The sequence below is a fragment of the Bidens hawaiensis genome, unplaced genomic scaffold (genome assembly GCF_021521415.1).
Source record: "Bidens hawaiensis isolate Kalapana, Puna unplaced genomic scaffold, B.hawaiensis_p1.1 tig00037681_1, whole genome shotgun sequence".
Taxonomy (NCBI): Eukaryota; Viridiplantae; Streptophyta; class Magnoliopsida; order Asterales; family Asteraceae; genus Bidens; species Bidens hawaiensis.
Genome location: NW_027496592.1, coordinates 33460 through 105548, shown reverse-complemented (window position 1 = coordinate 105548; position 72089 = coordinate 33460). Strand labels below are relative to the sequence as shown.

At 38.5% G+C, this 72089-nt stretch overlaps 2 pseudogenes across 1 annotated transcript; both read right to left on the bottom strand.

Moving 5' to 3' along the window:
- Nucleotides 1-14984: 14984 nt before the first annotated feature.
- On the bottom strand, nt 14985-16179 carry LOC143589640 (UDP-glycosyltransferase 71E1 pseudogene; annotated as a pseudogene).
- A 23505-nt stretch (nt 16180-39684) lies between these two features.
- LOC143589639 (UDP-glycosyltransferase 71E1 pseudogene) lies at nt 39685-46571 on the bottom strand (annotated as a pseudogene). The gene is made up of 2 exons (XR_013145319.1): nt 45162-46571; nt 39685-39734 (listed from the first exon to the last, which is right to left on the bottom strand). The product of XR_013145319.1 is annotated as a UDP-glycosyltransferase 71E1 pseudogene (transcript).
- Nucleotides 46572-72089: the final 25518 nt, after the last annotated feature.

The following is a 72089-nucleotide window of genomic DNA, read 5'->3' as shown; positions in this document are numbered from 1 at the left end:
GTAAATTGAATTTTTAAATTTCTTTTTTATTTACAAGTATATTTAAAATTTGCTTTTCACAGCGTCTTCCGGGTCACATTGCTACCAAGATTTATGCCTATGATGGAATGCTAATCACTTTAGTCAATCTTGAAGGTCGTAAAAAAAATGAAACTCCATGGTGAACTGTTGAAGCTGAAATTCAGATATTCTTTATAAAAATGGAAAAATTTCAATGAGGAAAATGATTTACAGATCGGTGATAAGTGCAGATTTGAATATGACTTCAATGAAGGTAGTTTGTTAGTTTCAAAAGTTGATTAGTGATTCGGTGATGTTTGGAACATTTGGAAATATTTGGTGATGTGTTTGGTGAATTTTGGAACATTTGTGATTTGGTAATATTTGTATGGTTTTATTGATACACTTTTTAGTTTATTGTGTTGAATGTTGGTTGGTTAGCTTTCAATGAAAGTACTTTGTTAGTTTCAAAAGTTGATTAGTGCTAGAATGCGCGTTGTGTTTGGTGATTTTTGGAACATTTGCGATTTGGTGACTTGGGAACACATTTGTGATTTGGTGACATTTGTGATTTTTGGAACATCTGTTATTTTCATGTTTAGATGATTGTATTGATACCTATTTTAGTTAACGTTTAAATGCTTTACTTTTATAGTTTCTTGTAACATATTGTTTTGAATGTTGGTTGGTTACATATTTTAGTTTATTGTTTTAATGGTGCCTTTTGTATGAAAACTTTTAATGAATGGTAATTATGGAGTATCTTAAAACAAATCGAGAAAACTAAAAACACTTGGTTAAATCTAAAAATAAAACAAAAAACACTTTGTTAAAAAACATTATTACGCTTGTAACACGCTAATGTACAAAAAATATATAAATATCCTAATACGCAAGTAACACGCTTATCCAACCATCTTATTTCAAAGTGTCTATTTAATATTATATAAATATCCTAATACGCAAGTAACAAGCTTATCCAACCATCTTCTGTCAAAGTGTCTATTTTCAGCCACAGGTTCTTTGCCGTAAAAACTATACCAATAATCTATTGGTTCTTAATTAAAAGGGAGGCAAAACTCAAAAAGCTCCAAAATATTGGCTCCAAATATTCAAAAATTCCAAATTACATTTAACACTCCAAAAATCAAATTACACTCCAAATTATTAAAAATTTTCCACTCCACAAATCAGCACGACGATAAAGCTTATAGACGAAACAATCGATGAAGAACATGTTTTATACTCCGATGAGGAAGCCAACGACGACGACGACGCTCAATCAGACGACACTGAAGGCTACTCCAGCGAGGAAGCCAACGACGACGACGGTCAAGCAGACGATGATATAGCGACGATGGCTATGGAACCCATTAACAGTTTTGCTACTACGAAAAAACCTACAAGGGGGTTGACGAGGTTACCTAAGCTATGTATCGAATATGCAAACTCTAGTGGTGTCAGACTGGTAGTGGAGTTTGATAATCTGGGTAGGTTCACTGGCCAAAACAAATCAAAGTTTGCAAGTTTTTTAGGGGATGATGTAAGGGAAATTGTTAGCTTGAGACATTTATGTTGGAGGGAGGTCACAATGAGCTTAGAGATAAACTGTGAGAACAAATAACGGTTATTTTTATTTTTATTTGTGCATTTTATATTTTAAGAAGTAATTTACCTTTATTGTATTATATTATGCAGAAATATTTTGAGATTGAGGCGTCTCACAGGCCTTCTGTGATGAATCGGCCCGGACACCTTCTTCGGGATTTCAGAAGAAAAATGTATGCCAAATACATTATGCCGAACATCGGTAAACCTCTAAAGCTAAAGGCGATACCCAAGGGACACAGGACGATGATCAGGCAAGAACACTGGGATCGCTTCGTTGAGTACACACAATCAGAGCAGTTTCTGGTATAAATCCTCTACTCTGCAAACGTAGATTGACGACTATATATGGTTTATGTTTTTTGTTTAAATATAATTAAATGATTATAATGTGTGGTTGAAGAAAAAATCGGCTTCATCAAAGGGAGCTCGAGAAAAGAATGTTTTTGATCATCACATGGGACGAGGGGGTTATACCTACCTTCGAGAGAAACTGGTAATCACCGTCAGCTGCTTTCTCTCTAGTTCAATGATTTGTCTAACGCATGACCGTCAGCTGCTTTCTCTTGAATATTTTACAAGGTCAAAAGGAAGGAAATTAAACCGGATGAGATCCCCGGCCGTGCATTAATGTGGATGAAAGGAAGGGAGGACAAAGATGGTACATACAAGAATGCTGTTGTCGAAGGCGTGGCAACAAAATTAGTAAGTTTTAGTATTAAATTTTTTAAATCATGTTAAAGTCAATTCATTGCCTTATATTGGTGTCAAAAAAACTTGAGTTCGTATAACTTGTCTCAACTCTTGATGTGGATACATAAGCGTGTTACAAGTGTATTAGAATATTTGTTTTCTTGCAGGTTCAGCATGAGGAGCAGATCGCCTCCGGAGCCCTGGAACTTGAACTGTGCACAGATGCCGTCACCTTAGTGCTTGGCAAAGAGAAAGGTGGGTTTTTAAAAGGGATTGGGTACGGATTAACAATAGGTAAATATTGGGGTGTGAGTCGAGTAAAAGGCTCGTTTAAGAAACGGATTGCCCAACTTGAGTATGAGGCGGTGCAGAGAGATGTAGTGGTGAACAGGTTGACGTCTCTACTTGAATCCACGAATGCTATGCTAGCAAGCCGTGAGAAAGAACGGTTAGCATTTGAGGCCAGGTACAGACATCTCGAAGGATTATTGCCGGAAATGTCGGCAAGTCAAGTAAGTGACGTATGCTACATATTAATTAATTAATGCATTCGACATACATAATTGGCACTGTTTTTGTCACAATTCGTAGGTAAATTCTGTTCCCAACCAGGTTGGTTCTAACCAAAGTACTAGTGCTGTGACGCAAAAAAAAAATGCCAGCACCAGTAAGTATCTGACAGTTTCTTTGTTTAATACAACTTTCCATGTGATTTTTCATTTTCCATAACCTAAGAAATTGATTTGTAGGCCAGTTCTGTGGGAAACATCTTAACCTTAGGTGAGGCTGTGCAACAAGAATCCGCTTCTCATGTAAGCATTTGAAAGTTTGACTGATTTGTTTTAATAATTAACTTTCCATGTGAGTGTGCTGATTTTGCATAAGTTAATTGTAGGCCAAGTCTGCGGATAAAATAGTTGTCGAAACGGTACCCACTCCCCATATCGCGACATCAGTAAGTATTTGACAATTTCAGTACTTTTTATAATTCGTTTCCAATGTGAGTGTGCTCATTTTCTATTACCAAATTGCAGGCCAAGTCTGTGGAAAAAAGTGTTGACAAAACGGTAGTCGATCCCCATAGCGCGACATTAGTAAGTATTTGGCAATTTTGATTTTTATATTTTATAACCTGATAAGTCTAACAGTTCCAATTTCTTTTATATTACCAATGAAGCCTGTAGAGAACAATGTTGACCAAGCATCAACACAACTACACCACACTCCGGATAGTAACGGCTCGAATAAACCATCAGTAAGTATTTGGCAATTTCAGTTTTTCCTTTAATTGTTGATTGATTCATTGAATGGTTTTTAGGTAAAACGGAGAAGCCGCAAAAGAAAAGTTGATGCATCTACGGATGAAGCTTCCCCACCTGCTGTCATAAAGGTATGTACTGCGCGAAACATTGTTGACTTCAACTAAGCCATCTTAATTTCACATGCTTTATTATAGGTGTATGAGTGTCGTTTGTGTGTGCATGACAAGCGTAACAAGGTGGCAAATGGTAAAGTTCATTGGTCACCGGTTCCACAAAAGTTGCATGGAAAAGCAATCCAGGAGGGTTGCTATAAAGTTAGTATTGATGAAGTCATAAAGGAACAAGCAATTATTCCTTGTGAGGCAGGTGAAATTGTGACTGTTGGCAACGCACGTGGTACTTTTGTTGCTTGGCCAGAACACCTATCTTATGTGACCAGGAGGTTTGTTCCCTTTTAACTTAACCGAACAAATATCTATGTTCATTTTCATTTAGTTTAAAAAATGAACACTTGTGTTCGTTTATGTTCGTTTGTTTATAATCTAACCTAACGTAATTGAACAAAGATAAACGAACATAAATGAACTTCCAGCCGAAAGGTTCACGAACGGTTAAACGAACGTTCGGTTCGTCTGCAGGCCTACTATTTTGTTCTATTCAATTACAAAATACGACATTAATTATTCATATTTATTTTTCATATTCCGTTGTTCCAGCTACCACCACTCCCATCCTCAAAAGAACCAGACAGAGCTGGCAAGAAGGCAAAGGCAAAGTACACAACGATAGACCGGGTTACCAACCAGAAGACAAGGAGCAGTGTCAAGAAAACCGACGCCTAATTAGCTAGTATATAGGTAGTCGTTATTTTTGTATTCTGTAAGATATTTTGCATATACATTTGCTTAAGTGAATATTATTGTTATTATAATTTGTTTCTAATTTTGTTTTGTCATGCTTGCTTATAGTTGTTTTATATTACTGCACAAAAATAAAAATAACTATATATTGCCTAATTACATACAATTTGGCCACAAAGAACAAATTAAAGAGGTGTGGCCAAAAGTAAGACAATAGCCACACCTGAAATTACAAAAATTAGAGTCTATAAATGACCATTAGCCACAACATAAACATTTTTGTGTGACGAAAAGTTTGACAATAGCCACACTTTAAATTATTATGTGTGACAATCGGTAAGACAATGGCCACACCACAAACTACAAAAGAGTTTTTGAGAGGCAACTTCACATTTTTAGCCACATTCACAATAACCTCCAGTGTCTATAAGATATGATTAGCCACACAGTACCTCACTATGTGTGACGAAAAGTTTGACAATAACCACACTTTAAATTACGAAAAGCATTATGTGTGATAAACGGTAAGACAATGGCCACACCACAAACTACAAAAGAGTTTTTGAGTGGAAACTTCACATTTTTAGCCACATTCATAATAACCTCCAGTGTCTATAAGATATGATTAGCCACACAATACCTCACTATGTGTGACGAAAAGTTTGACAATAGCCACACTTTAAATTACGAAAAGCATTATGTGTGACAAACGGTAAGACAATGGCCACACTATAATCTACAAAGGAGTGTTTGAGTGGCAAGTTCACATTTTTAGCCACATTCACAATAACATCCAGTGTCTATAAGATATGATTAGCCACAGAGTACCTCACTATGTGTGACGAAAATTTTGACAATAGCCACACTTTAAATTACGAAAAGCATTATGTGTGACAAACGGTAAGACAATGGCCACACTATAATATACAAAGGAGTGTTTGAGTGGCAAGTAAACATATTTAGCCACATTCATAATAACCTCCAGTGTCTATAAGATATGATTAGCCACAGAGTACCTCACTATGTGTGACGAAAATTTTTACAATAGCCACACTTTAAATTACAAAAAGCATTATGTGTGACAAACGGTAAGACAGTGGCCACACTATAATCTACAAAGGTGTGTTTGAGTGGCAAGTAAACATATTTAGCCACTTTTAATGTAACAATTAGTGTCTATATCATATAATTAGCCACTCTATTATTAAATTTAAGTGGCCATTTCGTTGCTATATCCACACGGTATAGGTCACAATACAAGCTTAACACAACCCTATTGGCCACAATAATATTAAAATTATGTGACTGAAACATGAATTCATGTGGCTATATACGTGCAATGGTCACTCATAGTAAATTTTCATGTGGCCATTTTCTACCGTTTAGCCACACTTCTTGGAGAGGCTTCTTGATAGCTGTCACACCCTCAAAATCCACTAACGGAGTTTTACCGTCAGAGGGTGTGAACTGGCAGGATCGGAATCATTAGTTATAACCAAACCAAAGAAAAACGTTTAAATGAAAGTAAGTGCGGAAGCGTAAAACCTTAATTCAAAAGTTGCGTCACACAGGACGACTTAAAACCAAATGTAACTGTTAAAATTAAGTTTGCAGAATAAAAGTGTTTTCATTAATGCATGCTCCTAAACCGCGCGCCCGCCTCGGCTACCTGAGAATAACATACTAAAAGTGTCAACACAAGGTTGGTGAGTTCACAAGTAAAATAAGATAAATCGTTTAGCGTTTTGCGTAACCTCGTTACGACGTTTAAATGTTGCGTAACCCCGTTACGACGTTTGAGTGTGTAACCACGTTACAGCGTTTGAGTGTGTAACCACGTTACAGCGTTTAAGTGTGTAACCACGTTACAGCGTTTAAGTGTTTAGCATTACCAGATAGTGTTATGTCAAATTATATATCGATAGGTAGCTAATCTATACAACAAGTATCGCTAAGTGGTTCGCGACCGAAGCTGACTGTTTATCAAGTGCCCGTCACCAGGTCCTCCAGACCATGGTAAGTGTTAGCCAAAATTTACACCCACTCAACCTCCAGTTGAGCTTAGCGTCGGGTGGGGTTTGTCAAACCCAGTAGTACTACCCAAAAGTGACTCGCTATTCCAAATATTAACCGGTCCGATGTGTGGGACTTCAAATGTTACGTATGCCGCTTAGCCTTTACAAGTGATATATAATTTATAACAAAATCTTTCATATGCGTTTATCTCAGAAAATATGTTTATCGGAGTATGTTATCTCCCCCAAGTGAAAAACGTTTGAAAACAGTTTAAGAGTGGGGTAAGTGAACTCACTGTTTGCGAAGAATATCCGATCTAGATCACCGAGTGATGCGCGTCGTAGAAAACTCTCTAGCGTTCTAAAATAACAAAGAGATTTTCTAAGTATCGGAATGTTTAACGAGTCTCTAGACTCGGCACATAATACCTATGCACGTAACATGTTTCGTGTTTCGTTTGTGAATCGTGTGTGACTTAAACAAGTAAAATTGTGATACGATACATGAGTGAGCAATTACTTTCGTGTCACGTATTAATAACATACTTATTAGCAATTATTCCCGTAGGGGCATTTTGGTCAACAAACAAAGACTAACTAACCATTATTCCCCATAAGGGCAATTTGGTCAATTCATGGCAATCAACTAGCAACTATTCCCCGCAAGGGTATTTTGGTCAAAATACAACAATTATATAAAAACTATCATATTTCATGCATTCCTATACAACTCAGCAGCTAGTTTCGTTATGACAGAATTTCTACTTGAAAGATTGCACTAGTTTACCGATTATAACGTCTCAATTAATTCACCAAAAATTACCACAGGAGCATACATATCTTAGGTTTCCAGAACATCTTTTATCTTATTTTTATTCCATATAGATTGTTCATAATGATCAAAACATTACAGCTAACTTATATCAGTCAGATTCATGCACATCAGAATGTTATTTACCATTCCCGTTAAACGAAAAATCCAATAAATGCAAGACCACTTGGGTTTGGTTCCTAACTCAGTGAGTCAACCTCCAGAAGTGGAACCAACCCAATTGGTCTCGTAGTTCATGAGATATAACATTTACAACATAACCTAACAGCAGGTCTAACAGCTCAGCTTTGCATCACGTTTTTGTAAAATCATAAAAGTATACTTCCACTTATCCAAAAATTACGAATTTATACTTCATAGAAACTAGACTCAACCTAGTTTACTGCAGTACCCACAATCTCAATCAATTTTCACGTTTACACTTCGTTACAGTCAGTTAAACATCGTATATACGTTCTGTCCAGAATCTGTTCTCATCAAAACTCATCATAATAACAATCTATGAACTATCATGCATCCATATAACCCTCTAGACACTACAACTACTATCCATGCATATCAATTACACCATACATACAAGATTAGGGTTTTATTTGAACTCACAATCAAGGACACAACAATTAACATGCAATACTATCAAACTAGTTATCAATTCATTATCCAAATAACAACAATCATATTAATCATATGCATGAACAAAATCGGCCAGCTAGGGTTTGTTATTAACCCAACAAACATCAAATTCAATCAACAAGGATGTGAAGGATGATCAAATATACCTTCCTAGCACTTTGTTCTTCAATCAAAGGCTTGAATTGATGGTGTATGTGTGTGTGTTTGTGGATGGCAGCCAAGAGAGAACAAGGGAGGGGCCGATCGGGTCTTGTGGGTTTAGAAAATAGATTAGGGTTTGTAGTTAAGGTTATATTTATAGATATACAAGTTACACTCTAGTCCCTAAACTTCCAAATGTTACATCTCTAGCCTAATTAGTTGGTTCTTGTTTCTTGTTTAACATTCCACATAACAATCAAGTAACACACATATATCTAACACATAATAATCACATAATTAGTGTTTTGACGTTTGTCTTTTATTTATCAATCGTTCGCGTCAACTCGTTTGCGTTTCGGTGCAAATCCCGAAAGACTACACATGTAGTAAGTGTTAAGCGTCATTTAAACCCTAGTTTAAATGTAATGAAGTATGCGTTATAGATTCAACGATCTTAAAGTTTGAATTAACGGAGTTGAGTTAACGGGGTTAACCTGAAATTGACGATTGTCACAATAGCCAGCAACTAATGCCTGTACCCTTTAGCCACGCTTATTACCACATATGACCACTAAAAACTGTGTGTGGCCATATCATACCCACGGTGTCGCGACCTTTGGCCACATATGACCTGAACAAAATGTGTGTGGCTAAAGGCCTACGGCCAAACTTTTTTCGTGTGGCCGAAGGTCAATTTTCACGTAGTGATCAAGTCCTTTGTCTAAACGTTTGTACATTGATTATATCTTGATCTTGTGCTTCATCAATGTCACACCCTCACTTAGGGCCTAGGCGTGTGATCAATAGGTGGTACCTGTTTTGTAAAAACATCAGAGTCGCGGGTTTCATTTTAGCGGAAGTCTTTAGTTAAATATTATTATATTGAAAACTTATTAAAAACTCGGGTTTAAATACCCGTTTTATTAGTTCAAATACAGTTCTTTATAAAACATAACTCTTTATAATATTTTGAAATAAAATATATGAGCCATCAGATAGCATCTAATGACTATAACTCCAATCTTTTATTCCTTCTTGTTTGTCTGTTCTAACCTTTCTTGTTTTCCTGTAAAATGGTTAGAAAATACGTCAGCACACAGCAGGTGAATGACGCTGACTAATAAAAATATCTTTTCAATACCTTTGTGAAACCAACAATAATAGCTTTGTGACTACTCATTAGGCACCCAACTACATTGAGATCAAATTACCCTAAGTACCATGTACAATTAATTATATGCACAATATCATTTCTCTGAACAGTCCCGTAGACCTTCAGAGGCATGTTGATGATATGCATGGTCTCGGGGAACTCCGAGTCACCATGTATGTTTGGATCCAGACACATGTATACTCTTAATCAGAGTGTCCGTTTCTTATTATTGTACACAAAGTTTTAAGGATTCGTAAATCCTATGTAAACATTCTGACTTAATATAGATGTTTTGGGGCGTATTCACCTTTTCTGTTTATAATCAGTTTCAGATACTGATTCCTGTTTTCTGTTCTCTTCTTCTTGTTTTGTTACCTCGGACCTATAGTACGAGAATAACATTTGTATAAATAACTAGATCATCGATTTAGCTTTAGACCTTTAGTCTATTTTGGTATAACTTCAACCTTGATAAAATCATTTGTTTATATAAAACATTTGGACCTTTTGTCCTCTTCTTTATTTTATCAATTATCTGCTACGTTTCTTCTTCAGGAAGAAACGTCTATACTGAGTTTCTTCTTCAAGAAGAAACATTATTTAATTATACTCTTTGAATATATTTCTTAATATTAAAGAAATATTATTGTAACTATAACCTTTGCTTAAAAAAAGTTATATTATTCTTAATCGTAATCAAGGTTTGGGCTATACCCCCGACTATGGTCTAAGCCATTTATAATAATAAAATAATAACTTAGGCAGAACCCCTACCTCGCACGGTATTCGGAGTTAGATATTCCTATGTTTATACGGGCAACACCTCTACTCTATATGCACGTTTATTGAGGCGTTCTTGATCAACCTTCCTTGGCAGACAAATCGAGGTGATGTTCACGTGTCGCCGGGCCATGCACATACTTCGAGACGGAATGTCGGCTACTTTTGGTTGGCACACACTTCTAGGAAAACACCGGGTATTGGCACGGATTACGAGGTGATATTTGTCGGGTCGGTGGCACGCAAAACGTTGCTCGGCACGCAAACCGAGGTAGATAGAGTGAAATTCTAGTGAGAGAGTGGATGTGGGTTGTGAGAAAAGAGTCGTAGCCCCTCCTATTTATAGCCAATTTCGTGTCTCATCGCGGTACGCGATGGGCTCGTCTTCTAACGGCGCGCCACGTGTCGCCACGTGGCCTAACACGTCTGCCACGTGGTCTGACACGTCTGCCACGTGTCCTGCCCTGCTGCCACGTGCTCTAGTGACACGTGTGTGATGCGTCATCACGGCCCATCGCGCTACGCGATGGCTGTGTTCTTGGACTCATCGCGTATCGCGATGAGTCACTGGATATTATTTTTCATTTTCAGTCTCTTATCTTTGATAGCTTGTCACGTCAGGGTTTAACTCTCGATGTCCAAAAAATACTAAGGCGGCTTTGAAGCGGCTCGCGGAGATGCGAGCGTGCGAAGTGCAAAGTGCGACATCAAAGCGCCACATTGCGCTCAACGCCCTTCGGCGTCGCCATCGTCCTCACCCGAGCGCGTGCGCGTGCGTGTCGGGTGCTACGCACCCTCCGCTAGGACTACTTGGTGCATGATATTCATAAAAGAATATTACTATGAAAAATCTCTTCCTTATAAAGAGCTTTCATTTCTTTACCACTTTCCATGTAGAATGAGATTTATATTCCTTATTTATACCCAAGTAAAGTGCTTCCACTTTCTTACATCCTTCCATGTGGGATGGAGTTTCCTTTCCCATTTTTTTTTAATATGGAAAAACTTAACTTAGGAAATATTTAAAATTTCCTTATTTAATATTTTCTCATGACTTGTCTTGATATTATTTTTGATCCCTCAACTTTCCTTAGTTGTCAAAATTTGGATCGAAATTTTGGGAATGTTACAATCAAATGTAAATAACTAGTGTTTTACTCGGCGCATTTGCCGGATAGATTGGTAAAACTCGAGTGTTGGTAAAACTCAAGCATTGTAGGTCCCGGTTTTGAGGTGGTAAGTCGATATGAATTCAGTCAGTTTTGAGGTGGACCAATGGGGTGGCATCGGTCAGTAAAGCTCGGGCGCTGGTAAAACCCGAGTGTTGTCGATCCCGGGCGCTGAGGCTACGAGTTTACACAAATTTGGTCGGTCTCCGTCACTTGAGTTTCTATGCCCGAACTAAAAAAACAAAAACAAAATTAGGATTCGGTCTGTTTTCGTTGATGTGCATATAATAAAACAAAATGCGTTGATTGTACCAAATTTTGTCAGTTTCACTTAGCAACAAAACTATCTGGTCCACACCAAATTTAATGTTAAAAGACAAACTATTCTAACATACACAAAAACATAAATATAACACACTTAAAAAATGAAACCAACATTTGCAGCATCAGAGAATCAAACCTGAGTTTTAAACTGTTATAAACATTTTCCGTTACCACAAAACCATCCATCCAACACCAATGTATATGTTAAGTATAAAATTATTTATTACATATATAAAATCAGAAACACCACACTTTGTGACACTTAGTTCTCAGTCATACTAAATAAATAAATAGATAATAAGCAAAATCACGTGTCTTCATGTATGTCCAAATTCCATTGGTGAACAATAATGTACCTAGAATTTCTAATATACGCAAGCGATCACTAATAGACAGATATAACTATGGAGCATGATCGATAGAGGGAAGGCAGAGGGGTCGCCTGTAAATGGAGGAAATAGTTGTGGACTACGGAGGTGTTAATATCATTCATTTTTTTGGACTTTTAAAACCCTAACTAATAACACAGGTTACATTAGGGATGAGCGGATTTTGGCCTTACCTGAATTTAGACATGGAACCGGCACGATAAACTAATATAAATCCGATCGTCTTTAACGGTCCATATACTGGGTCCCGGAATTAACGTGGGTTTGATCTCGGGTTTCACATGTAGAGAATCGATTAGGACTAATCCTTACATAAACCTATTACAAGTTTTACATGTAATATTAAAAAAATTTCTCAATTGTGACATAGTGGTAGGAGACTTGGGTTCTCCAGTGGAAACTCAAGTTTGAATCTCATTTGTGTCATTTTTGGGTGAATATTGGCAATGAAAGATTTGAGCTAAGCATTGTGCAAAGGTTTCCAGTTCGTACCCTGAGCCCACCAGAGTTTTCGTCCCACCGTGTGTTCAGAGAGTTCTACCATTGTGGTGGTACAACGATTGTCAAGTGGCAGTCGGCAGTATCCGTGGGAACGCCCAAGCCAAACTCGGAAGCCAGTGTGTGTCTGGTAGTTTATACAATATAGTTGGGCCAGAGTAGGGCATTTGAGTTTTTCAAATTTAAAGAGTACGGTAGCTTAAATACAATAAATTTGTCATTCTAAAAAAACATGTAATATTAAATAACCTGTGTTTACCTACAAGCCCAACCCAATCAATTCCTAAAAACCTTAATTAACTTTACAAACTAGATCATCAATTACGCCTTAAATCAAAATTACGACGCTAAATCAAACAAAGTCTTCTATATTTAATCAACGGGAAAATTCCCTAAATAGCCCTTTTGAAGAGAGAGAAACACACAAATAGCCCGTGAGATTTCGTTTTCCAAAAATAGCCCTCGAAATCCAACTTACACGTGACATTGGGATTTTTCCCGTGAGTTTTCATGGACCAATCAAAAACTGCCATGTGTCAAGCATTCCCACCTACCACACAATTTTTCATCTCAAATCCGTCTTAAACGTTACTTTTCACATCAAATCTAACCTAATAAAAACCAACTTTAACGTGATATTTCAACCTGTTTTCGTCTCCAATGTGAGTTTTCAAAATTATGGAATTTTTAAGTTTTTTGAAATTCATCTCCAAAGATGAATTTCAATTGAATTTCATCTTTTTAAAATAAATCATATTCATCATCTTCTTCATCAAACTCCCATAATTTCCTCCGCCACTTAATGCTACCGGACACCACCACCACAACCACCCACCACCACCATATCGATACTCTCAAACCACACCCTCATCACCAACCAAACCCATGTCCCGGCAACCTGACACTACCGCACCCGACGTTGGCTCCTCATCTCACCACTGCACCCAAACATCAATGCCACATATATGCAATTCTTGGTCGGAAACAAGAACCACTATTTCATACTCGCGATGTCGCCGCCGCCATCTCCGGTGGTTACACAGTTATCCGCTATTTCTTTTAAAACTTAATTTATGAAAAAAAGATTAAATTCTCCTCAAAAACATCTTTGAACATCTTTGAAGATGGTTTTGTATAACAAATCCAACTTTGACTACTGATTTGTTCATAAAATCAACGTATTCTGAAAAGGGTTAGGTGGATGGGGTCCACATAAAGTATTTCTCCTCAAACTTTGTCTTGGCAGTTGAATTGTAATCAAAATTCGTCCCCGGAGTTGAAATTAATTTGAAATTCATCTTTGGAGATGAATTTAAAAAAAACTCAAAAATCAACTTTTATGAAAACTCACGTTGGCGACGGAAACAGGTTGAAACATCACGTTAAAGTTGGTTTTCATCAGGTTAGATTTGATGTGAAAACAAACGTGTAAGACGGATTTCAGATGAAAAGTCACGTGGTAGGTGGGAATGCTTGACACATGGCAGTTTATGATTGGTCCACGAAAACTCACGCGGAAAATCCCAATGTCACGTGAAAATTGGATTTCAATAGCTATTTTTTGAAAACGAAATCTCACTGGCTATTTGTGTGTGTTTCTCTCTCTTCAAAGAGCCATTTAGGGAATTTTCCCCTTTAATCAATCACTCAACCTAGTGCTCAATCAAATATTAATTTAACGTATATTGATCAATTAGACACCAAAATTGATAATCACATGAGACTAAACAAATAAACATATTGAATCATCTTTCAGTTAAACACGTATATCAAGTTGTCAAGAAATTAGTAATTGAAGATAGGAAAAAAATAAATAAATAAAACTTTATGCAAGCATACCTAATGATGAGATGTTTGAGGATGAATTAGTAATCGATTTGATGATCTCATAGTTTTGAAATTGCACAACACGATCGATAAGATGAGAGGTTGAATTGGAAGAATACTTTGGTTTTCAGTATGGCAGAGATCGGTCAACCGAATTGATGCAAAATCGAAGCCCGATATACCTCAAAAGGTCCGATTTCGAGGCCAATATTTTATAATTTTCGGGTACTGATTTGTGTCATTCTTCTTGTCAATCGGGTTGGGTATTAAGTTTCGCACACCCCTAGGTTACACAACGATGGCTTACTTAAGAAAAAAAACAACTACATATTGAAGGTTTAAGGAACAAGGATATTACCGCTACAACACTTTAAATTATTTGTTGCGGGTTCACTTCTAAAAATTTTAAGGACTCATTCAATATTATTATAATTCTATTCTACGTAAAATTTTTATATTAATGGGTTCTCACGAACCCAGTGTGCTCTATGCGGGTCCACTCCTAAGTTGCAATATTGACATGGTTTATACAATTTGGTCCACTTGATTTCAGCTTTCAGGGCCAACTACATCACCATTTTTGGATTGAGTCTCGCAATATGGGTGGTTTTGGCTATGGTAGCGTGTCATATCGTGTATAATATTTACCGGTCATTTTAAACTACATATATCAATATTGGGTTTAGGATTAGGTTAAAACTAGTTATGTCGTTATACCAAACTGCACACTTTTGAAAAAAAATAAAAATAAAAAAAAAATAACTAAGCAGTCTAGCATACTCAAAACCCAAACAATTATTAAAAGAACAAAGCGTACAATGGTCTTAAATATTGAGTAGATGATCGATTAAGTTTCCAACAGACGCAAAAGAAGATCCACCCTCAATAACTGCAGCCCTACACTTCTCTTTCATGTCCTTCACCTTCTTTCTCATCTCACAATCACTCATCAGCTTCCTAATACCCTTTTCAATATCTTCTGTCGTCGCGGTACGTGTGCTTGTGTCTTGCATTTTAATCTCCGTCGCCAATCCCAGTTCCACTCGAAGCAGAAAAGCATTTATCAGTTCTTTTGAGAATAGTGGCCATGTTGCCATCGGTACCCCACCCCATATACTCTCCAAGGTCGAGTTCCATCTGCAGTGTGACACAAACCCACCAACCGATGGGTGGGACAACACCGCCATCTGTGGGGCCCACCCTATGACCTTCCCCACACTCGATGTGCGTTCTAGGAAGCCCTCTGGAAGGACCCCTTCCAAGTTGTCATATGGTATCGGATACTCCATCGTTCCTTTTGGCGGTGGACGACGGAGTACCCACAAAAACCTGTGTCCACTCCGTTCAATGCCCACCGCCACCTCCTTCACTTGCTTCTCGTTAAAGGTACCCACGGTTCCAAAGCACAAGAACACAACCGAGCTCTCCGGTTGCTCGTTTAGCCACCTCATAATGATCTCCTCCTCGTCACTTAATTTCTTCTTCTCTAGCTCCAGTACCGGGCCTACCTGAAACACCGGTGGGCAGCTATTCATCAAATGAAGGGACTCTAATCCATAGCTTTCCAGATCATGAAATGTATTTAGTATTATACCATCCGACTCACGGTGTCTTTTCACGAGGTCGAGATACACTGACCCACCTTCCCTATCAAACACTACAATGGGTAACACCTTAACCGGCACAGGGTTGGCTAGGCCCGAAACTGTCAACGGTTCACCCGAGTTTTCCAACTGCATTACAGCATCATAACCCTCGTTGTCTCGTTTGTCCTGAAGGTAAAACATGAGCCCAAGAACGGCTGCGGATGTTGCGAAACAAGTGTAGGTTGGAGCTCCAAACTCCTTGGCCACATCAATTATGTCAATGCACATCATGTCAACAACGAAGCCAGCAAGTCGAACGGAGTCTGACTCCGCGATGATGCCCTGGACAATGTCTCTAATACGAGGCTTGTGGTGTTTGAGGATGTCCAATACGAAGGTTTTGGGTGAGAGGTGAAGGGGTAGGTCCCAGCAGAGCCCAGTTGGACCCGCAAGACTCACCTTAAACAGGGACGTCTGCGCAGAGACCAACTGGATCCGCAGGACCAACCATGCTCAGAGACGTGACGTCCTTACGCGCAGTATGCAAGCTGGTCCCGCAGGAAATGCCTCCCATGGTGAAGGACTCCGCCTGTTCCCGCAGCCTCGGATACAAGCCATGAGGGAAGGCCACCCGCGCAGCATGGCTACATGCACTAGGTACTTAGCTCTCGATCATTCAGTGTCACCTGAAGGAATGAGCAAAGCCGGGAGCAATCCCGCGCAGAGGCGGGAGGGGGAATACTCCCGCCCAAATAAGCCAGTCTGTATACTGAAGGACCTTTTACTGTACCTGACGAGGTATGGGCGAAAGATCTGATCAGGGATACGACAGCTCACTGATACAGTATGGCGAGCAGCATGCTCCTGTACTGTATCACTATTAAGCCGCTGCCTACTCACCAACTACTGTCATACCACGTGCGTAGCCGGCAGTTGGTGGAAAGGGAATAGTATACAGCAGGCCTGGTCACTATCAGCCGCTGCCTACCCACCAACTACCAGCAGGGCACGTGCGTAGGCTACTGTTGATGAACAGGAACACTGTTGCAGCCGGCCATACCTCCTTGGAAACCTACCTTCGGCTATAAATACCCCAAATGGTATGATCATCGAAACACAACATATCTTACTACATTATCATCATATTATACCTGATACCTGCTCTAGCAATCTCTTAATATACTTTTATATTTAAAGAGCAATCTAGTCTGATTCTCACGCCGGAGGGTGGTCACAAGGAGGAACCCCCCCCCCCTTCTCAGTGACGAGCTCACGGTGTCTGTTTTGCAGGTTATCAGAAGAACCATCTTCCAAGGGTCTAACCCCTCGTGGGAAACAGCTATCCAACCCCCAGGTTACCAGTAATCTGTCCGGGGTCCGGTTAGTGTTTCTTCATTGGCGCCATCCGTGCATAAAGCTAGAACTTTATTTTTCTCCAGTTTTTTCAAACTTCTACAAAGATGGTTAGAGAAGTTCCGGTAACCACAATCCCAGCTACTGGGGGGAATACCGGCAACACAGTTTTTACGAACACTACCCCGGCTACCAAAGCCGGGGCAAGTGAAGTAAATTTTACGAACACTACCCCACTTACCAAAGCTGGGGCAAGTGCAATAAATGATCGCCTACTGGGATCCACTGATACCCAGGTTGAGAAACGAAGACTCCCCCGCCAAACTCTCGATGAAGTTAAGGCATGGGCGGAGGCACGACAAAAGGAATTCCAGGCTGAGTTGGACGAACGCTTGTGTTCCGTGCAACAGGCCGACGAATTCGAATACTGGGAGGATGACTCGGAGGAATCCGACTCCGACGCGAACCCTCGCCATAGGGCAAAAGGGAAGCATAAGGAAACGGAATCCCAACCGAAAAGGCATTTTGGACAAGCCTTCAAACCAAAAAGCACAGGTGAAAGTCCACGAGACTTCTCTAAAACGTTCAGACCAAACGTTGCAAATGCAGGAACGTCCAAATTTGCAAGGGACATTGCTGAAGCAATCGCCCCAAAGAGTGCCAAACAAATGCCCAACATAGGCACATATGACGGTATATCCGATCCAGACGATCATTTGAACAGGTTCATAGCGGGGGCAACCGTCAGCAATTGGACGGAACCCACGTGGTGTTACATGTTCCAAATGACGCTGGTTGGGGCTGCTAGAGCATGGTTCGATCGTCTACCGGTCAACCACATCTACGACTGGGCAGACTTCCAACAGAAGTTTAGCCAACACTTCAGCCAGCAACGGAAGTATACCGAGGAGCAATGGACAATCCTCAAATGCATACGAGAGGAAGACGAATCTCTGCCAAACTTCATCACTCGCTTCAACTCAAAGAAGCTAAGTTTGGGAAATATCAGCGAAGATCTTGTTCGCGCTGCCTTCATCCAGGGCGCACATGACCCAGAGCTCATCCGCACCCTAACGGGTAAAGATGGCATGCCATCCACATGGGATGGCATCATGACAGCAGCAAAACGCTATGCGGAAACAGAGAAGCAACTGGGTAGAGATCTCCCACAGAGCACAAACCTCTACACCCAGAGGACGAGAGAAGACAACGTCCTCACCGCCCGACTAAATAAAAAACGAAAGCTAGGCATTTGGCAGTCAAGGTAAACTTTGACACCTCATCCAGCTTGCAACATCGGTTGGGCGGAAGGGATAATGTACAGTCGCACCGGAACTCCAGATGGACGCCACTCACCAAAAGCGTCACTGAGATATTCGCCACTGAAGAGCTCCCATGGCCAAAACCTCCAATAATCCGACATCGTCACGATGCAGATCGGAGCAAATACTGTGACTTTCACAAGACAAAGGGCCACAACACTGAAGAATGCATAGATGTAAAAGATATGGTCGAAGCATTTGTCAGAGATGGGACGCTCGCGCACCTCATGGCGTAATAAAGGCTGAGCAGGCGGGTGCGTATAGAACCCCAGCTGGGAAAAACACGAATCAATTCCAGCTTCAAAATCGAGACTACATGCTGCGTAAAGAACGAGATCCCGAACCAGGTGCGTATCGGCTCGATGGCACTCCCATCCCAACAAGGAAGGGAGCTCATTTACACAGTTTGCATGTAAATCAATTCCAATTTGTAAAGAAAAGGCCAAGAGCCACTTCTAATGGAAATGATTCTCTTTAAGAATATCGAAGCTGATGATTTTACATTTATACTTTTCTGGACACTAATATGCCGGTTTTCACCGCATAATTACGTGAAGTCATTGCATGGGAAGGCGGTCCTACCCGCACGAACCCAATAACGTGACAAACCTTCACGCAGGTCAGTTGAAGGGGAAAAAGTTCAGCACCCAAAAATGAAAGTGCCGGTCTATCCGCATGAATCATTAAGGAAACTGAATAATAACCTATCAACAACCGCGCGTCGAACGGTTAAAACTATCCAACACTGGTGACGGCATTCACATTACGTGAAGTCGTTGCGTGGGAAGGTGGTCTTACCCGCACGAACCCAATAACGTGGCAAACCTTCACGCAGGTCAGTTGAAGGAGAAGAGTTCAATTATCCCATTAAATGAAAGTGCCGGTCTATCCGCATGAATCATCAAAGGAAAATGAACACTAACCTATCGACAACCGCGCGTCGAACGGTTCAAAACAAAATTCTTAAAAAGGAAAAGGAAAACCTACACGCAGGTTAGATAAGGGTATAGTTTTGCCATCCTACTAAGTGCAAGTGACGGTTCTACCCGCACAATCACGAAAGAGGAAGCAAAACTTCACACCTATTATCAACCACGTTCAAAGGTTAACTTATCCTCAAAAGGTAAGAAAAACCTACACGCAGGTCAGATAAGGGTAAAGTTTTGCCATCCTACTAAGTGCAAGTGACGGTTCTACCCGCACAATCACGAAAGAGGAAGCAAAACTTCACACCTATTACCAACCACGTTCAAAGGTTAACTTATCAAAAGGTAAGAAAAACCTACACGCAGGTCAGATAAAAGTTAAAAGTTTAGCCATCTTACCAAGTGCAAGTGACGGTTCTACCCGCACAATCACGAAGGAGGAAGCGAAACTTTAACCCACTATCAACCACGTTCAAAGGTTCTTATTCTAAACACTTGGAAAATTGCTAATTTAAACTAAGTATGCAAGTCATAAGTTTATAAAGCAAGGAACCCAAAGAAGGAAATAACAATCTTATACGCAAAAAGATTAATATTTCAAGAATATATTACAAGAATGGCCGGGTAACTACCCGCCTAAAAGAAAAAAAAAAAAAAAAAAAAACTATACGAGTCTTAGCAATGGGAAGGGATCTTCAGGATCAAGCTTCAGGGCCGCTTCCACTTGGACCCGCTCCGTAAGAACGGGGTGGTTCGAGGAACGCTTTGAGGACAGCTAACCCATCATCAGCAGCAGCTACTTCGTCCACCTTCTCCACCACTGGATGCGGGAAGGCGGCGTATTGGTTCAATGCTTGGTCATAAATGGCTTCGGTATCCACATTGAACAAAGGGAAGTTGGAAGGCGGGACGCCTTTCTCAACAAACCCTAGACCAAGCAAGAAGCCGGCCTTTTCCCCATCCTCATGAGAAGCGTTGAGGGCTGCGGTCATAGCATCATCATAAGAAGTCTCTGAAAAGACCCGACGCACAACCTACAAAGAAAACACAAGTATTAGAACCTTTTCTTACAAAAGGAAAGCGGGAAGATAAATCTAAACATACCTGAGGCAACGCTTCTCGAAGAAGCCATTGGAGGGCAGCTTGAGCTTCGTTGTGGGCGCGTTCGGCTTCGCTCTTGTTAAGGTTGGCAAGTAAAACTTCCTTTGCGGCAGCCTCTTCGACGCCCTTAAGCTTCCGCTGCGTCTGGTCAAGCACCCCCCTCTGGTCCAGGATTTCCTGGAGTTTCTTGGCATCTTCCATTGCCAAGGCATCATGAGCGCGTTGGAGAGCCTCTAATTTGGCCTTGAGCTCCTCATTCTCCACACGCAAAGGCTCAGCAACGGCTTCAGCCTTGGCAGCCCTCTCGGTTGCGTTTCGCGCAGTCTCCCTGGCCAGCCGAAGCTGTTCATTCACAGCTTGGGCAGCCTTGGAGCGGGCCTCGAGTCGCGCTTGAACTTCAACCTCGAGGGCCTTGAAGGCCTTCTCCTTGTCGGCGGCAGCTGCCGCCAGCTGTTGGTTCTCCTCCCGAAGAGCACGCGCCTCAGATATGTCCTTGGCGTGAGCTGCTTTCAACTTGTCGTTTTCACGACAAAGCAGCTCGACGCGCGGCTGCATCCGGGCCTGGAGAACCCGAAGCTCATTAGTTAGCCTACCCTCCTGGTAGCTAACCATGGCTTCCCCCAACGCACCCGGAGGAGCAGCGTGGCGAGCCCAGTCCACGCACTCCACAGGTGTGCGAAGGGTTGTTCCTCGGCGTATGTTCCATCGAGGAACATACACTTCATTGGAATCCGACACTGCAAAAGAAACAAAAGCAGTAAGGAAAAGATGATACAAAACATAAGGGAAAAAGAAAGGAACCCTACGCACCTGTAGGGTCAATGACAGGCCGATAGCCGCCAAACCCATCACCTGAACCTAAAGGAAATCCATCCAACAGGTCAGGCAGACGGGAAGGTGGCAAAGATCGGCGTGAAGCCCTGCGCGTACCTGATGGACCGGCCATCGGAGCCGGTGGCGCGGGCATGGTGGCAGCCGCAGTGGTCGCCGTTGTGGTCGCCGCCGTGGTCGCCGCCTTGTAAGCAGCAGCAGTAACCGCCGGCTCTGTGAAGGATGCTGTAAAAATCGCACTCACAGCCGGCGGTGACGTCATCACTGCCGGAACAGTTGGCTCAAAGGAATGAGCAACTGGAACAGCGGATGCAGGCGCAGGCGCCTGGGTCGACGCCTCAGGAAGGCTGACCGAGCCTACCGTCATTGGCGGGGAGATACTCCCCTGCGGTTCACCCCGGAATGCGTCAACACCCACGCCTGCACAAAGAAGAAAGTGTTAGATAAATTTATAGTGATAAATCTGCAAAGACATTATGATTGTACTTACGGGTTTTCTTGACCCTGAACGTACGGACGGGCGGGGAGGAACCCGATGGAGCCGGCCTCTTGGTACCGGTCACCGTCGTCTTCGTTGGTTCTCCGGAGGTAACGGTCGTAGCCTCCGGAGCAGTGCTCTTCTCACCACCGGGCTTCCCCGCCACCTCTTCACTATCTGACTCCGACTCAGAGAGAACCACTGGATCAGCTGTGGAGGCCTTCTCCTTCCCCTTCCCGCCGGCAGCAGCCTTCTTCTTCCGCACAAGGGGAGGACCATCTGCGGATTCCTCAGAAGACAGGATGTAAGGATTTTCAGCAACGGGTACAGCATTGAGGGGTTCAGGATAGAATATCTCCTTACCTGGCCGCCGGTGGCTCAGGATCTCTTGGCCCGGCGGATAGACCTCCACAAACCTATCCGCCGTTTGCTCCAGGATGGGCAACTCATTGTCGTCCAGAGCACGAGTGCCCACCCGCACAGGACTGTCAGCTTCCCGCGGGAACAGGAGCGACTCCAAATTATTCCCCTCTGAAAGAAAAAGAAACAGTTAGAAAATTAACTAATATCAGCAAGAAAGACAAGACATACCATAAGGAATAGAGTTCAAACCGTATTCAAGAAGGATGGGAAACCGGGACGCATCCTTCCATACCCGGCTCATCCCCAGCAGCACCATCCCGGACTCCGCAAACCGGTAAACCGGAGATTGGACCCGGGATATCTTCGCGAACCATTCCGCCTCCTGGTAACTGGAAGCATGAAGGCTCGGAAGCGCTTGACCCTTCTTGAACTTCATAGCAATGGGGATGGCGCGGGCAGAGATGTAGAAGAACTCCCGCTTCCACGATCGGAGATTGCGCTCGGTCACGCAGATCTTCAAACCCTTAATACGGGTTGTCAGGGTGTACCACCCCTGGACGCACCTCCAAGTATAGAAGGTCATCAGGCGGTCCACGTAGGGCTCAATACCCAGAATCCGGCACACCCACTCGAAGTGCCGGACCTTGGCAATCGCCATCGGATGCACCTCGGTCAGGTGCACACCGTGCCTCTCCAGGACACGATACATAAACTTTGTCAATGGAAACCTAAGGTTCCCATAAACAAAGAATGCAGCATATACCCCGATCTTGCCACTGGGGGCATCGTACACAGTCTGGTGGGATTCAGGAAACTCAGGCTCGAGAGACTCGAGCATGAACTTCCTGATGATGTACTGGTACTGATCGACAGGTAGAGCACACTGGCACTCGCCAGCAGTACTCCTATCGTCGGCTACAGCTTCAGCATCATGAGAAGACATTTTTGCAGAAAGAAGAGTGATTTCGGGAAAATGCTTGCCTGAAAAAGGGGAGTATTTGCCGGAAATCACTAAGAAGAAGAAGAGAGGTGAAAGTGTGGATTACAAAGGGGCCTCTCCCCCTTTATATACTAATCGCAATTAATGCGGTGAATTTAATGCGGAGGAGAGAGAAATCGAAGGTGCAATGAAACTATGACACGTGGCAAAAAGCAGGCTGGCAACAGCTGTTGACAGGACGTGTGCCAGTAATTTCGCGGCCACGCGCCCGAAAAATCGTGCCCACGCGCCAGGAAAAGCGTCTGGAATAACCATGTTCTGTCACGTCACCATAACTTCCTGCACGTCCTGACACAGTCAGAAGAAACCGTCGCACGACGTTTCAGAGGTTTGGACTGTTCTTATCTTTCCACCAACTCTTCGAATTTCAAAATTCAAAATTTGAAAATATTAAAAAGTAAGCGGGAAAATACCCCTTACCCCTTGGCAAACAAGTAACCGTTAGACGGATGCGGGTACAGTGTAAAGGCAAAACCCTTCACATACCTAGCACCCGCAGGGAATTGAAGCCAAGTAAACCTTGGCAAACAAGTAACCGTAAGACGGATGCGGGTACAGTGTTAAGGCAAAACCCTTCACATACCTAGCACCCGCAGGGAATTGAAGCCAAGAAAACCTTGGCAAACAAGTAACCGTAAGACGGATGCGGGTACAGTGTTAGGGCAAAACCCTTCACATACCTAGCACCCGCAGGGAATTGAAGCCAAGAAAACCTTGGCGAACAAGTAACCGTTAGACGGATGCGGGTACAGTGTAAAGGCAAAACCCTTCACATACCTAGCACCCGCAGGGAATTGAAGCCAAGTAAACCTTGGCGAACAAGTAACCGTTAGACGGATGCGGGTACAGTGTAAAGGCAAAACCCTTCACATACCTAGCACCCGCAGGGAATTGACGCCAAGAATACCTTGGAAGTAAAGTAACCGTAAGACGAGCGCGGGTACAGTGTTAAGGCAAAACCCTTCACATACCTAGCGCTCTGCTGGGAATTGAAACCAGGAAGGATCTTCTGGGCAATGCTTGCGGAAACAGAAATAATATCCCCGCATAGCCGGAACGTTGAGAACTACGTTGTTTGAAGCTCCAGGATGGAATTGGTGGTTTTAACATAATTGATCACTATGTTCAAAACTACCAAAACCTCATGGAGAATCCACACAACTGGGACTCAATCCTCCTGACTTGCGAGGTTACAGACCTACCCGCATCATACCCAAAGACCAAGCAGGAAACTCGGGCATTTCTGCAAGTGACAAGGACTTCCCATGGAAAACCTTACAAAACCCTTTTCAAAACCCTTTGCTCAAGTCCAAAAGTTCACCTCACTTTATTAAACACGCATGAGAAGAACATTGGACTGGGGGGACTTGAAGAGGTAGGTCCCAGCAGAGCCCAGTTGGACCCGCAAGACTCACCTTAAACAGGGACGTCTGCGCAAAGACCAACTGGATCCGCAGGACCAACCATGCTCAGAGACGTGACGTCCTTACGCGCAGTATGCAAGCTGGTCCCGCAGGAAATGCCTCCCATGGTGAAGGACTCCGCCTGTTCCCGCAGCCTCGGATACAAGCCATGAGGGAAGGCCACCCGCGCAGCATGGCTACACGCACTAGGTACTTAGCTCTCGATCATTCAGTGTCACCTGAAGGAATGAGCAAAGCCGGGAGCAATCCCGCGCAGAGGCGGGAGGGGGAATACTCCCGCCCAAATAAGCCAGTCTGTATACTGAAGGACCTTTTACTGTACCTGACGAGGTATGGGCGAAAGATCTGATCAGGGATACGACAACTCACTGATACAGTATGGCGAGCAGCATGCTCCTGTACTGTATCACTATTAAGCCGCTGCCTACTCACCAACTACTGTCATACCACGTGCGTAGCCGGCAGTTGGTGGAAAGGGAATAGTATACAGCAGGCCTGGTCACTATCAGCCGCTGCCTACCCACCAACTACCAGCAGGGCACGTGCGTAGGCTACTGTTGATGAACAGGAACACTGTTGCAGCCGGCCATACCTCCTTGGAAACCTACCTTCGGCTATAAATACCCCAAATGGTATGATCATCGAAACACAACATATCTTACTACATTATCATCATATTATACCTGATACCTGCTCTAGCAATCTCTTAATATACTTTTATATTTAAAGAGCAATCTAGTCTGATTCTCACGCCGGAGGGTGGTCACAAGGAGGAACCCCCCCCTTCTCAGTGACGAGCTCACGGTGTCTGTTTTGCAGGTTATCAGAAGAACCATCTTCCAAGGGTCTAACCCCTCGTGGGAAACAGCTATCCAACCCCCAGGTTACCAGTAATCTGTCCGGGGTCCGGTTAGTGTTTCATCAAGAGGAGAGGCGTATTGGCCTCATCCCAGGGGATGTGAGCGAAGCGGAGACGGGGATTGGTAGGCGATATGTTGTCGTATTTTAATTCATAAGATGAGGGGAGTTGCATTATGATGATTGTGGCCGAAAGTCGTTGATCACGCTTGAGGAGAAGCTTTGCAAGGTCCATGGTTTTGGGCTGGTCAACAAGTTTGGTAGACGGGATGAAAACAAGCTCTGAGGTGGTCATCATATTGTGTGTTTTGAGTTTGGAGTGCACCAATTTGGTTTGTTACATGCATGTATTTGTATAGGATATGAGATAAGAGTCAGAATATATATTAGCTAACTAAAATCTAAACGGAGTCACATGCATGCACTTGTGGGTATTATAATTAGTTGACAGTCACATGCACTGGTGGGCATTAGTTGTTTGAGTTCTTTTAAATGAACTATTAGCTTCGAACTCATCGGGGCTTCATATAACAATTTAATACGTGTTCAAAGTTAAGTTTAAGCTGGGAAATAATTTAAATTTAGAAAGTAGTGTCTTTGATATCTACTCCTTCCGTTCCATTATAAGTTTCCGTATTTCCATTTTTATTTGTCTCAATATAAGTGTTCACTTTCAAAATTTATTAGCCAATTTGTAAGTTTACCCTTAAACACACACATATAATATTAATAAACAATATTGATGGACTCACTTTTCAAGGGCATTTTTGTCATTTGGTAAGAAAAAAAGTAATCATTCAATCCAACTTAAACATTGTGTTTTTCAAACTTGGACACTTATAATGGGACGGAGGGAGTAACAATTTAGAACACAGTCTCTTAACACGTTAAGTATCGGCGGATCAAGGTATATAGGGCACACGTCTCTAATTTGTTCGATTATCAGCCCCTACACAATAGCCTTTTAAATCATCAATATTGAACATTCATCTTCGATTTCGATTTTCAAAGTAAAAAAATCAAGTTAAGTTTTTGTATGATTGTATATATTTATCATTTATGATTTATATGTAACTGTAATATGTTTCACCTTGATTAGAATTTGTAAGAGTCTAAAAGGATGATTTCATTCAATTAGAATACACCACTATATACATAAGAATTACCATATTCTTAGGAGTAATTATCTCCTTTACATTAGTATACAAGCTAACTATAAATAACTAGTCAACAATACTGAAATTCAAATTGGTTGTTACCCCTTCAAGCGAAACAGGTAGCGGTCCGACACGTAGTTTGGTATGGAAGCGTTCAAAAAAGGTCTTGGTAAGCTCTTAGTGAATATATCGGCTACCAGGAGCGTGGTATGAACAAATTTTGTGTGTAAAAGACCAGAGGAGACCAACTCTATGATGAAGTGATAATCGATATCTATATGTTTTGCACGTTTGTGTGATACCGGATTTTGGCTTAGAAATAAAGCACTCTTGTTGTCACACAAAAGAGTTGGCCGATCAGGAGGTAGTGCATGCAGTTCTCGTAAGAGATTAGTTAACCAAATTATTTCAGCTGCGGTATTTTCCATGGCCCGGTATTCCGATTCACAACTTGAGCGAGAAACGGTCGGTTGTTTCTTGGTGCCCCAAGAGACTAAATTTCCCCCTAAATAAATCGAGTAACCATAGGTGGATTGTCGTGTCTCAATGCAACGTGCCCAATCGGCATCGGAATATCCAACTAATGATGCTTTCACCGGGCGATCAAACGTTAAACCATAGGAAATGGTGTCTTTGACACAGGGGAGAACTATTTTAATGAGTTGGAAGTGTCCGGTCGTGTTATAGTTAGGTACCAGAGAGCACCAACCAAGGAACAATATATTGTGGGACCGTAAAACAGTGTGCCCGAAGAGATGAAAACACCGGTTGTGGTAAGTGGTGTAGCAGCCGATTTAGCATCGAGAAGACCCGCTCTGGAGAGGATATCATGGGCATATTTAGCTTGACTAAGAAAGAGCCCGGACGAGTTGGAAATTACTTCAAAGCCAAGAAAATAATTTAAGGTAACCAAGTCCTTAATTTTAAATTCTTTGTTTAATCTGTCCATGAAGTCAGTTATGACAATTTGATTGTTACCAGTGAGTATGATGTCATCTACATAAACAAGAAGATAGATTAATATGGTTTCGGTTTTGTATATGAAGAGTGACGGATCGGCTCGACTACAGTGAAAACCAAGTGTAATGAGAAAGGTACTCAACCTTTGAAACCAAGCATGCGGTGCTTGTTTGAGACTGTACAGGGCACACTTGAGATGACACACGTGATTTGGAAATTTCGAATCAACAAAACCTGGTGGTTGTTCCATGTATACGGTTTCGGTTAGATGTCCATGAAAAAAAGCGTTATTGACATCAAGTTGTCGAAGTAGCCAATTGTAGATCATGGAAAGACTTAGGACACACGAATCGTGAACGCTTTTACAACCGGACTAAAGGTATGAGAAAAATCGAGACCGGGAATTTGTGTAAATCCTTGAGCGACTAAACGGGCTTTGTACCAGTCAAGCGAGCCATCGGCTTTGTATTTGTTTCGATATATCCATTTCGAGCCAACAACATTTGAATGAATAGGACGTTTAACAAGATCCCATGTGTTGTTGTTGTGTAGGGCTTGAAGTTCATTTTCATTGCCGAAACCCAGTTAGAGTTTTTAGAAGCAGTTTTTACACCTTTGGGAATATGAGAGGTGAAAAGAGCATGATGAAGATGGTTATTTGAAAAATCTGTTAAGTTAGAAAAATGTCTAGGTTTAAAAATCCCAGACTTCGATCTAGTATGCATGTGGTGAGTGGTGGCAGGAGGTTGAGTTTGTGAAGTGGTAGAGCTAGAGGTTGTGTTGGAGTTATTAATTGTTGATGTTTGTGGTGTTGGATCAGAAATGGTAGTTGAGGATTGTCATTGGGTGGTGTGTGGAAATGGGATGGGGAGTGTGGTGGATTGGGATCATTTGTTGAGCTAGTGTTAGGAATTGGGACTATGGGTGTTTGGTTTATGTTGGAACCCTAGATGATATTATAACATGGATTCAAGACGTGCTCTTAGAATGGCTAAAGAGATATAGGTGTTGTTCATTTGTTTATTAATGTTTTAATGAGAATGATAGAATGAGTGGTACAATATGTTATAATTAGTTGGTGATATATGCAAGAAAGTGTTGATAAATGGGGATAATAGTATAAGGCTCAAGTGATACTTCCCTCTCATGTTATTTTCCCTCCCTTTATATAGGGGATGAGATAAGTTTCTTTTATTCTATGGACATGTTCTATTTTGACTCTCCAGCCTTTCTCCACTAGTCTCTTCCTTTCCCCGTCGAAGCTTCAGCCTACTTCCTTTTATCCGTCATGTCATGTTGAGCCTCTTGAGACAAATGTGTCTTGGGTCCTTCCCCAGGTCAGGCGAACAGTAGCCCCAAGATTCTCTCCTATGCATGGGTGATCCTTATCTTTATTATTGGGCTTTGTTCCTTTGGCTGCCATCAACTTTCTTTACTTAATGGGTCGTGGGCCACCTCGGGGAGCCCGACTCCGAGGTAGGCTCTTCATTTCTCCGCAGTCCATTGTGCTCGTTATTTATGACGAGTATAATGGACTTACAACAAGTCCCTATTCTACCTGTGTCGTGACCTCTTGCGTGATTCACATTAAACTTCAATTGAATGTTGATTTTTCAACCTAGGAGCTTTCTTTTGGAACCATTTTTCTCTTTAACTTTGCCCCATCCATTCCAACAACATGGCCTGGCACATGTGTTGTTCTAACCATTTCTTTTGGATTGATGCTGCCAACTTGTTTAGATCGATTGGATAAGTCCTTAACCTCCCCCCCCCCCCCCCCTCCTAGAACCTTTGATTTCATTTAGTTACTTTGGGAGGTCTTTTAAATACTTTCTTTTGGGCTTCCTTACTTTAGCCACATTTAATTTGGGGCCAGTGTTTGCTACTGGGCCTATTTCTCTTGTCATTCGGAGAACTTATTTCAAAGTTAACCTCTTCAAGTCTCCCTAGTCCATTGCTGCACTTTTAATTCGGCTTCCACTGTGCTTTCTTTATCCTCCAAAAGTGTCTGTCTATGTTGTTTTCTCTATTGGCCCAAATTTCGTGTTATCTTAAACGGTTCAACACTTCTCTGTGTATCTTCTGAAGACATTTATCCATCTTTGAACTTTCTTCATAAGGTTAGTGGCAATATCCTTTACCGATCTCGCCATCACCTTAACGATTGCTAGAGCGAGAATGTTGTTGTTGGGATCATTTCCAGGGTAGCGTCATCGAGTATTTCTTGTCTATTATCCTTACTATTTAAGATAAACGTAACGGACTAAACCCTGATCGGGCTCATCCTTATATTTCTTGGACTTAAATAATCCAATCTCCCTTTTATCTCCTCAGACCATCACTGGGCCCACACCTAAATTATCGATAGTTTTGAAAATGCCTCTCATGCCTCCCTTGAGAGGTCATGATACCTTTCAGATCGCCTACCTTCTCTTGACTGCTTGCTACTTTTCTCACTTTCAAATTTGCATTTCCTATCTCCCTCTTATCTGGTTGGTTGGATGTTTGGTTAGAGTAATTAGTACTTCTCAAGTTTCTTGGTTTCTTATGGGCTTATCTGACTTGGACCCCTAATAGGACGGAGACACATTTTCGTAGCATCCCTTATGCTAATTATTTATGATTGGGATAAGAGACTTTAAGCCTAAGTTTCTTTAACGTAGACAAACAATTTCCGATGTGATAATATATGATGAAATAACCACCAACATTAATCATGATGATTGGAAGGGGCTTTTAGGAGGGGCTATTTTCCTCTTGAGAAATTATTATTGAGCCTCATGGATGGGGCTATTTTCCACGGGGGAAGTATAAGTATGGAGCCTCGTTGATGGGGCTATTTTCTACTGGGGAAAGTATAAGTACGGAGCCTCGTTGATGGGGCTATTTTCCTTGGGGGAAATTATAAGTATGGAGCCTCACTGATGGGGCTATTTTCCTCGGAGGAAATTATAGTTATAAAGCCTCATTGATGGGGCTATTTTTGTATATGGATCCAAGCCCCTCAGCCGGGCCTTCATTTCACACAAAGGAGAATTGATGTCATTTTCCCATTAGGGGAAATCATAATTATTGTGCCTCTTAAAGAGGGCTTTATCCCATCTGGGAGATATAATCAATGATCGACCAATTATAAATGCTAATCATAAATATTTTTAATACATGTTAGATATCTTACACATGAAGGACGATGGAAGGGCCCATTCCCTTCTTATAAAACATATTATGGATATGAAAGTTTCTTCCACTTGGGAAATTCTTGGAATGTAAAGTGTTGCTAAATGAGACTTTTTCATTCCATAGTGACTTTGTCACTCTTTAGAAAAGGACTCTTCTTTTTCTTTTTTAAAACGAAAACTCTTGAAACATGAGATGTTGCTATAGAAGGCTTTCCTTCCTCTTGGAAGGGACTTTTACAATACCTCCCTCATTGGAATGAGGTTATTCTTGTTGAAAGACTCTTTAAGATAGCTATTTCTTTATGAGACACAACATCATTCACAAAAGCTGATGAACGAGGTCCCTTTTGTCGTATTAAAGAAACTTCATTGACGAAAACGCACGACACAATGATGCAATGTCAAATTAGTCCCCCAGCTCCATGTTGGTGTAGGGTGGGGGTTCCTTATGAATGGAATTGACCTTTCACATGTGCCATCCCCTGGACTAGGATTTCTCTTCTTTATAGAAAACTCTTGTACCATGGGATGTTGTTGATGTAGCAAGGAGAGTTGACGGAAAGAAGTACCTTCAAACATTCTGTCCCTTGAAGGGGGATTCTTCTCCTTTAGATAAAATTACTGTAATGCAAAAAGTTGTTGTAGAAGGCTCTCATTCCTCACAGAAGAGGCTTCTCGAATACGTCATACAATGGAAGGGGATTTTCAAACATCTCCTCCCTAGGAAAGGGAATCTTCTTCTTTGGAAAAAAAATCTTGTAATATGGCAAGGGGCTTCAATATGAATTGTCTAGGATGAGTGTTTGTAATGAAGGGATTCTTTTGGAAGGAGTCTTATTATGATTGATTGTCTTGAAAGGAGGCTTCCTTCCTGTAAGGGGGCTCCGTTATGACTTGCTTGTCTTGGAAAGGGCTTTGTTATGAAGGTTTGTAAGGGAACTCATTTTGAAGGAAATATATTGTAAGGGGGGTTTGTTCTGGAGAGATTATGTAGTAAAGGGCTTCCTTACGAAGGAATCATTAAGTAGAGGGCCTTTCACATTCCCGGCCACTTGGGCGTGGTTTGTTCCCCTCTTTAGGGGGAAACCCGTAGTACCCTAGGAGAGATTCTCACTTCTTGAAAAACACTTTCGAATATGTAACCAGTTGTTCTTCAACGTCTCAAGACTTCCTGCATGACAAACTCAAGAATTGTCTCCCACATGGGACGTCTAAGTATACACTATAAGTTGTGTATCATGTAAAGCTTGTACTACTATATTTCAAAACTTTTTAAAATACAAATGATTGTTAATTTGGCCCTTGTTTTCGATTATGTTCTATCATAGGGTGGAATTAGTTTTATATACAATAGTTTTCCCTTAGCACATGCACCCTTTTTTTCTAAGACTAACTATACATGGGGTACTTTGTTGTCTCATAAAAGTAGAATTATCGGGTATGCATAGACAAAATCAAAAGCTTAAACATTTAGCAAAAGTCAAAATAACCAAAATGTTTGAGGTTCCCAATGTTTAAACCTTTTACATTGAGTGTATACATGTACCATCATCATTACCTTCCTTTGTGCTTTTCCATCAGAGATAAAAGGTAACGATGTTTGTACTTGCTTTTCATTTTGATTTATTTTAATTTTAAAGGCTGAACATCCATATGCATGATTAATTGAAAACATATTTTCTTTACATAATGGTGAAACCAAAGTGTTCTAGCAGGTGCAATATTAATTACCCTATGTATGTATCACTTTGATGAATTAACATAAAAATAGATCAAATGTATATTGTTTTAACTCACCATAATTAACAATCATACATAGCTTCATGTATGTAATATTTTATGTATAATAAATTTCCTAACAAAATCTCTCATTGATCAAAGAATAACAAACATATGCGAACTAAACTCTTCTAAAAAAATCTTTCAATTTTTTTTTTCTTTTTATGCAATTATTTGTTTTGCAAATTGAACTAGTGGCTTGTAGAGCTCGCGTAATCTGCCGTGAAAGATTTACTCTATCTTAAAAGATTTTTGTAAATGTTTGTACTATATGGATAACAAATTTCATAAGCAAACATACAAATGTATGATTTTAATAAGTGAATAAGTACAAGAGAAATATTATTGCTATAGTGTAAATTATTAACCTAGTATGTAGGTCAAAGAGGTTTTCCATGTAACAATGTATTCATATAAGTTATTCTGACATTTTTATGTATAATTGTCTATTAACCATAATATATTATTGTTAAAATATACCTTTTAGGATAAGAAGGACGTTACATGCATAGATTTTCTGGTACCCCTATACCATGTAGTCTTGCATTAAAAGCAACATGTATATTATTTAAGAGAGGACAACATATGGGTACACAATAAATACACGTGATCCATGAAAATTTTCTTTTTATTATAGAAAATAATGATTTTTGGATTCTGACTCTTTGTTTTCCCAAGAAAGAGTAAAAAAATATCTTTTGCTCTCTTTCTCAACTTCTTATTATTGTCACTATATTCTTTTATTTAAAAAAAATGCATATGAGATATAGGGTTTGACCCTACAACAAGTACCCCATGCATATTTTTTATTTCTTATCACCTAAATGTATTATAGCTTACATGTGTTCTTCAAAAGATTCAATAAATAGTTTACTTTATTTGCATCAGAACTCAAATGAATGTCAACTTGTTTGATGCCCTGCTTCGTTCAAGAAACCCTTTATTATATAAGCACATATTCTACATATATCGGTGCTCTTATGTAAGGAGATGAAAAGCTTGGAACCAAAGACACATTATGATTCTTTTTTTTAATTCACGGATCTGTAGAATATAAACGCTTTTAACAAATTAAGGAAGTTAGGAATTTGGAACCTGAACGTGTGTAGATCTGGATAACGCGTGTATTAAACGAGAAGGAGAGATCTGACCGTTTGCATGGAGGGACCAAAACATGTTTGTACTCTTTGTTAGAAGGGAGGGGATTCTTCTTCATTTACATTCTCGATCAACACCACTCCACCGATGTCTTTCATGCCTTTAAAGTACGGATGTGCGCTTGTGGGCACTATGGACTTAATGAAAGTACGGAGGGAACGCGACGGCATGTCGCCAGAGCGATCGAAATTAGTAAAGGAATACGGGTATGTGTATTGTTGGTTGAAAGCAGTCATCACGGAATATTCAGAAGAATCGGAAAAAGGTTCTGGCGACAGAAAGAATGCCAAAGGACCTGAACTGGGTTGGTGCTTGTTTACTGGAACATTGGACAAACAACACCGAGAACCTTTTGCCGGTGAGACAACGGCGGCAGCGATGTATTTGATGGTGGTCGTCGGCCATTTTTTAGAGGCTGTGGGTGAAAACCTTTTGCCGAAGCTTAAGGTCCCACGGATGGCGCCAATGTTGGAACCCTAGATGATATTATAACATGGATTCAAGATGTGCTCTTAGAATTGACAAAGAGATATAGGTGTTGTTTATTTGTTTATTAAGGTTCTAATGAGAATGATACAATGAGTGGTACAACATGTTATAATATATATGCAAGAGAGTGTTGATAAACGGGGATAATAGTATAAGCTTAAGTGATACATGTTAATCTGCCCTCTCATGTTATTTTCCCTCCCTTTATAAAGGGGATGAGATAAGTTTCTTTTATTCTATGGACATATTCTTTTTTGACTCTTCAGCCTTTCTCCACTAATCTATTCCTTTCCCCGCCGAAGCTTCAGCCTGCTTCCTTTTATTCGCCATGTCATGTTGAGCCTCTTGAGACAAATGTGTCTTGGGTCCTTCCCCAGGAACAGTAGCCCTAAGATTCTCTCTTATGCTTGGGTGATCCTTATCTTTATTATTGGGCTTTGTTCCTTTGGTTGCCATCAACTTTCTTTACTTAATGGGCCGTGGGCCGCCTCGGGGAGCCCGACTCCGAGATAGGCTCTTCAGTTTACAGTAGGTTGTGGGATGGAGGATTGGTTTATATTATGGGTTGGGCATAAGGTGCAAGTAGTGGGTTTATTGCATGGGTTGGTTTTTGGTGAAGAAGGTTCGATTGATGATGGAGGATCAGGAGATGGTATTAAATCCTCAAAGTTTGAAAGAAGTAATTTTATTTCATCAAGTTGTGACACGGTACCCGAGAAGGGAAAATTATCTTCATCAAACTTTGCATGACGTGTCATGTATATTCGCGAGGTGGATGGATCGAGACATCGATAACCCTTATATATGGGGCTATAACCGATAAAACTACATGGTGCACTTTTGGGAAGAAGTTTATGTTTGGTGTAGTCTCGTAAGTAGGGAAAAACACGACATTCGAATACTCGAAAAGTGGAATAAGAGGGAGGGTGATGAAAAAGTAATTCGAAAGGTGATTTGTTGTTAAGAAGAGGTGTAGGAAGATGGTTTATGATAAAAGTGGCCGAAGTGAAGGCATCAAGCCATAATTTAGCTGGTGCATGAGCATTAAACATCATGGCTAAACTCGTTTCGGTTATGTGACGGTGTTTTCGTCGTCTCGCCCGTTTTGTTGAGGTGTGTAGGACATGATAAGCAATGAATAATGCCACTTTGTTGAAAAAGAATTTGAACTCGGTTATTGGTAAATTCGGTACCACCGTCACTTTGAAAGATTTTAACATTACATGTGAATTGATTGTGAACTAAGGTTAAAAAATTGAGAAGTATATTATAAAAGTCCGACTTGAGTTTTAATGGGTAAAACCAAGTAAAACGGGAAAAATCATCCACAAATATGACATAATATAAGTATCCATCCGTAGATGGAATTGGTGCGGGACCCCAAAGATCACAATGATTTAAATCCAACACATGTGTGGATCGTTTATTATTTTCAACAAATGGCAAATGATGTGCCTTTGAAAGTTCACACGAAGAACATAAGCCCGGTGTGGGTAATAAAGATGTAGTAAAAATATGTCCAAGTTTATTCAAATTGAAAATAACATCAAACGAGACATGACCTAAATGGTTGTGCCACTTATCAAAATAAGCACGAATGTGAGGGGCAGCAAGCGCAACAACGAGAGACTTGTGGCCTTGAGAGAGGACATAAAATCCATTTTCACAAGTGCCTCTAGCGAGGATCGCCGCCGTTTGTCGGTCCTGAATGTGAAAAAAGTGATTAGAAAACAACACATCAACCAGAGAATCATTTGTTAATCGACTAATAGAAAGTAAATTTTTGGTAAGGTTAGGGACCACAATGTAACACTCGGCAAAAATTATCGTTAATGTAATCATGATTAACAATATAATATCATGTTATGAATAAAATCTTCCATTATTAAGATTCAATATCTTGCAAAGTCAACAAAAATTCCAAATTTTGACACGTAACGAGCATAACGTGAAATAACCTCGGGTACCGGACCAGAAAATAAATAAATCATTAATATGATTAAATGGCCCCCAAAATTTAAAATACATGTTAAATTGTTGGAGACAATGTATATACATAATTTAGGAAGGCTCGAATCGCAAAACTGAGAAATAAGTAAGCAAAAGCCATTACAGGACCCGGAAAGGATCTGACACAAACTATTTTCAAAAAAATAGTTTTTTATAGTCCATACTATCTGGAATTTGATTTCGTTCAAAGTCTGTCAAAAATTATTAAAAACGGGATCCGATTGATTACCTAAACCTCGCAATACGTTAAACCAATTAAGCAAGATTAGTTATATTATAACCAACCCTTCACCTTCACCCCCACTTGGCCGCCCCCCCCCCCCCCCCCCATGCCACATCACCCCCCCCACCTCTCTTATCCCCAATAGCCTTCCACCAATTCACCTCTCCAATGATTTCCATCTTCTAGAAGATTTGTGTTATAACCAAGAGAGAGTATCCACCTTGCACCCTATTGTCCAACTCACTCTACTCCTCTCCTTCCCTTTCTATATCACGGCACACACACACACATTCCTTACACACACGAAAATTCAAATCTCAAAACACAAACACATACTTACAATCAAGCTTTGATCAAGAACAATGAAGATTAACAACTAGGAAGAAGATTAGGAAGAAGGATCATCACACTCACACCCATCACATTCTCATTTTTTATCCTTAGATCTTCAAGAACACAAGTAAGTTATGTTTGAGTTGATTTCTAGGGTTAAATATGTTTTATTAGGTGTTTTGGTTGAGATTGAGCTTGAAGATTTGAAATTATGGGTGTTGATATGTGTGTATGAGAGCCGTGTATACGTATGTATGTGTAAGAGGAAGGATTGAACCCACTTACACATGCATACATTTATCTTGAAGATCATACTTTGATTGTTAGAATTGATAAGAAGCATTGTTGGAATACTTGATATTTAGGAGTAATCATGGATGAATTTGTTGTTACAGTTTGATGTTAGGATGAATTTTGATTAGTTATTGATCATTAGGATTGATGATATGAACATGAATCATTGAATTGTTAGTATTAAAGTTGAGTATAGCAAGAACTTGTTCACAGTTTGCAATTTGGGGATTTTTGAATTTTTTTGGAGTAGTTGATGATTTTGGTCGATTAATGAAACTTGTAAGTGATATGGATTAATGTTATTGAATATTGAATAGGGTATATGCTAGTAAATTCATAAAACTACTAGATCATACTTGAAGATTGTTGAAATTGTTAGATTGCCAATTAAGGAAACTTTGTTGAATGAAAAGTTGAATCCTTGATTTTGATGTGAATACTTAGCATATATGTGTTTGATATATAATGAATTGCATACTCGAACTAAGATAAGATGAATTGTTAAAGAATAGATTAGTTTAGTGTAACATTTTGTTTTTCGTTCGGTTAATATAATAATAATGTTTGATGTTATGAGATGGGCTTGTGTTGGGTTAAGTAATATGGGTAATGGATTTGGGTTATTAAAGGAAAGACCATGGGCTTAAGCCCATGACCCATAATATATAAACCATAATCACCCATTAATCCATTCATTTTCACATATTCCATACACCATCCAAAGCACACACTTAAGCTCTCTCCCATATTTTTCTCTTTCTCTAACCGAAACCAAGAAGAAGAACCGATCCCGACCCTAGGTAATGATAGTATGATATTGTACGAATCCAAACCCGCTAGATCTAGTAGCGAAACTACGAGCCGACACCCTCAACCGTTAAAGTCACGAGATCCGGATGGAATCGGGTATAAGCCGGTCAAAAGATGAGCTTAGGGGTCACCCTATCTCAGATCTGGATCAAACGGGATGAAAAACGGTGAAAACTATGAGAAAATACGTTTTTCCGGCGATGACGGCGCCGAAAAGGCGGCGCCAGAAAAGGTGTACGAGGTAAGGGAATGTCAGAGAATGTTTATGACATTCTCTGACCTAACCCTAGTTCGTTAGCGGAGACTTAACGAATTAAGAGGCGATTCGTTATTCCATTCGTTACGATGAGATAACGAAATAGAAATAGTTCGTTATGAAATTCGTTGAGTAATTCGTTAAGGAGAAATAATGAATTAGCGGTAATTGGTCATGCCCATTCGTTAAGGGAAATAACGAATTAGCAGTAGTTCGTTATGATCGTTCGTTAAGACCAATTCGTTATATAAGCCAATTCGTTAAGAAATAACGAAGGAGCCTCCTTCGTTAACGAACTGGATAACGAAGTAGACTTTGAAATAATGACATAAAGGTCCATGGACTTAATAAAATGGATTAATTACAAAGAATCCCTTGAGCTTTTGAGTTAGAAAATAAAATAATAAATAAAAATTTCTAGTGAAAAATGTGTTACGACATTTAACGGAAATAAAATTTTTCCAAGCTGACCTGGCAGCTCGACCCTAGCCAGGGTCTCTGCCCCTTGGACCCTACTAGGGGTTGCCGCCCCTAGACCTCGCTGCCCGTTTGTTGAGGGTTATAATTAAACTAAAAACACGATATGGGTAGCGATAGATAATTGATACGTGTAATTGTTATACAGTTAGTCGCATACATCTAAAGAAAGGAATAGCTATAAACGGTGAACATAACCACATTCAGGTGAGTTTCTAGCCCCACTTCCGTGTTTGTTTTCGGGGCTATGTGCATACTCGATGTGAACTATAATGTATGCTATAATGTTTGATGTGACATATTTATATATTTTGTGAATGGATGACTATCAGTGCATGAACGATCTTCGGATATTGCACGCATCGATAGGGAAAGTAATGTTGTCGGTGCGTGAACGATCTTCGGATATTGCACGCATCGCCAAAGAGAATGATTGCCAGGTAATAAGCAGTGTGTATGAATGTTATGTTGTAACTTGTTTATTATGTAACAGATGTAATGATAGGAAGTGTGTTGTAGGCAAGTCGAGTTAGAGTGTGGTAGAAGTGGTAACAAGTTGTTAAAGGTGTAAGTGGCATGACGATAATACGTGGTAAGATAAGCCTATACGTGTCTTCGTTATAAAGTGGCACAACAATGGTACGTGGGAGGGCAAGCCTCTATGTTCCTTCGTTAAATAAGTGGCAATACGTATGTATGTGGGAGGGCAAGCCTCAATATGCTTCTGTAATTAAGTGGCTAAGATGTAGGGGCAATAAAGAGGTTAGCAGGTTAGGTGAACGACTATGTGTTTCCGGACACATATGTATATATATAAATGCATGTAATGGTTGTATGGTAAGTTGCCTGATTAACTATAACTCACTCAGCGTAGCTGACTTTTAGTATGCACGCAGGTGAATATGTATAAGGAGCTAGCATGATGACGGCACATGGCAAGGATTAAACGACTGGCATTTGAAGACGAAATAAATGATGTTTTAATGATGATGTATTATGATACGTTTTAAAGACAAGTTTGTATGTTTTGTAACAAATGGTTGAAGTTAACATTTCCGCGATAATTAACTCTAAGATTTAGAACTGAGTTCATGAGTAAATCCGACATGAAATGTAAGGCACCGGGATCGGGGGGTTATTGACGATCTATAAAAAGAAACCTGAACCTGACGCAACCCGAAAACTTTGTCACTAAATAGTAACAAATTTAAGCACTGAAATATACCGAACCCGTAAAGGAAAACATGGCTCTGCCAATTACGTCTATTAAGAGATTAAGTTAACTGAAAAATAAAGTCTATGTCCAGAAAACAAGTTATGAGGACATATTTTAGCTATCATAGATATTAGATGCGCAACCTATGTTTAAAAGAAAAAAAACTACTTAATATTGCTTAAAGGTTAATTTGAACTACATAATGCAGGTTAATAGGTAAATTATGATATCATAACAAAGAAATATGATAACTAGAAAACACATAATAATATTACGTGATCATTAGAAATATGGAAACACACAAAGTTATTCTTTACGAGTTTTCATATATTGAAAATTGATTAATGGCATCTTCAATCGAAACATTGGCAAGAAGCTCTCTTTTGATGTAACAAATGCAATAATTATTCATGTAATAATCAAATATCTGATCACGCATGCAAATTCGTCTTCACACGCCTTGTCTTTGCAACAAATAGAATTAACGTCAACTTCAACATATGATAGGCCAACATATATCCAACATGTTTCTTTTGTTTCCGCCATCTTTTATTTAAGATTAGATATACCATTCACGTTGGCAAACATTTCATTTCCTCTAGTCCTCACATAATAATATAGTTTCCGAGCTCATTCATAAGCTCTTATCTTTCTCATCACCAAAATCATACGAATATAGCTCGGCCAACCTTAATATCTTTTGAAAACCAAATGCACTAATTGTATCATCCAGGCTCAGACTAGCAATACACATAAGCAATTCGGTGGTTACCGCATTAAAATGGTTGCAAAGTTCTTGTATATGCATACTTAACACATGTTGAGATTTTCAACCTCATAATAATGACAGTTGGTGATGTTCATTCTTTTATTATCTTTATTTGGGTAACGTGTTATTCTTTATTGTCAACAATTTCAAAAGTGAATCAAATTCTTCAAGAAAAACGTTTGCAGTTGTTGCTTCATTGCATTAATCAACTCAACCGCATTCACTATATCTTGATCCTTTCTTTGAAAATCTCGAGACAATATATTAGTAATCCCCGAGATGTTTTTCATCAGATGTAAATAATATGCAAAATTGTATGCCATGTATCTCCAAGTTCCATTTGTTTATCTTTGGTGAACATTATTATAACAAGAATATCGAACATATTTAAGCACAAGTTACAAGTTATGATGGCGTGATGTGTGAATATCATTATCTTTTTTCAGACTTTAAACACCAACTAATATCACAAGTTACACAACTATGTTTATTTTTAAAAAATACCTAAAATTAGGCTTCGAAAGAATCGAACTCAAGACTTTACAAGATGAAGGTTTAAGAAAAAATGACTTTACCACTATACCTTGAATTGTTTATCATGGGTTCACTTTTAAAAATCTTATTTGCTCACTCAAAATTTTTTATATATCACATCTACATAAAGTTTAAAAAATCGATGGGTTCACGTAAACATGGTTATACAATTTGGTCACCCGTTTTTAGCTTTGAAGACCAACTACATTACTAATTTTGGATCGAGTCTCCTAAAACGGGTGGTTTCGGTTTGTGTTAGCTAAGGTACCATGTCACATTGGGTAGGCTATTAGCCGGTCATAGCAAAATAAATAAGGGCAAAACCAATTATGATCATAATGTGTTCGATTAAAGGTAGTGTGTTTATGTATCAAATTACTTTAAATAATAGTTAAATCAGTTAAAAACACATAACATTATTATTTTTGGTTGTTTCTTTTTAAAAACCATAAGTTAAAATAAATTAGTAAAAATAATCCTTAGAAAAATTTTGCACATAGAAAGTATGATTAAACATATGTAAATTCTTATATTAGTAGTTAATACTTTAAATTAAATAGCAACGTAGATGGAAAATATGATTAAATAAATGTAATGAACAGTTTCTTCCTATTTTGAACGGAGGGTGTATTAATAGTTCATATTAATATTCAAGTCTTGCATAGATTTGTGAACATGTTGTCACATGGTCAAGATTCGTGCTGTAAGCTGGGACAGAGTGGTCATCCCAAAGGCACTTGGGTGTCTCGGCCTCAAAAAAATCATTCCTGCCACTGGGAGTACATGGCGCTTTTCTCGTTCCCCTCTCTCCCTCTTTGTTTCTTTCTCTCTCTCTCTAAAATTAAAGGTTGAAATATGGTTTGAGGTGATAATGACATTTCTAGGGTTGAAGAATGGTTTAGGAGCACAATGACGTTACGCAACGTGAAAAAGAAAAAACGTTAAGGATAGTTAGAGATGGAATGACTGCTCCTATCACTCTAATAAATCAGACAAGCCACTTTTTTCACCAAAATAAACTCCAATCAGCTCATATTATTTGAGAAATTACTTATAATATATTCTTTTATTAACTTTATAAACACAAATAATTAACTATAGTCATCTAATTGATAACTTATATCTCTTACTACTGGTATATCGGTTATATGAGCCTTATGGATAATCTAAGTAGGCCATGATAAGAAGAGTAACACGTAGTTAAGGTTTCTTCATTCGAATTGTGCATACCACTCTATTACAAATTTACAACACATATTTGTATGTGCCGCTTTGTTACTAAAATCACATCTACAATGACGGCTACGTTTCGTAGTAGTTCACTAGAGTTGCTTGTATATGTTGGCCCAAACAGATCAAATAATCAGATCAAACAAACTTATCAAACAAACATACACAAGACGTTGGGGTGACAACCACCAACTCTTTTCATATAATCAAACTTAATAAACGAATATAACTTCACGAACATACAAGCAGAAGAGACTCCTTGTGACTCTCTCTAGTAAAACTAATAATCTGGACCATATTTCTAGACCTACTAAATTTGTTATCCAAAACAAACCTAACTTGAAAAACAAGACAAACTTATTCTAGAATAATCCATAATATTCTTACCATACTAAACAAATATTAATATAAAACTTAACAAAACAAACCCCGAACTTTAATCACTGAACAAAACAAGATTAAGTCTTCATTCAGCCCCTTAATCTTAAATTGTATTTCTTCTGGCATTTGTTCCTCTTTTTCAACTGACAATATCATATTTGCTTCATCGATTCTTCAAACTGAGCATTCGTTCCTTCAGTGCTTAACTTTGAAGCTATGTTGCTATTTTCTTTCTCAACTCGCTTCTTTTCATCAACTCGTTCTTGACCAATACTTTCACAAACTCCCAACAAATCATTTACCTTCACTTTCATAATCGGTTTCACATCGTAAATATCAGTCTTTTCATCTTCAAATTTGTTAGGATTACAACATACCTGAAGCTTGATGTTGCACGTCCTATTCAGATTTCTCTGAACCTTCATCAACAATCTTCATTTCTGATCATATAGCCTCAATATCCCATTGGCTATTTCAGTCTTACATCCTTCTTCATCCAACTGACCCAAGCTAAGAAGATTGGTCTTTAACTTAGGCATATTAAAAACATCACAAAACGTCTTATTTTCACCAGTCTTACTTACCATAGTCACATTACCTTTACCTTTGATTTCGATCTCAGATCCATCACCAAACTTCACTTGACCCGAAACTTGTTCATCCAAGGTAGTAAAAAACTCTTTCTTTCTAGACACATGATGACTTGCACCATTGTCTAAGTATCACGTTCCTTCATTCTTTTCATCATTTTCAAACACACCAGGGATAACTCTTTCTTCATTTAAACTTACTGTCTTTATTGAACAAACTGTCATGAACAAAGATGGATCAACATCATCTTCTTTCTTTATCAAATTCACTTCATCGTTCCCTTTGCTTGGTACTTTACATTCATTCAAGTAGTGCCCAATCTTATCAAAGCTGTAGCATGTTACATCGTTACATACTTCCTTCTATCTTCCCATTCTTTAAGGTCCTTTTTCCGATATTCACCCCGTTCATCATTCTTACGTTCACTATTCCATCTTTGATTCCCTCTTCCTCGTCCGTTGTATCTTCCATGGCCTCTACCATGTCCGTGGTAGTTTTCAACTTTCTTTTCAGTTTGGGTGAACATGAGCTGACTTTGGGATGGACTTCCATTCACATTCTTGAACTTGTTTCTTTCTCCACATGCCTTTAAACGTCCAACCACATCTTCAAACGTCATTGTTTCGATGTCCGCAGGTAGCTCCATCGAATAAACAACATGTAAATATTTATCTGGCATAGAGTTCAAGAACTTTCTTACCTAAACCTCTTCTTCAAGTACCGCTCCTAATTTCTTGTACTTTGACTGTACTCCACCCAACTTCACTGCATAATCATGAATACTTTCTATCTCCCCCATCTTTAATCCATCTAACTCGCTTCTTAGCATTTGAACACGAGCTTTTTGAGTTTTTTCTGCACCAAGATAACGAACTCTTAACGCTTCCCAAACATCTTTCGATTATGAACACTTGGACATCTGAAGCATCACATCTTCAGGTAGGGTTTAAAAGATAGCATCCAAGGCCATAAACTTCTTTATTTCTTCAGTTTTAGTCCCCTTTTCTCTATCAATCGCATCATGCAAACCATTCGCACCCAAAATAATCTTCACCATAACCGACCATGATGCGTAATTGGTCGAAGTTAACTTCGGTGATTGCAAAACAAAACCACATATCGGTTCTTTCGTTGTCCCTGAGCTCCCTGCTTCTTCTCGTTTATCATCGGCCATGACTCGATGATTAAACTCAAATTAAAAACAACCCAAAATAAGCAGATGTTTTTTAATCTCGTATGAACCAAAAAAACCAACGTAGTTATGTAGTTATGGTTATTCTAACAAAGTCAAAATTCACTCTTGATATTAATTCAATATGTGTTTGTGGTTACCAAGGTTATGGGTGGCGGCTCTATCTTCTCTTTTCTATCTTCACGTTTCTAATCTTCAAGAGCTGTAGTCCAGCTTTGATACCAATTGTTGGCCCAGACGGATCAAATAATCAGTTCAAACGAATTTATCAAACAAACAAACACAATATGTTGGGGTGACAACCCTCGACTCTTTTCATATAATCAAACAAACTTAAGAAATGAACATAACTTCACGAACATACAAAGAGAAGAGACTCCTTCTGACTCTCTATAATATAACTAATAATCTAGACCATATTTATAAACCTACTAAACTTAGTTATCCAAAACAAACCTAACTTGGAAAACAAGACAAACTTATTCTAGAATAATCCATACTATTCTTACCATACTAAAAAAATATTAATATAAAACTTAACAAAACAAACCTCAAACTTTAATCATTTAATAAATCAAGATTAAGTCTTCAGTTTCTTTTAGTGATCTATTATTTTTGTATTTTAATAACAAAGGTAAGAAGACCATTTTGAAAAAAGATAAGAAAAAAACCTTAGTAACAAACTCAAATCCCAAACATTTATTAAAAAAACGCAAAGCTTACAATGGTCTTAAATACTATTAAGTAGATGATCGATTAAGTTTCCAACAGACGCATAAGAAGATCCACCCTCAACAACTGCAGCTCTACACTTCTCTTTCATGTCCTTCACCTTCTTTCTCATCTCGACATCACCCATCAGCTTCCTAATCCCCTCTTCAATCTCTTCTGCCGTCACAGTACGTGTACTCGTATCCTGCATTTTAATCTCCGTCGCCAATCCCAGTTCCACCCCTAGTAGATAAGCATTCAGCTTTTCTTTTAAGTATACTGGCCATGTTGCCATCCGCACCCCGCACCATATACTCTCCAACGTTGAGTTCCATCCATAGTGTGACACGAACCCACCAACCGATGGGTGGGACAACACTGCCATCTGCGAGACCCACCCAACCACCTTCCCCACACTCGATGTGCGTTCAAGGAAGCCCTCGGGAAGGACCTCTTCCAAGTTTTCATATGTTTTCGGATACTCCATCTTTCCTTTTGGCGGTGGACGACGGAGTGCCCAAAGAAACCTGTGGGCACTCCGTTCAATGCCAACCGCCATCTCCTTCACTTGCTTCTCGTTAAGGGTCCCCACCTCATAATCTCCTCATCCTCGTCACTAAATTTCTTCTTCTTCACCAAGTCTAGTATCGGTCCCACCGAAAACACCGGTGGGCTAATGCTGCTGCGAAGGGACTCCAATCCATGGCTTTCCAGATCATGAAATGTATTTACTATTAAACCATTCGACTCGCAGTACCTTTTCGCAAGGTCGAGATACAGTTTCGACCAACCTTCTTCCTTATGAAACGCTATATCGGGTAAGACCTTATTAACCATCACAGGGCTGACTAAACCCGGAACGGTCAACGGTTGGGCCGAGTTAATTTCCAAGTGCATCAAAGCATCATAGCCCTCATTGTCTCGTTTGTCCTGAAGGTAAAACATGAGCCCAAGCGAGGCTGCGGGTGACAAGAAATAAGTGTACGTTGGTACACCAAACTCCTTGGCCACGTCAATTACGTCAATGCAATACATTTCCGCAACGAAGCCAGCAAGTCGAACGGAGTCTGACTCGGCGATGATGCCTCGGACAATGTCTCTGATACGAGGCTTGTGGTGTTGGAGGATGTCCCATGTGAAGGTTTGGGGCGTGATGAGATCCGTAGTGGCGTCATCGCATGGGATGTGGGTGAAGCGGAGATGAGGATCAGTAGACGACATGTTGTAGTCTGATCCGATGCATTCGGGGAGTTGCATTATGATTATTGTTGCGGAGAGTCGTTGGTCACGTTGGAGGAGAACCTTTGCAAGCTCAACGAAGTGAGGTAGGTGTGGAACTCGGGGAGATGGGATGAAAACAAGCTCTGAGGTGATCATCGTATTGTGTTTATGTTTGTGTTTGTGTTTGTGTTTGGAGTGCACTAATTTGGTTTGCTATATGCATGTATATGTATTTGTAATTGTAATTGTAATTGTAATTGTAATTGTAATTGTAATTGTAATTGTAATTGTAATTGTAGGGTGAGAGTTAATGTGACTTGGATCAATGCTGAAATCAGAATGGACATGCAAACGCATTAATGAATTTGTTGACTTCTTGTAAATGAAAAATTGAAAACAACTAAACAAGTGTGAGTGTGTGATATTAATTTGTATAATTAATTTGGATATACGTGGGTTTTTAACTTTTGTTTATAAAAAGGGAAAATCGTGAAAAAGAAAAAAAAAAGAATTATGTTTGTTACGAATACACCATAAATTAGTAACTCTTCACATTTATAACCTCTGGCAATAGGTCGAATTTGGATCGGGTTTAGGTATTCTCAAACCCATACCTGGTTATGAAAGTCCGTCTCAAACCCATCGGGTTTTAATCGGGTGATTACCAGTCGGGTTTCGGGTTTTCCCATCGGGTTTCAGATTTTTTATCGGGTTTTAATAAAATGTCCATCGAGTATACCCGGCTCAAAACCCGCTATGTTTCTACCGGGCTTTGACAAAATACAACTAATCGATTACAAAGATGGTCACTATAAAGATAAAATGTCTCAAATAATTGACATAATCAAGTTCCGACAAATAATATATTTTGAATATAGTATATCTAACTATCTATATAATTGCATACCATGGAATCCTATGTGTCGCTCTCAGGTTGTTCCCTCATTCTCTAGAGATAGAGCCACCAGATTGCTTGATTTCTAAATGGAGGATTCTCATGCATTTGACCCAAATTCACGTGTATGGGTCTTACCAAACCCGGATAGTCTTTAAATGGGTTATAACATCTCATATATTTATGAAACTCTTTCATAATCAAACTATAATTTTTGTGGGTCATGGGTCTCACCAAACCCGGATAACTCCTAAACGGGTTATAACATCTCATTTATTTGTGAAATAACCCCTTAATCATCAAAGAATAATTTACACGGGTTATGGGTCTTACCAAACCCTAATAGCCCTCAAATTGGTTATAAGATCTCATTTATTGGTAAACACTTTCATTTAAACTCTAATTTAATTTATCTTCTTTACATATTCTCTGTTGCTGGTCTATCATCTTCATCGCCGGTTAACTTCCGATACTACCCACCATTGTCAACTGCATTAACATCCCATTTTTCATTAGACAAATCACTACTAGAAAAAAGGGCTTCAATGACATCCGCATAATGACACGCGTCGATTTATAACGCGCATTGATGCAAGTCATTAAAACAATGTCTAAAATTTTGTAAAATTGAAGATTTATGACACTCGTTTTTGTGTTTCGTTAAAAATGTCATAAATTGCAAAATAAAAATGTGTGTGTCATCATATTTCAGTATAAATAAAAGCTTATTCTCGCGCCAATATATGTGTGTCAAAAACCTTTGACCAAGTTTGACCAATAAAATAATAATAATAAAATTAATAGTACTAGATCAGACCAATAAACCTTAACATACATAACGTCATAAACCTTAACATACACATACTACACATACACACCAGACGCATAAACGGCCACCACTACCACGAACGAATTCCGTCCACCATGTAACGTCCCAAAATTTTAATAAATAATATTTTATATATTATCTCTTTGATAGACAAGTTTACTTAAGATGGTAAATAAAATAATAATAGAGGATGGTGAGATAAGTAAGCTAATTAGATGAATTAATCATGGACTAAAAAGGAAAGATGGGCCTAAGGTCCATGGGCTTAAGGGAGTATAAATACCCCTTAAACCCTAAATCTTTCCATTTTTATCCAACTTATCCATCTTATTCTCCCTACACCTCCATAACACACACTACCCCTTTCCTTTTTCGGCCGCAAGATAGAAAGTGAAATCCAAGATCAAACGAGCCAAGATCTTCGATCTATCCTCTATATTCGAGCTAGTCACAAGATCCAAGCTCATAACCAAGCTAGCCGTGACCTAGCAAACGATTAAAGGTATGTTCTTGATCTTAAAGCTTACGTTTTTATGAACGGATAGCCATGAAACTTGAACATAGACTAGATCGGGTCTAGATAAAACATAAAGTTAACAACTTGATGACTAAAAATGGATGTAATATACCCATGGCTAGATACGGTTCATGAAGGAAACCCTAGGTCTAGCTTTAAGAACGTTTTTATGATAAAGGTTCAAGCTTTATGCTAGGAACGGGTAAATCTTGATAGTGGGATGATATTGGGCGGTTAAACGGTTGAGAACGATGATGAAAAGTGGTTAAAACCCTTGATATGGACCTGTAGCAACCAACTAGACTAAGGAAAAAAACGAGAAGATAGACTGATGAGCTGAAAACATCGGACTGAGGGTTCTCGGCCACTTTCTCGGCCAACCTACTCGTAACAAGGGTTTTCGGTCAAGTTTGTGATTTCGGTCCACGTTCTCGGCCAAGTAGGGATCTCGGTCAAACACGAGTTCTCGGTCAAACCTGGGATTTCGGTCAACAGGGGTTCTCGGCCGTGTTTTCGCCCACCCCATTCTGTTGGGTTTTGGTCCTAAATCCAGTTGGGCCCAGATACCATAATGAACAGTTGGGCTAAACCCATATCTAATATAAAGCAAACTGGCCCATTATCTTAGGCTTAGCAACTATGCCCAACTTAGAAAATAACTTAAAATGTTAATGGAAAATGTGTTAAGACAGTTAATGAAAATAATTTTTTTTCATGCTGACCTGGAAGCTTAACCCTAGCCAGGGGCTCTGCCCTTGGACCCCACTAGGGGCTGCCGCCCCTAGAACCCCGCTGCCAGGGGCGCTGCCCCCGGACCCCCATTCGTTGAAGGCAATAATTAAACTAGAAACACGATATGGGTAGTGACAGTTAAATTGATACATGTAATTGTTATAAAGTTAGTCGTGCACAGCTCAAGAAAGGGATAACCATAAACGGTGAACGTAACCGCATTCAGGTGAGTTTCTAGCCCAATGTCCTTATTATGTTTTCGGGGCTTTGTGCATATTCGATGTGAATGTTAATACACTTACCTTAAATAATAAGTGTATGTCTTAATGACGTTTGTGATAGTCATGTATGTATGCTTGACAGTACGTGAACGACCTTCGGGTATTGCACGTATTGTTAAGGCAAGTATAGTATAGTATGTATGATATGTGTTTGTGAATAAGGAAGTATGTACGACTATGATATGTATGGTATTAAATATATGGATATGACAATGAAATGTAAGGTAAGGATAAAGGGTTGCATACCCTAATAATATATGCGAAGGTTATAGGGCGTAATGCTCTTTAAAAAGTAAGGTATGGTTATGCAAGTATGAAAGTATAAAGTATGTAGTTATGAATATGTTATATGTGGTATGATTAACTAGAACTCACTCAGCGTAGCTGACTTTTAGTATGCACGCAGGTGAGTAGAATTAGACAGCTGGCTTGAGTGGGGGCACATGGCAGAAGAATAAAGAATCTAGCATCTGAAGACCTAAGACGTTTTTAATTAATGTTTTGATTTAAAAGACAACATGTTCGTAAAGAACAAGTTATGAATTTAATTTTAATGTTTATGAAAGATTTTAATATTCCGTGAATGTTTTAATTAACTCTGATATTTAGAACTGTGTTTATGAGTAAATCCAACGTCAAAAGTAGGGAACCAGTAACGGGGCCTTACACACCACCATGATCCAATGCCAGCCACCACACTAACGCCGGCCAGGAACGCCGGCCATCACCATGAACACCACTATTAACGAACGCTGGCCACCACCACGACCTTCTGCCCGATTTTTTGAAGAATTGAAGCAAAAGTTTGAGTTTATTGAAGGAATTATTGAAGAATTTCATCTTCTTTGAGGTAGATTTCTTCAATTTTACCTTATTCTACCATTAATTGGCTAGGGTTTAGTAACAGAGTGTTAAGTTATTTCTGAAACATCATTTTTTTAGTTTTATAAATGTTGAATTCTAAAGCATAATTGATAGTTCATATGAATTTTTGGTCTTAGGGTTACAATTGACAGTGAAATATCCTAATTTTGAAACATAGTTGAACCGTTATATAATAACGGGTTACTCCAAATGTTGAATTTTGAAACGTATCTCTACTATATATAAAGTATGAGTTAGGGACCTCTTAAATTTTAAGAGGTACCTAACTTGTTGCTTATTGTACAACATGCTATGCATATATTTAAGAAATTTTAAGGGTAATGTTGTCTTTATAGCACATCATGAACATGTACAGTTACTTTAGTTTCTTACATAATTGTTTCAAATTTAGTCCTCTAACTATAATAAAATTATGTTAATTTATAGAATACTTACAAATCTACCCCTTATTTAAAACAAACTACCTCCACGACTTTAAACGTTCATAACTTTTTCACATGTTAATATTTTTTTAAGAAAATTATTCAATAAAAATGAACAATTTATTCTCTTTAATTTGAGTATGATATTGCTAGAGTTTATTAATTTAAAAAAAATTAACATTTACGTGATTATTGGTTTGTAACAATGGGTCAGGTCAGGCGGTTCGAATCATGGGTCAAAATGAATTAGAGTCGGAACATGTCAATACAAAAGCTGGTTAATTTGGTTCGGGTCGGGATGAGTTCAGGTTGAAAGGGGTCATGTAAAAAGGGTATCGGGTCGAAAGGGTTTCGAATTAAACGGTGTCTGGTCCAGATGGGTTTCGGGTTAAAACGGGTTGGTTTGAAAATCGATTTATTTGAAATTGTTGTACATTTTAGGCATCAGTTCCGTGATGACATTGTTTACACGTACCATACCCAATAAACATGTGTACAACACCACTTAACGAGCATAACCCAACCTTGGTAAGCGCCCAACACCACGTAACGCACACGTAATCAACGTGAGTTACACAAATGATGTCGGCTAAGTATTTTAATGCATGTAACATGCATTCAGGTGCCGGTTATGTGTGTTCAACTGTTAGTTACACACGTACAGGCTTTGCACGAGTTACGTGCCCAATTTCGAGTTACGAACGCACCGTCATCGGGTTTGCGCACATACTCCACTGCATAGCGCGGGCACCTGACTAGTATTATATTGTACGGAAGAAATATAGTATAAGGTTAGAGCTTAGAGATAAAAAGCTTATTTACTTATCGAGCCTGAGCTAAATGGGAAGCTCGTCGAGCCTTAAAGAGCAATGTGTTTTAATATTAATAAAAAAATGTATATAAATTAATTACTATATAACAAATGACACGAGCAAGATCTTGAAAAAATAACCCGTGAGTCGAGCTCGAGCTTTAGTAAAATAGCTCAAGCCTAGTCGAGCTAGAGCTCTATTAACAATTCTTTTACCAACAACACCATAACAAGAACAACAACAACAACAACAACAACAATAATAATACAACTACTTAACTAAACAAAATAATAATACAACTACTTAGATATAAATTTTGATTTTGTTTTATGTTATGGTGTCAATATAGAAACAAATGGGCATCGATAAATCATGGATTTCGTCTGATAGATTATCAAATGCGTACAAGGAAGGTGTGGATGCCTTTTTAAAGTTATCTCAAAACAATAATCCCATATCAAATGTGATACCATGTCCTTGTGTAAAATGTATCAATTTGTGTCACCACTCTGTTGTTGATGTCTGTTATCATCTGTTTGCCAATGGTTTCAACAAAAATTACAAGGTTTGGTCTTTCCATGGAGAGAAATTTCAAAATAAATCTAGGTCTCCGATTTTGATTATAATTATACAAGTGACTATAATTATACAACGGAAATGCTACATGTTGCCTTTGCATATATGGACCAAGAACCTGATTCATTGAAATCACTTCTTGAAGAATGTGATAAGCCACTTTATCCAGGTTCAAAGTATAATGCACTTAGTGGGTTATTGAAGTTCCAACATTTAAAGGGCCAATATGGCTGGTCTGATTCTATCTTTGATGCGTTGTTGGATGCCTTAATAGATGTGTTACCATTAGATAATACAATCCCTAGCTCAATATATGAGGCCAAGAAGTTGCTATAAGGAGTAGGTCTCCAATATGAAAAGACTCATGCTTGTGAAAATGATTGTGTTCTATTCTGGAAAGAACATAAGGATGCTTCTCATTGTCCAACTTGTGGCGCATCCCGTTGGAAGAATAATACCATAAACGTTCCTTCAAAAGTTTTGTGGTATTTTCCTCCCATCCCTAGATTTCAAAGAATGTTTTCATCACCCGAGATCGCACATGACTTTACTTGGCATGCATGTGGTCGAGTTAATAATGGTAAGCTAACTCAGCCTCGTGATTCCCCTGCTTGGAAGCTTGTTGACTACACATGGAAAGAATTCGGAAAAGAAGATCGAAATATTAGATTAGCCTTGTCAGCTGATGGTATTAATCCTCACAAGTCATTAAGTTCCACATAGAGTTGTTGGCCCGTTATTCTAATAACGTAAAATCTACCCTCTTATTTGTGTATGTCAAGACAATTCATGATGTTGACTCTATTGATATCAGGGCCAAACCAACCTGGTAACAATATTGATGTCTACTTGGCTCCATTGATAGAAGATCTAAAACTCTTGTGGGAAGTAGGCATTAATACATTTGATGCAAGAAACCGGAATGAAGGAAGACGAGATTGATAGATCTTTGTTGTGGAAAAAGGCAAGAGAACGGAAAACAGGAGGTTTCGACTCAAATGTCCAGGAAATTGTTGATAGAATTGTAAGTTTTTCTATTTTAGTCAGCAGCGCAGGTCAATTAAATATGATATATTAGGGGTGCACAAATTTCGGTCTGGACCGAAAAAAACCGGAAAACTGACCCTAAAAATCCGAGGTGGCCCGAACAGACCTGAAAACACTGGTAAGATAGCAGTTTTGTATGTTCATGAACACTAGCAGTTAGAGATTTATAACTGAATAGTTGCAATACATGTTAAAAGTAAAAGTGATTTATAAATGAATAGTTGCAATACATGTTAAAAGTAAAAAAGTAAAGTTGTAGCAGATCTGCAGTTAAACTTTTATTACTGACATCTTATCTGATGAACTTAAAACACATTATGTATACATGTTAAAAGTGAAAAAGCAAAATGCTATCATTTGTATAAAGTTTTTAAAACTCATCAGATGAAAAACGCAGAACAAAAGTTTTTAAATTTAATCGAGCCCGAGCCCGTTCCCGAGCTCGAGCCTAAAAATAAGCTCATTTAAAATATATATTAAATAATTATTAATATATATATATAATGTTATGAAAAAAAATAAATATAACTAAATAATATATATTATTTATACATAATATTATAATAGTGAAAAATATATAAATAATTATAATTATAAAAAAACAATTGATAATTAGTAAACGAGCTGAGCCCGAGCCAAGCTCGAGCTTCAAAATGTATTCACGAGCCGAGCTCGAGCTTCGAAAATAGAGCTCGAAACGAGCCGAGCTCGAGCTCAAGCTCAAGCTCGGTGTAAGTTAAACGAGCCGAGCTCGAGCCTAGTCGAGCTCGGGCTCGGCTCGGCTCGTTTGCACCCCTACTTGTATTGCTTGTAAGTGAAATTTATTTATTTTATTATTTTTCTATTTTATTGTGGAGGGCAAATTGGTCATTTGTTCTTTCAATTCAGATGATAGAGTTTAGGGGTGTTCATGGTTTTTACCATATTAAGTTTTTGCTTCAACTTAGGTTGGGGGATACATAGCTACAAAGAAAAATATATATACATCGAAAGCGTTTTTTACAAAGGGGTGTTCGATCATAACTTTTGGACTTAACGTATTTTTTGTATAATTTTCAACTTAGGTTTTGGGAGGCAAACACGAATACACGGAGGCAGATTTCGATGCGGTTCGAGAAGATTGGTAGGTGTATACGACCCAATTTATATTTCGTTAGGGATATGTATTATACTAAATATTAACCGATACTTTTGTTAACTTAGGGATTATATGTAATCTTTTGATGTAGGATGTTTATTTTGGAAATGGAAAGCATTTTGCTGCTATATTTTAAATTATTAATTTAAATATTATTAATTATGCACAACAAAAAAAATTTTAAAAATTAAAAGTTATAAGATGACATGCATACATGGAAAGCATTTTAAAAACGCGTCATAAATGCATGTCAAAAACGAGTGTCATAAATGTGTGTCGTTAAAGTGTGTCATTAAATACGACACAACGGAAAGCGTGTCATATCCAATTTATGACAGGGGCTTCAATGACACACATTTGCGTGTCATAAGGGTCTTTTAATGACAAGCAATGCGTGTCATTGAAGACCCTTTTTCTAGTAGTGAATATTTGTGTTCATATTTGTTCATTTAAAAAGATCAACATGCTCGTGTCCATTTATGTTTGATCGTTAAAAATTTAAAAAACCTACACATCTCAATTGAAAAAACTCAAACGTTAAAAAATATAATAACAAACTAATATATATATGTATTAAATTAAAACTAAACTACGTTAAAAAATAAAATAAATCATCATAAAATAGCAAAACGATTAAAACAAAAACTTGAATAAACCCCCGTAACACGGGATGATCAAACTAGTATATAATATAATAAGCTATATCGGGTACGTCGGGTATATAATCGGGTAAATGGGTTTATGTTATCGAGTAATCGGGTCTGGTAATCGGGTATATTAGAAATCCCAAACCCGCGAAAAATTTCAAAAATAATCCCAAACCCTAATGGGTCGGGTATTACCCGTCCCATTTATGTCGGGTTTCGGGTTTCATTGCCATCCATACCCTATAAATAGTGCCTCTTGTTATTGTATTATGCACACCTTTCAATGAATGAGTCTTATTTTCTCTCTATTTTATGATTATATGCATTTCCTATATGTAACATCCCGTTTTCTCGTTTCGGTTAATAAAATGAAAACATGAGTTATTATGAGTCGGGCTAGTGTTGGGTCAATTGGCTATGGGTTATGGACTTAGATTAAGAAGGAAAGACCATGGGCTTAAGCCCATGATCCATAATATATAAACCTTAATTACTAATTAATTCATTCATTTACACATATTCCATACACCACCCAAAACACACACTTAAGCTCTCTCTCTAGTTTCTCTCTTTTCTCTAGCCGAACCAAGAAGGAAAACTGATCCCGATCCAAGGTAATGATAGTATGATATTGTATGAACTCAACCCGTTAGATTTAGTCACGAAACGACGAGCCGACACCTTTAAACTGTTAAAGTCGCGATATCCGGGTGGAATTGGGTATGAACCGAGCATAAGATGAGCCTAGGGGTCACCCTAGCTCAGATCTGGATCGAACGGGACGAAAAACGGTGAAAAACGAGTCAAATCTCGTTTTTCCGGTGAAGCCGCGGTTTTTTCGAAGACGACGGCGCCGGAAAGGCGGTGGGTATGAGGTTGATATGTCAGAGAATGTTTCTGACATTCTCTGACCTAACCCTAATTCGTTAATGGAGAGTTAACGTACTAGAGGCAATTCGTCAGATATTTCGTTAAAAGAAGCTTAACGAACTAGCCTTAGTTCGTATCCAGATTCGTTAAGGAAAAGATAACGAATTAGCCCCAATTCATTATGAGCATTCGTTAAAAGGAGATAACGAACTAGAAGGTTCAATTTGTTACAGAAGGGTCCAATTCGTCAAGGACAAGTTCTTTATAAGGTTCACTTCGTCAAAGGACCAGTTCGCTATAGGGTCCAATTCGTCAAAGGACTAGTTGGTTATAATGGTCAATTCGTTATAAAGTAACGAATGGGTCATTCGTTATGAACCAAATTCGTTAAGAACCAAGTAACAAACTAGAAGTTAAACAAAATGATAGAATCGTCCCTGGACTTAGAAAAAGAATGATTTAAATGCAAAATAGCCCTTGAACCTTATTAATTTATAGAAGATACCTTAAAGGATTTAGAGGTTAACAATAAAACATTATCATGAAATCCTAATGGAAAATGTGTTAAGACAGTTAATGAAAATAAAATATTTCCAAGCTAACTTGGCAGCTTAACCCCAGCCAGGGGCTCTGCCCCTTAGACCCCGCTAGGGGACGCCGTCCCTAGAACCCCGGTGCCAGGGGCGCTGCCCCCAGACCCCTGTTAGTTGAGGGTAATAGTTAAACTAAAAACACGATATGAGTAATGATAGTTAAATTGATACGTGTAATTGGTATACAGTTAGTCGTGCACAGCTCAAGAAAGGAATAATCATAAACGGTGAACGTAACCGAGTTCAGGTGAGTTTCTAGGCCCATTTCCTTGTTATGTTTTCGGGGCTGTGTGCATACTTGATGTGATAGTTAATACACTTACATTAAATGGTAAGTGTATGCCATGTATAATTTATGCGATAGTTATTATGTTATGAATGTGAAGGAAAGCTTGTCGGTACGTGAACGATCTTCGGATATTGCACGTATTGATAAGGGAGGTATTTATATGAAAAATAAATGTGTATGATAGATATATGTACAACACATGAGTATGTATAAATGATTAAAGAAAAGTATATATATGTTACGAGTATGTAAAGACAGTATGTACGAAGATGAAAAAATAAGGGATCAGACCCTAATAATATCTGAGATAAAGAAGAAAGAGATCAGATTCTAATAATATCTGAGATAGAGAAGAAAAGAGGGATCAGACCCTAATAATATCTGAGATAGACAAGAAAGGGATCAGACCCTAATAATATCTGAGATAGACAAGAAAGGGATCAGACCCTAATAATATATGAGATAGACAAGAAAGGGATCAAATCCTAATAATATATGAGATAGACAATGAAAGAGGGATCATACCCTAATAATATTTGAGATAGAAAATGATAGTAACCATATATTATGAAACTAATACAGTATGAAAGTATGTATGAAATTATGTAATGAAAGTAAATTAGTAAGTAATTATTATGAACCTTCGGATGCATAATGTAAGGTAAGTGTACGTAGTGTATGATGTATGATTAACTAGAACTCACTCAGCGTAGCTGACTTTTAGTATGCACGCAGGTAAGTAGGATGAGACAGCTGGCATGAGCGGGACACATGACAGAAGAATAAGAGTCTGGCATCTGAAGACTTGTTATGTTTCATAATTAATGTTTTGATTTGAAAGACAAGATGAATGTTTTAATACAGGTTATGAATTATTACTGTAATGTTATGAAAGTTTTATATTCCGCGTAAAGTTTGAATTAACAAAACAGTGTTTATGAGTAAATCCAACGTCAGATGTGAGCCCCCCCGGTAACGAGGCCTTACACTATAATGTTAATAGGTCGTTGTTTCACAACACGTTATCAGCATGATATTGCTTTTGGAGTTGGATGATATAATCATAAGATAAGCCTCTTTAATTTTGTCTTCATTCTTTTAAACTTAATCCATATTGTAATTCATACAACTTTGGTTATGTCGAGACTATTAATCAATGATCTTGCTTTCATACTCTATAACAAAATATGTTTAGTTTTATTTGCCCCTATTATTTTATCATACATTTTATTAGATCAGATGAATTACTTTTATTATTAAAATAAATTTTAGTGATTATTATTTTACAGGCAAATTCTTTTAAGTTAATACCCGAATATTTAAATTTGAGTTCTCTTTTGCTTTTGAACTATGAGAGAAATCATATTTTTCCATTTTGACGTTTTTTTCATCAACTTTTTTACCTAAAACATTCAAATCTTTATTTAATGTCGGGCTATTCAATTCTTAAGTTTTAATACTTGGTTTTAGTTAATATAACTTTAATTCAATTTACTTGACAACATATAACTTACGAGAGTGCATTGAGTAATGATACAAGTTTTTTTTAAACCCATCATAGCGTTCTTCAACTATTAGTTAAACTTAAAATAATTTTAATATACATTAGTGTTATGACAGTGATCTTCTTGTAAAATAATCTTGGTCATAACTATTATATTTATATATATATTATTGTTATTTGTTATAAAAAGAATATGGGTATAACTAACGAATCCTTTCTACTTTACAACTTTACAAAAGTGACATGTTAGAATATTGAAAATTGCCTAATGTTTGCTATGATATTTGTAAATGATGTCACTTTTGTGCTTAGAAACACATATGAATTAAATATATGATTCATAACCTCATTATATGACATGAGCATTGTAAGATGATTGTTAAGATTATTTATATCATAGTTGTTGTATAGCTATATATAAAAATGATATGACATGAGCATTGTAAGATGATTGTTAAGATTATTTATATCATAGTTGTTGTATAGCTATATATAAAAATGATATACTTATGGTGTTTGTTCAATAGTTATATATAAAATATTATAACTTGATTAGTTAATATCTAGATGAATAAAGTATTGTGTTACTTTGTTTGATTAATTTTATAGAAGCAATATAATAGGTCTTGAATTGATATATTAATTAGCCTTGAATGGATGTTATTAAATTTATAAATTTTAACAACAATAAATGATAATGGGTTTTCAACAGCATTTATGCTATTTAATTCATTATTTGTAACACAACTTATTTTATGATTTGTCAAGATGACCATTCATTTGTTCATTTTATGGTTTGATATGGATCAACATTAATGATATTTTAATATATTATTTGTTACGAAGAAGCTTATTTCATGATACTTTAAGACTTTAAGACAATTTATTTATTTTTCGGCTTGATATTTTTTGGTGCTATTATATTCTTTTAAGTGTTATCTTAATAAGTGTTATTTATCCCTTTGGTCAATTATTTTCATATAAAGCACATGATTCACTCTAATAATGGATAAAAAGTTGTTTACTTGAATTATATGGCTACCACATAGTAACATGATATAAGAAATTTAATGGTAAGTTGTACGCTTTTGATTATGAAAATTTATTTAATCTTACAAGCACTTATTGTTGGCTTTTATGAATTTAAAGTATTATGATGATTATTACATGACTACAAATCTCTTGTTTGTAAGACATTATCATCATTATATAATGAGGTATTAGTTAGCATATGCCATGCATTAAGGATTTTCATGGAATATCTTAATTGAAAAATAAAGAAACTTAAATTTAGAGAATAATGCCTCATAATTTTACAAATGATGTTTGATTTTTTTTTAATTTCATTATTTTACTTTGTGGTGTATATCTTCTAGATGCCATAAAATATTTATATAATTGGCTTTAATTAAACAACTAAAAGTCCAAAGTTGTGCATTATTGTTATTTTCATAAAAAAGTAAATTATGCACACATTTGAGTTGTGGTAAAGTTCACTTATAATATGACACTTATTATGTCATACTCTCTCTAAATCTTATAGAAGGTTATAAAATGAGCATTACTCTGACAATTACTTCTCAATCGATATTTATTTGATGAGAAGGTTATTTATACTAAAATGTTGAATACAATAGTTATTCATTTGCCACACGTCATATATGCTCATGAAGTAACAATATTATTACAAGTGTATCATAGGTTTGAAATGACCACCATGAAAGTTGTGTGGTTTAATTCCATCCATTCCCTATAGTGAATGAGATATGGTGATATAATGATCGATGTAAAGATCATGATCATAACTAAAGAAATTGTGATAATGTCACCATGAAATTTGTTTTGTTATTAATCCATTCCTTAAAGTAAATGTGACATGATATAATGATTTAGTGTAAAGTCCATAATCATGTTAATTGAAAAAGTTGTTATGATGTCCATGTAAATAATGAGAATAACTATGTTAATAATGTGATGATTATACAATGATCGATATAAAGGTCATGATCATGGTAAATGAGGAAATTGTAATGACTCTCACATTGATAATGAGATAAACCATGTTAATATTAAAAATTGACCACAAGAAGTGGCACTCTAAGGGAGTAATTATATGGGAATAAAATACGAGAAACATAATCTAACATGAATGTTTGAAATGATGATATATTATTCCCTCATATTTTCGTCGTCTATTAAACAAACATAAGTGAAACTAAAACATGTATGATCATAAACCGGAAATTTATGGATCGTGATTGTTAAATATATTGGATTGACTGGTTAGACCATTCCGAGTCACTGATGATGAGAAAATATTGAAGAACCGGAAAATTCTTCATGGTAATTAAACACAATTTGTGCTCTCAAGGGGAAGTTAATTATTAACCAACAAAGTTGGGTGTAATTTTTTATTATACTATGAAAATGAAAAAAGGATATGTATATATGGACATGATACCATTTAGTGTTTTTTTTTAAATCAATGCATCATCTAAATGGTTATCAAATTCGCAACCTGAAGTTTGCGTGACTTATGACTTAGCTGATAGCAAGCACATTCTTATATACTATTTTGATAAATGCGGTGATCTTAGTTCTCGTATCACTAATGATTATTGGAATAAGTATTGAACTAAATGTGACGAATGTGGTTGCAAAAAACTGCTTTTGTCGAAGACGATGAACAAACATCTCCGATTGACTGCAAATCCAATAATCATGAGAGAAAAAGTTCATATGTGTATGTTGGAACAAGTGTTTTTAAATTTTGGTATTAATTCACATCAGGCCAATAAATTATAATTCTTCCTCCCCGTTACAGCTGGCTTTAGGTCAGAATCCAAAGCTTTTCCATGTGATTTTTGGTGTGCGGTATGTATTAAAATTGATCCACCACACACACAAAGATGAGACCTCAAAGGAAGTTGTGAATATATGTTGGATGTAGAAAAGTATTCATAACTATGTATTTAGAGTCATTAACGTGGTATTCGTTTACGAATCAATTTATTGATTTTTACTTTAAGAAAATAATATTTCCAACATGAGGGGGAGATAAGAAGCAGTGGAAAATAAAAAAAAAAAAAAGAGAGAGAGAGAAAAGCTGCAATGAATTATCATCATGTCATATTGATCCTCAAGCTAAAAAATTGTGAACAAGAAGTTCAAAAGATAATTCATTAACAAAAATATATGAATTAATTATCAGACTCATTTATTGACCTAAACAAAGTGACTAGCCAAGTCGCATATACCAACTACTAGTGCTCCGGTTAAGATTAGTGTCCTTGAAGGACAACAATATATTGGTGATAAGTCTATGCCACGCCTAAAGCATGGTAGACGATTCAGTTTCCATAATAAAAATCCTCAAAAATGGAGCAGGTAATGAAAATGGTAAAGTCGAGGTATAGTAAAAGGGTCTCCCGAAGAGACATTAGACTTATGGTTCAAGAAGAACCTAAGGTACCTGAATAAAGAGATCTCAATAGATTATATCATGTCTGAAAATACGTGAAACCGACTATTAACTCGATGTTGTTGATAATTTTATATAGCGCTGAAATAATGAAAAAAAAATGAGGATCAAGATTAAGTTATGTTGATAAATGAAATTTGAAATGAATAAAAAGAAAACGACACAAGTGAGGCAAAAAATGAAATCTCTCACGAATCTAGAAGTTTTGGGCAATTGGTCCTTATAACTAATGGTTGTAAAATATGTTAGATACAAATGAGCCTTTGTGCAGAAGCATAATGAGAAATGTGACATTATGAAACATAAGGCCCAAATGGTGGCAAAAAGTATTTTCTGAAAAACTCATGTAAGGCCCCGTTACCCGTGCCCTACTTTGGACGTTGGATTTACTCATAAACACAGTTCATAATATCAGAGTTAATTAAAACTTTCGCGGAATATTATAAAACATTCAACCATTACATTACATGACCATCAATCCTTGTCTTAACGAGCATTCAAATTATTTAAACATAAAACTTGTCTTTTAATTATCATAACATAACACTTCTTGAGATGCCAGATTCTTCAAGTTCATTCAATGTGCTTCCTCTTATACAAGCTGCCTCAATCTACTCACCTGCGTGCATACTAAAAGTCAGCTACGCTGAGTGAGTTCTAGTTAATCATACAACATACAATCTGTCCTCATACTTGCACACGTGCACGAAGGAGTGTACATTAATCATACCTACTCTTCATATATAACTATCCATCCTATTTAAAGAGCCTCCCGCCCTATAACCTCACAGATATTATAAGGGTCTGGTCCCTAACATCACAGATATTATAAAGGGTCTGGTCCTCAACATCATAGATATTATTAGGGTCTGGTCCCTGCCATCACAGATATTATTAGGGTCTGATCCCTCCCATCACAGATATTATTAGGGTCTGGTCCCTCCCATCATAGATATTATTAGGGTCTGATACCTTTGTTTCATGCCACTGTACCATACATGTTCTTACATACCTTCCTTGACGATACGTGTAATCTCCGAAGAGCGTTCACGTACCATCAACATATCATACATACGTTATGCATACATCATATATATTCATACATACATCATATCTTACACCATACATATCAATCATATCTTTAACTACCACCTGACGGTACATGCAATATCCGAACATCGTTCACGCACCGTCAAGCAATCATCATACACAAATCATACAAGGTATACACTTACCACTTAAGGTAAGTGTATTAACTATCACATTGAGTATGCACACAGCCACGAAAACATAACAAGGAAGTGGGGCAAGAAACTCACCTGAACGAGATTACGTTCACCGTTTATAGTTAATCCTTTCCTTAGCTGAGCACGACTAATTGTATAACAATTACGCGTATTAATTACTATCACTATCCATATCGTATTTCTAGTCTACTTATAACCCTCAACGAACGGGGGTCCGGGGGCAGTGCCCTTGGCAGCAGGGTCTAGGGGCGGCAGCCCCTAGCAGGGTTCAAGGGGCAGAGCCCCTGGCTGGGGTCAAGCTGCCAGGTCAGCTTGGAAAAATTTTATTTCTATTAACTGTCTTATCACATTTTCCATTAACCTTTTGAATCGTTAATTAACTTGCTACTTAAAAGTTCAAGGGCTTCTTTGTAATTAAATCATCCTTACTAAGTCCAGGGACCATTCTATCATTCTGTTAAACTTCTTATTCGTTAGTTATCCTTAACGAATTGACTTGTCATGACAAACTGGTTCTTGTTCCGAATTGAACCCTCTAACGAACTGGACCCTTAACGAATCAGTCCATAGAGAACCAGTCTATGTAACGAATTGGACGTTCCAATTCGTTATCTTTTAACTATAGCGAATCAAGGGTAATTCGCTATCTTTCCCCTTAACGAACTGAAGCTAGTTCGTTATATTCCCTTAGACGAATCAGCTAGCGAATTACTTCTAATTCGTTAGTTACCCCTTAGCGAACTAGGGTTAGGTCAGGGAATGTCAGAACATTCCCTGACATTCTAACCTTGTATTAACTTTTCCGGCGCCGCCGCCGGAAAGCTGCCGGAAAACCGCGGATTCGCCGGAAAAACGAGTTTTAACTCGTTTTTCACCGTTTTTCGTCCCGTTCGATCCAGATCTGAGCTAGGGTGACCCCTAAGCTCATCATAGGTTCGGTTTATACCCAATTCCACCCGGATCTCGTGACTTAAACGGTTTAACGGTGTCGGCTCGTCGTTTCGCAACTATATCTAACGGGTTTAACATCATACAATATCATACTATCATTACCTTGGATCGGGATTGGTTTCCTTGGTGATTTCGGCGTAGAGGGAGAGAGAGCAAGATGAGAGAGAGCTAAGTGTGTGGTTTGGTGGTGTATGGAATATGTGTGAAATGAATGATTAATGGGTGATTAAAGGTTTATATATTTATGGATCATGGGGCTTAGCCCATGGTCTTTCCCCTTTTCCTCTAACCCAATTCCATTTAACCCAACACTAGCCCGACTCATAATAACTCATACTTTCGTTTATTAACCGAAATTAGAAAACGGGATGTTACAAGTCTTCCCTCCTTAAAGAGGTTTCGTCCCCGAAACCTAACTATTACATAAACAAATCTGGATAAAACTTGCGCATCTCTTCCTCGGCTTCCCATGTAGCGTCCGATCCTTTGCGATGCTTCCATGTCACTTTCACTAGAGGTATAACCTTGTGTCGGAGTTGCTTTTCCTTGCGATCAACTATCTCTATTGGTTGCTCAATGTAATTCAACTGTTTATCAACCTCAATGTCCATTAATGGCACGTGCGACGTGTCATCAGCCATACATTTTCTCAGATGAGAAACATGGAAGGTCGAATGAATTCATTCTAACTCTTCAGGCAAATCTAGCTTGTAAGCCACTTCACCTACTCGATCCAAAATCTTGAACGGTCCAATGTACCTCGGACTCAACTTTCTCTTCTTCCTAAAACGAATAATTCCTTTCCAAGGCGATATCTTGAGCATCACATTGTCACCAACGTTAAACTCAATCGGTCGTCGCCGCTTGTCAGCATATGACTTCTGTCTGTCTTGAGCAGCTTTCATTCTTGCCTTAACCTGATCAAACTTCGAAGAAGTTTCTTAAACAACTTCCAAACTCCCCATCTCCTTTTGACCAATCTCTCCCCAACATACCGGAGTTCTACAACGTCTTCCATATAACATCTCGAATGGTGGCATACCAATACTTAAATGGTAATTGTTGTTGTAGGAGAATACTGCTAGATGCAGATGATCATCCCAACTTCCACCAAAGTCTAAAACACAAGCACATAGCATATCCTCAAGGGTTTGGATCGTCCTTTCAGACTATCCATCTGTTTGAGGATGATACGCCGTACTGATGTTCAATCTTGTTCCCATGACTTCATGGAACTTCTTCCAAAACCTCGGAGTAAAACGAGTATCTCTATCAGAAACAATCGATAACGGTACTCCATGCTTGGATACAACCTCCTTAATGAACAAAGTTGCTAACGTTTCTGACGAGATAGCCTCTCGTATAGGCAGAAAGTGAGCACTCTTGGTCAAACGGTCCACAACCACCCAGATGGTATCATGATGCTTAGATGTACGAGGTAGCTTAATTATCAAATCCATGGTGATGTGTTCCCATTTCCATTCTGGTATCTCCAAAGGTTGCATCTTCTCATAAGGCTTCTGATGCTCTTCCTTGACTTGTAAACAAGTTAAGCACTTACTGACATAATTTACTACATCATTCTTCATTCCCGGCCACCAATAATCTCTTTTCAAATCTTGGTACATCTTAGTAGCTCCTGGATGAATCGAATATCTTGACTTATGAGCTTCATCTAAGATTCGACCTCTGAGATCTCCATGGCGTGGAATCCACATACGGTCAAAACTAGTCTTAACACCATGAGTGTTTTCCATCAACTCATCTTGCTGACCAAAAATCCTTTCCTTCTTCACTAGCCTTTCATCTACCAACACCTCCGATTGCACCTTGACGATTTCTTCAAATAAACTCGAGCTCATGATCAACTGGTATGCCTTCACTGTTGCAATGACTTCCTCATTCTTACGGCTTAGCGCATTGGCGATGTAACACCCCGTAACCGCAGCGGAAACGTAAACGGGATGCAACAGACACGTCTGATATCAACAGCATTGCTTATAAAGAAAACACCACTACATTAATTTACACCATATTACATTGTTCCGAGTTTAGTTACCGTCTAGGCGTTAGCACATAAGTTTTACCAACATTACATTAACATATTTAATACAAAAAGATCATTAAGCTTCCACAAAAAAAACACGCATCGTCAGGCATGTAGCAATTAATCGAGTTTGGGGGTACCTAGAAAGCATGTAAAGAAAACGGGTCAACCACGAATAGTTGGTGAGTTTCACTAATTTAAATAAACAGTGACAAATCATTATAAATATCATATATTAGCGATGTAATTATGCTGAGCCCACAAGTGAAACCTCTGACTATCCACATACAACCTCGTGGCATACTCCGCCCACGAACCTGCCCCAAACCGCTATGCCTAACATTACATAGCAAAAATAAATAACAACAAAATAGACATGTGCAACTGGCTGGGAAACATCAGCAAATCCATGCCGGACCAGTTGGGTTTGTCAGACCAATAGTACTATTCACACTCAACCGGCTTTTAGCTAATCACTCGTGTTACAGGGCCTTACAATGTTAGCAACTCAGACAATTACCATCTTAGTACATTTTCGTACGATTCCCGTACAATAAGATATATATAAATACACGCAAATCCATGCGTTCAGTATGTACTTAAACATTTTAATAGTAACATGCTTCCCGCCCCGAGAAAATATTTAAAAACAATTCAGAAAAAGGGGCTCGTGAAACTCACCTTTCGCAAGCAAGTAGGTAACACAGTACGCAGCTACTAATCCGGATATGTAATACGATCCCTAAGTTCGTTACTATACAATCACTATTAATATAACTTTAACCGTGTTAACCGGTACATCTGGGGACACTGTTAACCCAGTACTGTACCCGTTCCGGGGGCAATGTTAACCCAGAAACACTTCTCCAGACTCAGATTGTGATATCATTTAGAGTTCAATAGTTAAAATTACTATTAGTTCGTTTTTCCCGTTTTGCGTGCCTAGCACGGTTATCCGTTTTTACGTTCCAAAAATGAGTTTGGTCACACACGACCCGAAAATAGTTGTTGACTGATAGTTTAATTAAAGTTGTGAAATTAGAGCTCGGCTTAGACGCCCCGATTGGCCGCGGGACCCGTTTCCGTCTTTAGTGTACCGGAAACTGTTAAATCGGATAAAATTACTCAAATCATCCGAATTATTTTCGGATGATTTATTTTTACCTGTTTAACCCAGTTATATGAAAACAGTTTATTTTTAGGGTTTTTATACACCAGTCAGCTCGTTTAGGCGAACTTTACCGGTTTACGCGTTTTAAACTTTAAAAGTTTGTTTTTATTTTCTTTTTAGCACAAATAATTATCCGTTTAATCTCGGATCTTGAAATTTTGCACAAACCACTTTTTGACAGTGGGGAATTTTATAAAAATATTTCCAGAATTAATTTTTATACTTACAATTTATTTATCTATTTTTAAACACCATTTAAACACTAAATATGTCGTAAATACCAAACGACCTTAGAAAAATCCCAAATTTTTCCTGGATTACCCCTGCCATCCACATGGTCCCCTGTAATTTTTCCAGAACCAAAATCTCTTTTTACCTGCCATTTTCACTAAAACCGAGCTAGAAAACCCTAGAACTCGTTTAACCGAAAAGCCTACTTAGACTTCTCCAACTGACCTAAAATTTTGTGTGTGACTTTTACATGTTATAAAAAGCTTATCTCAAATTTTCCAGAATTTATCATGATATTTAAATATTTTTCACCATTTTTAGCCAAAACCGAGCATTAAATTCACCAAATTTGCATCCTTTGTCCAAAAATTACCAAATTTTCACAGATCTCATATTTTCATGTGTAGATCATCTCTGTGAAATTTCGTAGCCTAACTCTAAATTTACCGCAATCTGTCCAAAACACATACACCATACAAAAACCGAACTACCTTGTGTTTTTAGCTTCAAATCGCAAGGATCTTGCTTTCTAGCCTTTGTTATCAACTAGATACAACACCTACAAGCACAATAACACCACACCAAGCAAGTTACACCCACAATCAAGCCATTTCTTTCATGGGTTCGGTTATGATTTAAAAACAAAGATTTAAACCGTAAAAATTCGTTTTCGGTTCGTTTAACTCCTTTCTTGGACCAAGATCACTTGTATAACCCGTATACATCACTTGATCATGCAAGAATCGGTTTCCATCTCGGGTTTTCACCCTTTTTTACTTGGAACCTCATTTTCTTGCAAATAAACTCAAGAAAAAAAGATGAAAACATAAATGACTCGATTTTTACCTTGCTTTTCTTGCTACAAATCCGGGTTTTTAGTTCATAATGTGGAGAGAATTGATGAATCTTGAAATGTTGTTTACAAAAAAAAATAACAAAGGCTAGGGGTTATACCCCCAAGCCGATCGGACCAAAGAGGGGAGGTGGGGTGGGACCCACCTTTCCATTTCTAGCCACTCATTTAGATTTTGGAAATCCGGATAATGTTTTGGATAATCTGGTTCAGTTCGTTTTTCGGTTAAATGTTTAATTTAACTTAAAACGAGGCTAAAACGGTCGTTTTCGGCTTAAAAATGAAAATTATATAAAACCAATTTAAAAACTTTAAAAAAACTTAAACCATGACTTTTATTAACTTAAAACATCATATTATTAATAATTGCGCATCTTTTTCGGCTTGATCGATCGTCTCTTGCTCGGTTTGGTATTAAAGGTTTCGTTTAACGTACCGACGTACCATTAAATCGAAAATTCACTTATCCCGAAGTTTTAATACTTCGTAAATATCACTAAATATCATATATCTCGTCTATAATGTAATCCTCGATTCGTTCGGGCTTCAATAACCGTTAATCGGTTAATCGTATTCCCAATACGATTAACTGTATAATCGAGTATAATCCGTGCTGTGAATCATACATAGTCGTATAAACGTATTATGATTCATATATTCATTATTAAATAACACATAAATAGTATATACCGGTTAGGGTATACCTGATTTTGCCGGAATCGTTACATTTTCCCCTCGTAAAAAAAAATTCGTCCTCGAAATTTTACGCGTCGACTACTTCCTTTTGAGGGAATAGGTAGGGGTATTTCTTCCGGAATTCGTCCTTTCGTTCCCATGTATATTCTGGGCCTCGTTGCGAATTCCATCTAACTTTGACCAACGAAATCTTATTGTGTCTAAGTTGCCTGATTTTTCCGTCTACTATTTCTATTGGTTCCTCTACGAAATTGAGCTTATCACTTATTTGGACACCCTCTAAAGTTAACACCGACGTCTCATCCGCCAGATATCTTTTCAAGTTCGATACGTGAAACACGTTGTGAACTGCACTCAGTTCATCAGGTAGTTCTAATCGGTATGCTACGGGACCGATTTTTGCAGTAATATAGAATGGTCCAATATATCTCGGGGCTAAATTCCCCGCCTTTCCAAATATGACTACACCCTTCCAAGATGATACCTTCAAATACACGTTATCACCTTTCTCAAACGACAACGGTTTTCTACGGGTATTGGCATAACTCTTCTGCCGATCCCGCGCGGCCTTCAGATTGTTCCTAATTTCAAGGATTTTGCTGGTCGTTTCCTGGACCAGGTCTGATCTAATAACCTGGGTGTCGCCCACTTCAGTCCAGCAGAGTGGTGATCGGCACTTCCGACCATACAATGCTTCGTAAGGCGCTGCCTTTATACTGCTATGGTAACTGTTATTATAGGAAAATTCAACGAGTGGGAGATGTTGATCCCAATTTCCCTTAATATCCAGTACGCATGCACGAAGCAAATCCTCCAGGGTTTGGATGGTCCTCTCAGACTGACATCGGTCTGAGGGTGGTAAGCTGTGCTTAGATAAATGCGCGTTCCCAGCGCTTCTTGCACAGCTTGCCACAGATTGGAGGTGAAATGGCTATCCCGATCGGAGATGATTGAGATGGGTATCCCATGACGAGACACAATTTCATTTATATAAATCTGCTCAAGTCTCTCAGTGTTATAATTATTCCTAATCGGGATAAAATGTGCCGATTTGGTTAATCGATCCATGATTACCCAAATTGCATCATGTCCTCGGGACGTCTTAGGGAGATGTGTCACAAAATCCATCGTGATTTGCTCCCATTTCCATCGGGAATTTCCGGTTGTTGTAACATCCCCGAGGGTTTCTGGTGCTCCGCCTTAACTCTCGCACAAGTCGTACACTTACCGACATACGTTGCTATATCCTGTTTCATACCCGGCCACCAGTAGAACTCCTTCACATCCTTGTACATCTTATCCGATCCCGGATGTATGGAATATTTCGATCTTTGCGCTTCGTCCATGATTAATTCACGAAGGTCATGGAGGGTCGGGATCCAAACCCGATTTTTGAAATAGAGAATTTCGTCCACGCGCCGTTCGAAATTCTTCTCATTGTCGTAAAGTCCCTCCTTTTCCAATTGTTCCTCTTTCAACGCCTCACGTTGAGCGACTCGAATCAGGTCCGAAAGGTTCGACCGGACTATCATCCCCAGTGCTCGCACTCGCAATGGCTTAACCCGATCTTTCCTACTCAAGGCATCGGCTACGACGTTAGCCTTGCCGGGGTGATAACGGATGTCACAGTCATAATCGCTTAACAACTCGACCCATCTTCGTTGCCTCATATTCAGTTCTTTCTGATCGAATATGTGCTGCAAACTTTTATGATCGGTGAAGATGGTGCACTTCGTACCGTAGAGATAATGTCTCCAGATTTTAAGTGTGAAGATAACCGCTCCCAGTTCTAAGTCATGAGTAGTGTAATTTTTCTCGTGTACTTTTAACTGTCGGGAAGCATAGGCTATAACCTTATTATCCTGCATCAACACGCATCCTAACCCTCTACGCGATGCGTCACAATGCGCGACAAAACCATCGTCTCCATCGGGGAGACTTTAAATCGGCGCTTGGCACAATTTTTGTTTTAACGTTTGAAACGCCGTTTCCTGCTCTTCTCCCCATTCATACTTTCGATCCTTTTGAGTCAGGAGAGTTAGAGGTTGGGCGATGCTGGAAAAGTTCTCTATAAATCGACGATAATATCCAGCTAAGCCTAAGAATTGGCCGATTTCCTTTGGCGATTTAGGCGCTTGCCGATTCTTAATTGCTTCAACCTTACTCAGATCAACGTGTATCCCTTGATGGTTTACAACGTGACCGAGGAATTGTACTTCTTGTAACCAGAAGTTACACTTGGAGAATTTTGCATACAACTTTTCCTGATTCAGAAGCTCTAAAATTATTCTTAGGTGTTGCTCGTGCTCTTCTTTACTTTTCGAGTAGATCAAAATATCGTCAATAAACACGATGACGAATTTGTCGAGGTAGGGTTTACAGACTCGATTCATGAGGTCCATGAACACTGCCAGCGCATTTGTTAATCCGAAAGGCATAACTAAGAACTCGTAATGGCCGTAGCGAGTCCGGAATGCGGTTTTTGGGATATCTTCTTCCTGGATTCTAACCTGATGGTATCCCGATCTAAGATCGATTTTTTAGAATTAGCTCGCACCTTGCAGCTGGTCAAACAGATCATCAATTCGGGGAAGAGGGTACCTTTTTTGATTGTTAACTTGTTCAATTCCCTGTAATCAATGCACATTCTAAGGCTCCCGTCCTTCTTTTTCACGAATAATACAGGTGCACCCCACGGGGAATAACTAGGACGTATAAATCCTTTATCCAACAATTCTTGCAACTGATTGGATATTTCTTGCATCTCGGACGGTGCAAGTCGGTAGGGTGCTTTAGCAACAGGGCCAGCTTGAGGTATTAAATCGATTCTGAATTCGACCTGTCGGGTTGGCGGTAATCCAGGAAGTTCTTCTGGGAAAACTTGTGGAAATTCGCGTACCACCGGGATATCATCCACCCGTTTCTCCTCAGAATCTGTGGCCATCAAGCTCGCTAGATACGCCACGCATCCCTGGCGTA